The following is a 72,089-nucleotide window of genomic DNA, read 5'->3' on the forward strand; positions in this document are numbered from 1 at the left end:
GAAATGTGCAACCCTCCTTCAAATCTCGATTTTATGGCGAGGGTCGTTCGGAAGCCTTCCATGCTCAAGGTAATCTACAATAGGCTGCTGCCAGTCTTCCTCATCAGTTAAGTAGACTGATATCGCATTCATTTCTTCATATGCGGTTTCAACCGGAGGCATGACCTACCTTCAACAAAGCGATATACTAAGAGATACATCATCCAGAACCGTCAAGGCAGTAGCCAAGTTTGCCAAAGTGTCCGCCTTCTTATTTTTCATCCTCGGGACATGCTCCAGTGTCACGTTTTCAAATTTTCCCATCAACCGTCGAGCATAAATGAAGTAAGGCTTCAAGTCGCCATGCTTCACATCGTACTGGCGTAAGAGCCGATCGATTATCAACTACGAGTCACCAAAAATCTCTATGTAAGATACCCTAATCTCCAAAGCCATTTGGAGGCCGATTATCAAGGCTTGGTATTTGACAACGTTGTTCGAACATAATTCAGCAAGCGCGAAGCTATAAGGTAGCATGTGCTTTTCCAGCGAAATGAGGATGATGCCTGCCCTCGCACCAATTCTTCGGGACACCCCATCGAAGAATATGACCCAAGACTTCGTGATTTCTATGAAGAGAACTTGTCAGGAAAGTCTTCACTTAACTTCCAATCTGATGGAATCGAGTTATCTGCCAAGAAGTCGGCTAATGCTTGCCCTTTAATCGCCTTTTTCGGGATTTAAACGATGTCGTATTGCAGAAGCATGATTGGCCACTTGGCCAAACGCCTTGAGGTGATTAGCCTAGACAGAATGTACTTGATGAGGTCGGCTTTCGCAATTAAATGGACTGTGAAGGCTTGCATGTATTGTCCCAACCTATCTATAGCGAAGAAGAGTGTAAGACACATTTTCTCAATAAGAGAATAGCTACTTTTAGCCCTACTTAAGGTCCTGCTTAGGTAACAGAGAGCATGCTCTTTTCCCTTCTCTACTTCTTGTGCCAACAATGCCTACAACGACCTTTTTTGCGCTGTGATATACAATATCAATGGCTTGCTTTCTATTGGGGCTCCTAAGACAGGAGGACTGAGCAAGTATCTCTTTATGTTATCAAAGGCATTTTGAGAAGCCTCATCCCATTCGAATTTTTCTCTCTTTCTCACCAGTCTTTGAAAGGGATGACATCGCACTGCCAAGTTGGAAATTTTTGGGATTGGTGTCTTAATTCTCCCGGTAGTCTCGTAGTTTGTAAACATTTTGTACACATTGTTATTAATAAAATAAATGTTATTTTATTTGTATTTACTCAAATAATAAACTAAGATCCGTGGTTATTTCATGTAACTTAAGCATGTATATGAGATATACAAGTGGATCATGCCTTAAGTAATAACCTAAATGGTATGTAGTATAAGGATAAAAGAGGGATACCTTATCTTGGTGATACTACGGATACGACCTGCTTTGTAGATGTTACAAGTATTATAAAGTGCTACAAATGGTCTGAACCTGACCATTCATATGGAGACATGTGAGCGGGGGTATCCTATACAAAGATTTTGTATAAGACCAGACCACGAAATGATTAGTCTCTTTATATAACACCATTGATGATTGAGACTTATATTTCACTAAAATGACCATAGGTGACATGACCTTAATCCTAAGTGAGTTGGGAACTCTTGCCTATAAGGGCAGTTCTTTGATTAGTACTGGTGAGAGTGGCCAGATTGCTAACTCAACAAGCCTACCTTTTTGGGGTTTCGTCTAATTGGGAAGCTGGGAACTCAGCTACACAAGACGAAATTCACTTCTTCTTCGAAGCAGGGGTAAGTAGATAAATTGCTCGGGTCTTAAACATAGTGGTCACACCCTCTCTTTGGAAGAGGGGACTCAGTCATAGTAGGACTATGACTTATTGTTCATTAGAGAAACCAGTGGTACTTAAGGAGTTAGATGTAACTATAGGGGTAAAACGGTAAATTGGCTTAGCTGTACTTACGAGTAATTTGTGAAGGGTCACTGCACTGTTGATTGGTTATATGGACACATAAATATATCTGTAGTGCGAAGAGTGTAGCTGTTGGTCTTTAGTGAAGTGACCAACAGTTAATGGATGGTGGATCTCGTGGCTAAAGAGTTTAGTCAGTTATTCACGTAGCGTTGGAGCTTCAAGCTATAGGTTCATAAGGTCTCCTTGGTAGCTCAATGGGTTCAAGTTGAGAATTAGATTCTGGGTTAGTTTGAAGTGTTCAAATTAACAAGAGGAAATTCAATTATATGTGATATAATTGATATTATATATTAGATATATTAATTGGAAGAATTAATATAAATATGATTTATATTAAGTACCATAAAATAAAAAAGGAATTATGGTTTATATGTTTCATATGATGAAATATTAAAACTATAGGTTATAAATATAATATGATAAGTTGGTTATCATATTTATTTATAATTATTAACTATATGATAATTAATTCTTTTTCTCTAATAACCGGATTGAGTGGGAGGTTATTGGAAGTTTTATGGTAATTGTGATATAAAAAGCAAATTTTTTTTTCCAAAATTGGTTGTTGATGCATTTAAGAAAATGTCATGAAAAAGGCTATCAAGTAAAAATTGTTTTTACTAAACGATAGCGTTGAGAGTTCAAACGATCGAGCTAATAGTTGACTATACGATAGTTACTCGTTGATCATTGCTACCCGATCGAGTAGCAAAGTCTATACGATAGGCTTCCGTTTTCTAAACGATCGAATGCATCGTCTATACGATATACTGTCTTCATCTCCCACTTACTTGATCGTCTATTCGATCGTATACCTCATGCTTTTCTCAATCCAAGATCATACAGAGCCCACAACTCCTAGATTCTCACACCGAGAATACCAAAGTAACACTTGTGATGGTGTTCTTGTTCAGTTCGTGGATCGAGTTGGACTCGATTAGGATCGAGGCTCATTCAAACGTTCGTAGAGGTGGTGTTCTGTTCTTACGTTCGAGTCCTGCTTTGGACGCATTGGACACTGATCGAGGGATACTTGAAGAATAGTTCTTCAAAGGCATGCATACTTTGTCCCTTGTATCTTCTTGTAGCATGCTATAATTTTTGTTTATGCATAATCTGTTCATTTTCATTTAAGACTGTAATTGTTGTGTTCATTCTGAATGAGATTTGGAATGATCCGCTTCCGCTACTCATGGAGATATTTTTTTTGATTTCCTTCAATTGGTATCAGAGCCAAGTTGTTATGATATTCCAAATTCCATTTCTGTATTGAACTTCTTTTACAGTCATGATGGGTTTTAAGTTTTCTACTATGCATTTAAGAGTTAAATGTGTTTATAGATGTGTTGATGGATGTTTATGGGATTATTGCCTCTGTTTAAAGCTTTCTTTAAGTTTTCAAAGTGTTAATTTGTAAGGGCCCCTGCGTTTTTGGGCATAATTAACAAACAATCGAGTCTGTATTTGAAGTATTTGAAGTTTTTTGAGTTGTTCGTGATGAAGTTTCGAAGCATGGAGATGCAGTTCCCATTGAGGAAGAAGACCAAAGGTTGGTCGCATCATGTAGCCCAGGCTAAACGATCGTTCAGATTTGGCTAAACGATTGTGTAGAAAAGTTTTACCCGATCGTGTAGTATTTACTAAACGATCGTATAGCTGATGCTAAATAATTGAGTAAAGAGTTTACTCTATCGTGTAGTGTTGGCTGCTCAATTGCATGGATGCTTGAGATAAACGATCACATAGATTTTTTTGACATTCATCGTTTAAAAGGCGTGCGCACTAAATGATCGTGTAGTTCAACATGCTTCATCGCATAGTCACTGGCTACATGATCATCTGGTATATGATACTTGACGCTTGCTTTCCGATCGTTTAGACGATTATGCTTCACCGCATGGTTGTTGTCTACTTGACCGTTTAAGGCATGCGTTGCACGATGTGCGCTGCACGATCGCATGACCTTCATGCTTCATCGCATAGTCAAGGTGCCCGATCGTTGCTAAACGATTGTTTATGCTCTTACAGTGTTGCTAGACGATCAAAAGGAGTTGTTGCATGATCAAGGAGACGTGGTCTTTGCCCAGACGGTTCAAGACCTGGTTTGCCAGTTTGAACCGATAGACTCATTGCTCATCGTAATAGTTAGCTTTACTCTTAAGGATTTGAGGCTAATCATTCCGGTTCATTAACTTTTATTTAATGTACATGAGATGTATGCTTATTTATATGCCATAGTGTATGACATATAGATTTAAAACCCACCTTAGGTTATGCATTTTATTCATGCATCATATATTATAAGTATTACAATATAGTAAATGGCATGATGAAATTACAAGAAAGCATGCTCATGCATCATATAATATAAGAGTTATATTTATGCATGCATTAAACATATTCATGCATCATCTTTATATTATAAGTGTTATAGTATAAAGGTGTATGAAAGCATGTATTCTCGTTTCATTACTTTGTTATATAAGTGTTATATACCAGTAGTAATGAATGAACAATGCATGGAGCATGACACTTTTATAAGAGTTATGAATGCCTTGTATGTGTTGCTTTGCATTGTGGTTGGTTTTAGTTGTTTCCTTTTATAAGTGTTATAATGGAAATAGACTAAAATCAATAAGAAAGAGTTACATGCGAACTTAGATGAACTCATGTTTTAAAAAGGTTTTAAAATTTGATTGAGATACTTTTGGGAAAACCTAAAAAGTCACTTAGTTAAAATCATTAGCCATGTTTTTTCTAAATAAACTAAACCCTAGGTTATAAAATACTCAGTGGGAGGAAAAGATATATATGATATGTCAATTCCACTCACGTTTCTCCCTTAATGTTCACACCATGAGATTCATGCTTGGCCTCATAGTGCCCTGGGAGCACCCCCCTTCGGATGGTATTTGCATGAGTCAATATCAAGGTAAATGGAAAGAGTATTTATAGTAAGTGGGTGAAGGATGTGTGTCAACATGTCTTGCGGTCTTCTTTATTGGTTTGCATCGTGAGATCTTCTTACACGGCCTTGTGGCGTCCTGGGAGCGTCCCCCTTCGGATGGTTTTGTGCGATTGGTCAATATCAAGGTGAACTCCAGAAATGGATAGGGCCACTTTAGATTTTGCACCAATCGGGTTTTTTCCTTTGGATTGACTACTTGGGGTGGAACTTTAGGATATAAAATGAAGGGTCACATTTACGGAAAATTGTTAAGCAAGTTTCTAGACCAAATCAATGAGGGTTAGTCATTATAGGAACAAGAGTTATTCTGGTGTTAATGACTGGTTGAGAGTGTCTCAATTCAGATGAGGGATAAATTGACTGTCCTTCGGTGGCTTTTGTCTTAAACCACTGAAACGTCATTGCAAACTAGGTGTCACACGGGATTCATTTAGATTTTGTTAAACTAGATTGGATTTTGTTTTAAAGAGTATTTCCTAAAATCTACTGTAGATCAATGTATTTGGTTTTTTTTTCCAACAGCATGTATGATTTTCCGTTAGCTGTTTCTTTTAATTTGACCGATTATAGACATTGGAAAGAGTCTTTTAAAACATATTTCATGGTAAACCACCTTGAGTTTGTCATGGTTGAAGAGTGTCCTCAAGTTCCGAACCCTTGATGCACCGCAAAATGTTCGTAATGCATATGAGGTGTGGATGAAGGCTAATTTGATGGCCCGACTTCACATTTTGGCTAGCATACCTAATGCATTAGCCAAAAGGGTTGAGAACATGGTCATTGCACGTCAGATCATGGACTAGTTGCAAGAATTGTTTGAACATTAGTTCTCACTTTTTGTGCAAAAAGGGATGGATGACAAAGAAACCAGTAGGGTCAGTTCTTAAGATAACCTCCAATCTTTCTTGAATGTCAAGGGACTAATAGGGAAAGCAATTTTTGCTGACTTAGATGAAGTTCATCGACGAGAATTATTCTCTAAAATGGAACTTGGAGCTTATTTAGGTTCTGACATTGATCCCACTACTTTCCAGAAGAGGAAGAAGTCTAAAGACAGTAAATGTGATTTATTTGTCTTGAGGATGTGTTTGGTAGAGAATGATGATTCGGCATGGATACTTGATTCAGGTGCTAATCACGTAAATTCTTCCTACCAAGGATTTAGTTCTTGGAAAACGTTAGAAGATGGAGAGTTGAATCTTTGAGTCGGTACTGGTGAGGTTGTTTCAACTGTTGCTTTAGGTAGGCTGAAGTTATTTTTGGTCAAGAAACGTTATCTGTTATTGGATAATATTTATGTAATTCCTCATATCAAGAGGAACTTAATCTCAGTTTCTTATCTGATTGAACAAGGTTATACCGTCTCCTTTTCTGAGAATAAATTGTTTATTTTCAAGAATGGTATGGAGATTGATTTTGGTTCAATGGAAAATAACTTGTATGTACTATAGCCATTAGTCATAAAAGCCTTGCTTAATGTTCAAAACAACGACAACTGTAAAAAGACCAAAGGTTTCTCCTAAAGAAAACGCCCATCTTTGGCATATAAGATTAGGTCACATCAATCTCAATAGGATTGAGAAATTGATGAAATGTGGACTTCTAAAAGATTTAGAAGAAAACTCCTTGTCAATATGTGAACCATGCCTTGAAGGCAAAATGACCAAACGACCTTTTTCTGGAAAAAGTTATAGAGCCAAGGAAACCTTTGAACTTATATATTCAGACCTTTGTGGTCCGATGAGTGTTAGAGCTCGAGGTGGGTATTAATATTGCATCTCTTTCATAGATGATTATTCAAGATACGGTTATCTATACCTAATGCAACATAAGTCTGACGCTCTTGAAAAGTTCAAGGAGTATAAGGCTGAAGTTGAAAACTTGTTAGGTAAGAAGATAAAAACACTACGATCTGATTGTGGTGGAGAGTATATAGACCTTAAATTCTTGAACTATATGATAGAACATGGAATAACATCCCAACTCTTGGCCCAGGTACACCTCAGCAGAATGGTGTATCAGAAAGGAAAAACAGAACCCTGTTGGACATGGTTCGGTCTATGATGAGTTATGCTCATCTCTTAGACTTGTTTTAGGGATTTGCAGTGGAGACTACATGTTATATTTTGAACAACGTTCCCTCAAAAAGTGTTTCTGAAACAACTTTTGAGTTGGGGATGACTGGACCACGTGCTTATGGCTAACCCTAAAAAGTTAGAACCACGTTCGAAAGTCTGCCTCTTTGTAGGCTACCTCAAGGAAACGAGGGGTGGATACTTCTATGATCCAAATGAGAATAAGGTGTTTGTGTCGACAAATGCTATCTTCTTGGAAAAAGACCATATCAGGAATCATAAACCATGAAGTAAGCTTGTTTTAAATGAGATTTCTGGTGAGACTACTGAGAGTTCAACAAGAGTTGTTGAATAGACTGATAGATTAACAAAAGTTTTTGATATCGGTTCATCTAGTCAACCATGTCAAGAGTTGAGATTGCCTCGACGTAATGGGAGGGTTGGGAACCCACCAGAACACTATATAGGTTTGACTGAAGGCCAAAACATCATGCCTGATGATGGAGTTGAGGATCCATTGTCTTATAAGCAAGCAATGGAGGGTGTTGACAAAGATGAGTGGATTAGCTATGAATCAGGAAATGGGGCCTATGTACTTCAATTTCACTTGAGAACTTGTGGATCAGCCTGATAGGGTAAAACATATAGGATGTAAGTGGATCTATAAGAGAAAATAAGGTGTAGATGGAAAGGTACAGACCTTTAAGGCTAGATTCGTGGCAAAGGGTTTATACCCAGGTTGAGGGAGTGGACTACGAGGAAATTTTCTCACCTGTTGTCATGTTAAAGTCTATCAGGATTCATCTGTCCATAACCACATTCTATGATTATGAGATATAGCAAATGGATGTCAAGACTGCCTTTCTTAATGGTAATCTTGAGAAGACCATCTACACGGCTCAACCAGAGGGTTTCATTGTTCCAGATCAAGACCAAAAAGTTTGTAAGCTTAATAGGCCCATTTATGGGTTGAAACAAGCATCTAGATTGTGGAACATTAGATTTGATAGTGCGATCAAATAATTTGGCTTTGATCAGTGAGCCTTATGTTTACAAGAAAATCATCAACAACTCAGTAGCTTTCCTGTTACTGTATGTGGATGATATCCTACTCATTGAGAATGATGTAGGTTTTCTGAGTGACATGAAAATATGGCTAGCTGCCCAATTCTAAATGAAAGATTTGGTAGAGGCGCAGTATGTTCTAAGGATCCAGATCATTTGAGATCATAAGAACAAGATGTTAGCCTTGTCTCAGGCATCATACATTGACAAGATGTTAATCAGGTACTCGATGCAGAATTCCAAAAGGGGTTTATTACCCTTCAAGCATGGAATTATTTTGTCTAAGGAGAAATGTCCTAAGACACCTCAAGAGGTTGAGGAAATGAGACGGGTTCCCTATGCTTCAGCTATTGGAAGCCTCATGTATGTAATGTTATGTTCTCGACTTGACATTTCATATGCAGTAGGGATTGTTAGTCAATATCAGTCCAATCCAGGATTAGATCACTGGACGGCGATCAAAACAATTCTCAAGTATCTTCGGAGAACAAGAGACTATATGCTCGTGTATGGAGATAAGGATTTGATCCTTACAAGATATACAGACTTTGACTTTCAGACTAATAGCGATTCTCGAAATCGACATCAGGGTTATTGTTCATCCTGAATGGAGGGACTGTAGTTTGGCAAAACATCAAGCAAGGATGTATCGCGGACTCCACTATGGAAGCTGAATACGTAGCTACTTGTGAAGCTGCTAAAGAGGCTATTTGGCTTAGGAAGTTCCTTGTAGATTTGGAAGTTGTTCCATATGTCTTTATCGATCATTCTTTATTGTGACAACAGCAGGGCTGTGGCAAATTCTAAGGAACCTCAGAGTCACCGAAGAGGCAAGTATATTGAACCGAATATCATTTGATCATGGAGATTGTGCATCGCGATGATGTGATAGTCATGAAGATCACGTTGGAGCACAACGTTGCTGATCCGTTTACAAAGGCTCTCACAAATAAAATGTTCGAAGGTCATTTGGAGAGTCTGGGTCTACCAGACATGCGACACCTTGTCTAGGAAAAGTGGGAGATGATACTGGGGTATAGAGTATGCCTTAGTCTATTGTATATTGTACTGTTTTTATGTATTGTACATTAGTTTCTCGAGGCATTAGGACAAGTGGGAGATTGTTGGGTTTGGTGTCCTAATTCTACCGAAGTCTCGTAGTTTGTAAATAGTTTGTACACATTGTTATTAATAAAATAAGAGTTATTTTATTTGCATTTACTCAAATCCAATAAACTAAGATCTGTGGTTATTTGATATAACTTAAGCATGTATATAAGACATACAAGTGGATCATTCCTTAAGTAATAATCTAAATGGTCTGTAGTATAAGGATAAAGAAGGGATACCTTATTCTGTTGTAAAGTGCTACAAATGGTCTAATCCTGACCATTCATGTAGAGACATGCGAGGGGGGGTGTCCTATACAAAGAGTTTGTATAAGACCAGACCACAAGATGATTAATCTATTTAAATAATGTCGTTGATAATTGAGACTTACATTTCACTCAAATGACCATAGGTGACATGACCTTAATCTTGAGTGAGTTGGGAATTTCTACCTATGAGGGCGATCCTTTGATTAGTATGGGTGAGAGTGACCAGATTGCCAACTCAACAAGCCTACCTTTTTGGGGATTTGTCTAATTGGGGAACTGGGAACTCAGCTACACAAGACGATATTCATTCCTTCCCCAAAGCAGGGTAAGTAGATAAATTGCTCCCTTAAGAGCTGATTCCGGGTCTTGAACATAGTGGTCACACCCTCTCCTTAGAAGAGAGGACTCAGTCATAGTAGGACTATGACTTATTGTTTATTAGAGGAATTAGTGGTACTTAAGGAGTTAGATGTAACTACAGGGGCAAAATGATAAATTATCCTAACTGTACTTATGAGCGATTTGTGAAGGATCATCGTATTGTTGATTTGTTATACGAACACAAAAATATATCTGTAGTATGAAGAATGCAACTGTTGGTCTTTAGTGGAGTGACCAACAGTTAAAGGATGGTGGATCTCGTGACTAAAGAGTTTAGTTAGTTATTCACGTACCGTTGAAGCTTCAAGCTATAGGTCCATGAGGTCCCCTTGGTTATCATATTTATTTATAATATATTAATTATATGATAATTAATTCTTTTTCTCTAATAATAGGATTGAGTGGAAGGTTATTGGAAGTTTTATGATAATCGTGAGATAAAAAGGAAATTTTTTTTCCAAAATATGTTGTTGATTCATTCAGGAAAATCTCACGAAAAAGGCTATCAAGTAAAAAGTGATTTTACGAAGCGATTGCGTTGAGAGTTTAAACTGTCAAGCTAAGAGTTGACTATACGATAGTTATTCGTTGATCGTTGCTACACGATTGAGTAGAAAAGTCTATACGACAGGCTTTCATTTTCTAAACGATCGAGTACATCATCTATACGATATACTGTCTTCATCTCCCACTTACTCAATCATCTACTCGATCGTATACCTACTAATTTCCTAAATCGAAAATCATATAGAGCCCACAACTTTTGGGTTCTCACATCAAGAATACCAAGGTAACAATTGTGGTGGTGTTCCTGTTCAGTTCGTGGATCAAGTTGGACTCGATTGGGGTCGAGGCTCATTCAGACATTTGTGGAGGTGGTTGATAACTTGTAGAAATACAAGTTATTGTCTCTCAAAAGTTGGAACAATTAGGGCTTTTAATGATAAAATCTCATCATTCTTAGAGAAAACGCATGGAATTACTCAAACACAACTTAACTTGTATAAAAGAATGTTTATTGCTTAAAGTTGCGTCACTAACGCATATTATTACAGGATTTCAACAAAGATTCTAAGTGTCACATGCGACGTCAATGAATGGACATGCGCTGGAGGGATTTCAATGCAATAAAGGTTCATTGACTTAGGTTGTTTATGTCAAATCACCACTTGCAAGCATGGGCATCTGACTTGCGGCGTCTGAAAAGTGTCTGAATGTCAGACGGCTGACCAGGGTATGAAATTTAATGCTGCCCCATCATCAAGTTAGTTATACACGAATTTAAATTGAGCCAAAGAGCACAAGAGATTGTACTCTGCGGCTTGCTTCTTTTCTTTTCATCTCAATTCTACTCTCGTCATCTCATTCGATTAAGTATTGACATTGTAAAGACAATCTGGTTCTTTATGAATTCTTATATTTGATCAAATACACTTTGTTACTGTTTATTTCTTGCCATATGTTAGATGCATCTATGACTTAATGCAAGTTCAATTTCTAAATGCTTAAGCCAACATAATTACTTATTCGAGAGAATAAGCAAGCAAGCATTAAGTTAAAAATGCTTGGTATATCTAGAGATAAAGACACTAGTGTTTTATTGCATTTTGTGATTAACGCATGCATCCTAGAGATAGGAATTTGTTCGGCATTCGCATTGAGAAGTGCTGAACAAAAATTATGCAGAAACCTAACGCATCTACACATACTTAGAGTTATAAACAAGCAAAGTCATTTCCATCCGCACCACATTCTCGTACGTGTACATTTCACTTAGATCGACGCATACCAATTTCACTGAACACCATTTTCACACGAACCCCTGTTTTCCACTTGACCTTTTACATCTTCTTGTATGCACGCAACAAACTTAGTGTAGATAAACACTCATTCAACATTTACTTTGGATCCTTCTACATTAGATATAATGCAAGCTCTGCGTTAGCGTTGATTTAAATCCCTGAGTTCAACCCTGGACTTACCAGGAACCTGAATTAGATTTATACTTGGTTTCGATTCAGGAAAACTTTCATGCATAAAGAGAAGTCTCACGCATCCCAGCATGCATCACTAACGCATCATCAACACTCATTCACACTTGTACCCTATTTTTCCACTTTCCTAATACAATACACTCCTAAGTTTGCATCATGAGGAACACGAACAATGGTGTTCTGTTTGCTGCATTCGAGCACTGCTTTGGACGCATTGGAAACTGGTCGAGGGATACTTAAAGAATAGTTCTTCAAAGGTACACATACTCTGTCCCTTGTATTTTGTTGTAGCATGCTGTAATTTCTGTTTATGCATAATCTATTTGTTTTCGTTTAAAATTGTAATTGTTGTGATCATTCTAGGATTTGGAACGATCTACTTTCGTTGGTTATGGAGATCTCTATTTTGATTTCCTTCAGAAATAAACCTCTGGATATAGGCTAGATGTCGTTGCAGACTTTTTAACTCTTGTAGATTCTTTGGCCTTCGCATCTTCTAGATGGCATCGATCTTGGATTGATCTATCTCTATCCCTCGCTGTCTTACAAAAGCCCAAAAACTTCCCTGAGGTCACACCGAACGCGCATTTAAGAGGGTTCATCCTTAATTCGTACTTCCACAGGCGATCGAACATAGTTCTCAGGTATTTCAATTGGTCTTGTCGTCGTTTGGTCTTGACTACAAGGTCATCCACATAGCATTCTACATGTTTATGTAACATATCATCAAACACCTTCTGCATGGCACGTTAATAAGTGGCGCCGATGTTCTTCAATCCGAAGGGCATCACCTTGTAGCAATATACCCCTTATGGGGTTCGAAATGCCGTCATTTCCTCATCTACGAAATCCATTCGTATTTTATTATACCCAGGCGATCCGACTATAAAGGACAGAGCCTCATGTCCTGTTGTCGCAACAACAATGATTTCTGGATGGACAATGGAAAATTGTCTTTTAGGCAAGCGCTATTTAGGTCACGAAAGTCCACGCAGACACAAAGCTATCCGTTCTTTTTTCTAACCAGGACAATGTTGACTATCCATGTTGGGTATTTGACTTCGCGGATGAACCTTGCTTTAATCAGCTTGTTGACTTCAACCTCAATCTAGGGGATAAGTTTCGATCGAAAGCATCATCGAGCTTGCTTAACGGGTCGACACCCTTGTTTGATCGCAACATGGTGGACTGCTACCTTCGGATCTAGTCTTGACGTCTCTTTGTATGACCAAGAAAAAAAATCCCTATATTCGGTGAGTAGACTCATGTATTCGCCCCCTTCCTCTTCCGAGAGAGATGTATTGATGAAATTCGGACGCGACTCCTCTATTGTGCTCAAATTCATCTTTTTGAGCTCATCCATCATGGATTGACCACTGTCCTCCAGACCTTGTGGATCGTCTTCCACTTCCTCCACGGTCATACCTTCTTCAGATTCTTCAGTGATAGTGATGTAGTGGCATGAAGTTCTACCTTCCTCCTGCTCTAAATTTCCATCATGAGGGTTGGTGAAGACAACGTCGCCCCTCTTTACTTTGAGTGAACCCTTGCTTGTGTTTAAAGTAATGAAGGTCTTTCTCTTCATTCGTGAGGGGATGATACTATGAGTTTCTCCATCACTTCTTGCCTCACTTGATGGTTTCTTATCCGATGGCCTTTCAGCATCTTTAAGGTCGAGGCGTCGCCAAATTGACGCTTGGGGTATCGACCCACTCTTTCTTATAGTCGCATTAGGGGCGTCACCGTAGGCTTTTCCTTTCCCTTTTGTCTCACTAGATACATGTTTGTCGAGGCGATCTTCAACCCTCTCATGCTTCAGGTGATAAAATTGGTTGTGTGAGGCTTTCCTTCACTTTCCTTTGGAATTGCGCCTAGTCTCTCGAAGGTTGAAGGTCGCACCACCACCGACGACCGACAAATGATTTCCTCATTTCTTTCATTCGACAGAGTCAACCTTTGAAAGACTGAGCGTTAAGTAGCTCCGGGAATCATATGCGAACTTTCACTTACTGCTTCCGTCATGCTTAATCTCTCAAAGACCAAAGCACGTGCGGCAGACGACCTAATACGGTCGAAGGCTGAGGCTCTTTTATCTCTGCCCTTCTTTTCCCCTGCATCATCGACTTCTTCTATAGTGATATAATTGTTGTTGGTCACTTTTCCCTTCGCCTTTTTGGTTATGCGAATTGACTCTGACGATTTATATTCGAGTCTCACCCTCGACGTACATATAGCATGTCTCTCTTGAAAAAGATTCTTTTGGGTTGACAAGAGTCTGGGTTGCTCATAAATCTTCAAGCTCTTGAACTCAGTGTGAGTTGTGAAGTCATGACTCGCCTTTGCTAATAGGTTGTAAGCCTTGGGATTAAATCTGTTTTTAGTTCGCTTCTTGGGTAGATTTAACTTCGCCACTTCCGCCTCTAGCTTGTGGACTTCCTGCTTCGTTATTGGCGTGAGAGGTGTGATGAAAATCTCCTTTATAATTTCTATGTCGCCGATCTGCAAACCTTTTAAGCATTTCGTAAAAGGTGACTCACCCTTCTTCCATCTCGACAAAGGGACATAGCGCAGAATCAGAGGCTTTGAGGCTTTTTCGTCCCTTACCACGGGTGTCTCTCCAACACTAGGGGATGTCCCACTCTCTTTTTGGCTGGAGGCTTGTAATTTGCTACCCGTTTCTTTCTTTGTGTCTACTGATGACCTTGACTGGGATGCAGCTACTTTCTTTGTCAATGAGGTCTCTACAGGCATTGTTTCACCGGAATTCTCGCTTTTTAAGTAAAACTTCGCATATGCAAAGTAAGATTCAGCCTCAGAAAGCGGATTAGAGTCTACTTTAACTTTCTTAATCACATCCTGGTAAAACTTGAAACATTGATGTAGTGGTGATGTAATCACACCATTCCCGTGAATCCAAGGGCGCCACAGTAGCAGCCTATAGGTGGCCTTTGAGTATATAACGTGAAACAATGTAGCAGCTTTCAGGTCACCGATGAAGAGCTCTAAGTGTATCATGCCTATCGCCCTTTGGTTGTCTTGATTGAACCCTTGAATCACCAACTTGTTGTTCGATAACTCTTCCATGCAAATGCCTAACTGTTTCATTGTTGCTTTAGGCATTATATTGAAAGCGGATATATAATCCAACCGACTTTTTGTTCTCGAATGTACCCAGAGACGTACAAAGGCCTATTGTGCAACTTGGATCCTAGTAGCAGATCTTCATCTGAGAAGTCTATGGATGTACAACACAAGGCATATGCACGTGCTACGATGGTCGATGGACTGGACGCGTTAGAGTCCAACAATGCCTCTATGAGGGTCGTTTTTGCTTCTTGCAGAAGTGAGAGCAAGTTATCTATGCTAAATGACGATAAACCCTTCGATTCTTTTGTCAATTTCAATGGGCTTGGGAGGGTATCTTCTTCTTCATGGTGCTGACAGCATAACATGTAGCAGCTTCTGGCATTTCTCTCGAACCCCAATCGCAGAAGTTCTTCGGGTGGAAATCCATCAATTTCACATGTCAACTGGGACGAAGAACATTTTCATCTCCCTCGTGAACAGCCTTAGGTTTCTGGGTCTTCTTTCTACCCTTCCTTTTCTGTGTCTTGCTCCATCTCCTGTAACTTCGATAGGAGTGTGACTCTTTTTGGGTAGAGATCGACCCTTTCTTCTTACAGCATGTCACAAGGATCCAACCTTCATTATCATCATTATCAACGCGTTCTCCTCTGTTTTGAGGATCTAGGCTTGGACCTCCTGCTAAAACTGCACAACTACCAGTTCAAAGTTCCCAAACTGGACTAAACTCTCACTTTCTTCATAACATATGATTGGTACCGGTGCGCTTGGAATTACCGCCACTGCAACATGATTTGTTTGGACAACCTTGTCTAGATCCAACTCTATTTTTCTCTCACGAGACAACTTGAGGATCAACTCCTTCAATACAAAACATTTTTCAACCGGGTGACTAACGACCCTGTGATACTTGTAGTAATTGGGATCACCCACTTTGTTGGCTTCTTCCGGTCATTTACATTTTGGTAGTTGGATAAGGTGGTTCTCCAATAGTTACTCAAGCATATCCACAACGTTAGAGTCGGGGAACAGGTAGACTTTTTCCTGCCGCTCCTTCATAGTTAGACGACATCTTTCGCCTCCTTCATCTTTTTTTTTCCATATTTTTCCCTTTCGAGGAAAACTTCAACGGGGTCATATTAACAACCATTGATTCATTCGTGGCGCCTTTCACAATCTTCTCGACGCCCTTTACTTTCTTCTTGTCCTTTTTTGGCTCGAGGATCAGGAAATCCTTCCTTCCCCTGTTTGCGATGCTTAGCTCCATGTTGTGGGCGTGAATTTCCAATTCTTCAAAGGTACGGGGCTTTATTCCCTGCATGATATAGAGGAGTCCCTAGTGCATACCCTGAGTGCACATTTCCACAGTAGATAGTTCGGTGAGTTGGTCTTTGTAGTCCAGACTCAGGACCCTCCATTGATTGATGTAGTCAATGACCGACTCCCTTTTCCACTGCTTGGCGTTTGTCAGCTCTATCATGCTGATGGTGCATCTAGTGCTATAGAAGCAATTCAAGAATTCCCTTTCAAGCTGCTCCCAGCTGTCGATCACCTAAGGCTCTAAGTCTGTGTACCAGTTAAAAGCGTTTCCTTTGAGAGTTCTGACGAACTACTTGACTAGCGGATTTCCCTTTGTTCCCGCATTTTCACATGTTTCTATGAAGTGGGCGATGTGTTGCTTTGGGTTGCCCTTTTCGTCGAACTGCTGGAACTTTAGGGGTTAATACTCCACAGTCATTCTCAAATTGTCGATCCTCTGGGTGTATAGCTTGGAATACATGAAGAAAGTCTAAGTCAGACCTTTATATTGAGCCCTTATGGAGGTCATGATCATGTCTTGCAGCTGTTGGACCGGTAGAGAGGCCACCGAAGCTGACTGTTGCAGTTGGTTTTCTTGCAGCACGATCTTCACTTTGTCAGTTGCTTTAACCGTAGGTGCTTGGCTTGATTTAGCAACCTCTCGAGAATGCATTTGTTCTCTCAGGGCAGCGATCTCATGGTCTCGCTCCTCGGTGAATTTCATCAGAAAGTTGATCTTCCTTTCCATCTCTGCCATGGCCGCTTCAATCGTTACATCTGCCATCATGACAAAAATCACATCTGGCTATGAATCCCTTTTTGGCTTGCTGGAGGCGAAAGTAGAGTTGTGGGGACTCCGTCATTTGCCTAAAGATGTTGTGAACGATGAGGAAGCTTTACTCTTGCTCCTGTGTAACTTCCCTTGAGGGACTACGGGTGACAGGTCCCGTGTAAGAGCTGTATGTGGAGGAAGCTCTGGATGCCATCTTCTTTGGTGTCATTTGTCTTGTTTGGATGCTGAGAGAGAGATGAGAGGTAGAGAGGTCCCACCGGGTGTGCCAATTTGTTCACACGAGGTTCTGGAAAACTTTTTTCGTGGAGTTGAACTTGAGTTGATATTGATGTTGATATAGATTTGACGTAATGTGGTTCGATCTCTAGTACTTGATCCTTTGATTCTTTTTCCGTTGGATGAATGTGCTTGACTTGAAGAAGAAAGGGCACAAAATGTTCTTGAAGTAGAAGTCTTGGAAGAGTTTTTGTGCCTTCAAGGGTCTTCTGTCTCCTAGGAGTGCAACTTCAAGAGTTTTGAGAGACTTCTGCTTGTTGATGAAATTCTCTCTAGGCTCTCTGAATGTAGAATTGCTGATGCCCTACAAATGAAGAGAGCTTCTCTATTTATAGAGTTCTCAGGTGGGCTTCATGGGCTTGGGCTTGGTTGACCCATGGGCCTAGCTTTTGGGCTCAATTAGTTGAATTTGAGCTTGGTTGATCCATGAGTATGACTCCTGGGTCAAATTAGTTGAATTTGGGTTTGATTTGACATTTGGGTCAAATTCAACATTTTTTGGGTTTAGAGACTTTAACCCAAATAATAATAATAATATTAAACTGGATCAAGTTAATTTTATCTAGTTCAACGGTCATGATGAAACTACATGACATCATCGAAATTTGTCTTCAACTTCAATTTGGGGCACATGTCAAATGTTGAACACAAAAGAGCAACAAGGAAAAAAAAATGTTACTGTTGTTACGTTGACTTTTTATTTTTATTTTTATTTTTTATTCTTTATCTAGGCTCTAAGAACATCTTGATTGCCCCTGAACCTTCTATATTTAAAAAATATTATTTTTTATATATATATTGTGTTTTTGGTCATCGAACAATCTTTACCTTTATAGAGTTATTTCCTTGTTAAGAATATATATATATATATATATATATATATATATTTTGGGTTCATGGTGATTTTTAGCATTAAGACTTTTGAAGATCTCATGCATACATTTTGAAGTCAAGGAGTTATGCCGAAAAGAGCATATGTTCCTCACGTTGAGGTTGTGAGTGCTTTCTTGTACTAAAATTTGTGTAATCTTTCCAACTTGTTTTCTCTTTCTTTCTAACTTAACTTCTCTCTTAATATTTTCTCCATTTTTATTAAATAATTATCTCTAAATTTTTTTCCCATATATATATATGAATGCAACCGTTTGATGTGTAGCTACCTCTTCTCCTAAACATCAGCCGTACCCATTGAATTTAAAAGACACCTACATTAAAACAATCATGTCCTATCAGTGAATAACAAATAAAGAGCTTGAAATGTGACACACATATTCCTACGGTCGTGTCTATTCAATAAAAGGACAAAATGGTCATTTTTAAAAATGTAGAGGTTAAATAGGTAGAGGTAGATTCTCCCTTATAACCCATTTTATATAAACTAGTATTGAATACATGCTTCATAGTATGTTGAAGTTTTAATTTAAAGTTTAAATAAAGTATTTAATTTTATGTAAAATTTTGTATATGTAATAAATAAAATAATATTTAAATTTAGTATTTATCATCCTAAACTTTTAAAAGCAGTAAAATAAATGATTGAAATAACATTAAAATATAATTGATGCTATATGTCTATTTCAACTTTTCATTTATCTTCAACTTTTTTCTCATGTCTCTTCACTTTTTTCTCTATAAAATTTACTTTTATATATATATTATATTTCAAATAATTTTTTGTTATCCTCTTCACATTTTTCTTAAATATTTTCTCTCTCACATACATTGACCATATCTTAAAATTAGTAATAATTACATAGAACTCGAAAAACCATTTCAAAGAATACAAATATAATATCACCAAAAATTTCGATACTTCATAATAAAATGCACATTTTATGATTTTTAAATAACAAAATGTTCATTAAAGAAATGTGAAGACCTCTGGAAGAAAATTTAATGATAACAAATATAAATTTAAAAGATAACATGGAAATATTATGAGATGGAGTTGAAAGCTACATTTGACATTGTGTTAGCTGTATCAAAAAGCCATATTCCTTTGTAGGCTACAACACATATCAACACATATATACGAAGAGTTGGAGATTTAAACCTCTGACAACTTCTTTGTAAACGATATAAATAATTTATATTAGTTGAGTTTATTCATGTTTGCCATTACAAAATATATTTATCCTTTACTAGTATATTATCAAGAATAATTGTGATGGGTGACAAACCAGCGATTACTATTTGCAATATAATAATTTTTAAAAAGATTTACAATGATAGCAAATCTTTAAAACAATATTTCCTTATTCCTTTTTTTACCCTAAGTTCTACTATCCCTATTTTCTTTTCTTCTCTTTGCATTCTTCTTTTTCTCTTTTTCTTGATTTTTATATTGTTAATTTTCAAAGTTGATAGTCATTGAGGAAAGTCTATTATTGATAATCATTAATATAATAGTTTTTCATCACTGATACAACTTAATCTTTCAAAGTTGATAACCAGTTATATAGAAGTCTATCATCGATAGGCACATCGATGACCTTAAGTGTTAATATTTCAAGGTTGATTCTAATTGGTAAAAGTCCATTGGTGATAGACACTAATAGAAACTATCAATGATTATCACTGATAGCAGCTCTCAGTGATAACTTTCAATTTAAAAAAACTAGGAAGAAGCATGCAAAAATAGAGAATTTTGAGTTTTCATTTGGTGGGTTGAGTAAAAATCACTTGGCTTTTTAATCTTTTATAATATCTGAGTCTATTTTTATATTACACCTATAATTATTTTACCTTTATACTATATATGTTTTGGACCTCACTGTCATTTATGCAACAGCCCTACTATCAATAATATTTTTAATGTGACAACTAAGACGTGTGTCAGCATATATATGCAGCATATAATTACAATTTCAGCTCCTAATGCTTGAAATAATATTTTATTGAAAAAAAAAAGGCTGAAAAAGGTCCCATCAAGAGGAGCCAGTATATGATTATTGTACTCAGAATTATTATTTTTCGAGACTCAGAAATTGAGTAACATGTTTAAATATGCAATAGAAAACATGGTTGTACTGGATGAAATGTGAATACTTATTTTTAATTGGTTTTTTGTACGTAAATGCCAAATGAAAGAAATTAAAGAAAAAACCATGTAACACATCAAACATTTTTCCAGCATTCACATGTAAATAGTTTTCTTGTTTCTCTTTACGCGTACTACGTACACTATTTAAAGTAGAGAGATAAATATTAGAATTAGTTTTGGTAAATTGGTTTTTTTATTGTTATTGTCACTTGTATTTTGATTGTCTATTTATTGGGCCAACTCATTCATGAATATTCAAGACAGACTTTTAAATTTCTCTAAACAAATATGGTATCAGATGTTTTAAGTAATCTCTCTCAAGGGTTATTCAGAGTTTTTCTCCTCTTTTCCATGACTGATCTTCTCGATAACCCTTTTGCTTCAACGTTAATGGAAAAATTTTCATCTTCTTCCTCAGTTCTTGATGAATATTTGAATCCTTATTTTCTCAATCGCTCTGATAGCACAAATCTTATACTCGTCTCATATTTGTTGACAGAGTCTAACTATACTTCATGGAGTCTAGCTATGATTCTAGGGCTCATGGTCAAGAACAAACTTGGATTTGTTGATGGAAGTTTATGTCCAAACCTGATGGAGATTTGTGAAATTCATGGATTATTTATAACAGTGTAGTTACAACATGGATTCTCAATTCTCTCTCAGAGGAGATCTCTGTGAGTGTTAACATCTGTCATTCAGCACGGGACATTTGGCTTGATCTTCAACAACGATATCAACCTAAGAACAGACCTCGGATCTTTCAACTTCGTTGTGAGTTATCGACTCTTTCTCAAGATCAGCTCTCTGTTACGCTTACTTTGCAAAAATGAAAACGTTGTGGAATGAACTTGCCTCTTACCGTCCCTTCCCGTACTTGTGGTCATTGTACTTGTGGAGGAGTTAAAGATTTGGTTAACTATTTTCAAACAGAGCATGTAATGACTTTTCTCATGGGCTTGAATGATTCTTTTAGTCAAATTCGGACACAGCTTCTGTTAATGGAACCTGAGCCTTCTTTACAACAAGTTTTTTTCTCTTGTTGCTCAAGAAGTTGAACAACGTGCTTCTGTTGCACTTTCCTCCTCATCCACTTTTTCGTCTGCTGCAACTCTCTTAGTAAAGAACTCTTCGTCCTCTACTTCTTCCTTTGTTAATTCAAGTGCTCGTTCCTCATCAACTTTTTCTAATTCTAAGAAGAAAGATCGTCTGATTTGCACCTATTATAATATTTCAGGTTACATGGATTTCCTCCTGGATATAAAAATCAAAAGAATACCTCAACTAAGCCAAAATCTTCCTCTGCAACTGCTTCTAGTTCTATTCCTGGATTTATAGCAGAACAATGTCAAAGTCTACTGAGTCTTCTTCAGACACATCTATCAAAAGCCAAGACTACTTCTTATTCTGATGTTATCACTTCTCATTTAGCAGGTATATGTTCTGTTTCTTTTTTATCTGTTGGTTCTATATCTTGGATTCTCGATTCTGGTGCTATTACACATATTTGTTCTTGTCGAGATTTTTTTCTCCCATCTCATGCATGTGTCTGTGATGTACGTTACTTTTCTTGATCAGTCTCGTATAAATGTGGATTTTATTAGTGATATTCAGTTTGATTCTCATCTTATACTCTGAAATCTTTTGTTCGTTCCTAATTTTCACTATAATCTGATTTCTATAAGTGCCTTATCTGTTGATTAGTCAATTGGTGTTAAATTTCTTAAGAATTCCTGCATTATTCTGGACAAGTCAACCATGAAAATGATTGGAAAGACTTATCTTTGGCAGTGACTTTATAAGTTGCAGATAAGTTCAAACAAATCAACTGATAATGTTTCTGTTTCTATGTATTCTTCTGTTTCTCATATGGAGAATACTAACATTTGGCATAATCGAATGGGTCATCCCTCTCACAAACACTTATCTACCTTGCAAACTGTTTTATCTTTTAAATTTCAGAATTATACTTCTACTACTTGTATGATTTGTCCTCTTGCAAAGCAGAAAAGACTATCTTTTATATCTCATAATAATGTAGCTTCACATGTGTTTGATCTTATTCACTGTGATATTTGGGGACCATATCAGAATCCTACGCATTCTAGTTATCAATACTTTCTAACACTTGTTGATGATCACTCCCAATATACATGGGTTTTTTTTTTTTTTTTTTTTTTTTTTTTTTTTTTTTTATGAATCAAAAGTCAAATGTTTTAGTGATTGTTCCACGTTTATTCAAACTCGTTGAGAATTAATTTAATGCATTTATTAAACAATTTCAGTCTGATAATGCCCTAGAACTTGCTTTTACTGATTTCTTTGCTAGTAAAGGAATTCTACATCAGTATTCTTGTGTTGCTCGTCCAGAATAGAACTCTATTGTTGAGAGAAAACATCAACATCTTTTGAACGTTGCTCATTCTTTACTCTTTCAATCACATGTTCCTATTAAGTTTTGGGGTGAATGTGTTCTTATTGCTTGCTTTCTCATCAATCGGATTCTTTCTCCTTTATTACAGTTGATTACACCTTATTTTTGTTTATATGGACAACATGCTTATTTTTATATTCGAACTTTTAGTTGTTTATGTTTTGCTTCCACATTAACAAACCAATGGTTGGTTCATCCTCTATAATTCCTGCTTTGTTTTTGGGTTATCCTCCAAGGATTAAAGGATTCCAGCTTTATGATATTGAAAAGCAGCACATTTTTATTTGAAGGGATGCCACTTTTCATGAAAATATGTTCATTTTTCACAACACTAATCAATATGAAGTTGTAGATAATTTCCTAGATTTGGTATTGCCAAGGATATTGTATGCTTCATTACCTAATATTGTTCATAATACTAATGTGAATAATCCTTCTCTTCATGATGTTGTAGCCACACCACCTATTGTTCATAGTGATAGTTCTATTATGAATAATAATGATGATCAAGTTACTTCTCCAAATGATGACATACTTGCAGAATCTTAAAATGATGATATTGTTGTTGTTGAAACAAGGCAATCTTCATATGATATTCATGATGCTTCCGATGGTTGATGTCTTGGTGGTTCTTCCAATGATGTTTATGATAGTGATAGCATCATTCCTTGTCGTTCTACCAAAATAAAAAAATTCTTTCTTATTTAAAGGAGTATCAATGTAGTCTTTTACATGCTACCTCCATGGAACCAACTAGATCTCGATATCTTTTGACTTCTGTTATATCAAAAACTTTCTCGTGCTTATCGACATTTTGTTTTGAGTGTCTCTTTGGAATATGAACCACAGTTTTATCACCAAGCTGTCTCTTTTCCTCATTGGAGGTTTGCCATGATTGATGAATTAAAAGCATTGGAAGCCAACAACATTTGGTTTGTAATTCCTCTTCCTCCAGGGCAGCACTCTATTGGTTGCAAGTAGGTGTATAAAGTCAAGCATAAATCGGATGGATCTGTTGAACGTTATAAAGCTCGCCTCGTTGGAAAGGGATATACTCAACAAGAAGGCTTAGATTACATTGAGACCTTTTCTCCTGTGACTAAATTGGTAACAGTCAAGGTACTTCTTACTCTTGTTGCTTCTCTTAATTGGCCATTAGTTCAACTTGATGTGAATAATGTTTTTTTGCATGGTGATTTAGTAGAGGAAGTTTATATGGATTTGGCTCTTGGTTACAAGCATGATCATGTTCCAATTAAGGAGGAGTGTTTAGTTTGTAAAGTACATAAGTCGATATATGGTTTGAAGCAAGCTTCTCGCCAATGGTTTGACAAATTTTCTAATGCATTGTTGTTACTTGATTTTTCTCAATCCAAGTCTGATTATTCTCTATTCATCAGAGGTTCCAGATCTCATTTTCATTTTTTGCTTGTATATGTGGATGACATTATAATTACTGGTGCTTCTCTATGTGATATTACTGAACTGAAAACTCACCTTGATAAGAACTTTAAGCTTAAAGATTTAGGAGATTTGGGTTATTTTTTAGGGCTGGAGTTGGAAAGGTCTTCAAAAGGTATTTCTTTACCTCAACAACATTACACTTTACAATTGCTTGAAGATACTGGTTTTCTATCTGACAAACCATGCTCTTTACCGTTGGATCCTAATCTTAATCTTCGGTTAGATCAAGGAGAATTGTTAGAAGATCCATCCACTTATCGACGGTTGATTGATTTATTATTATACTTACTTGTATCTTGACCTAACATTATTTTTGTTGTTCACAAGATAAATCAATTTGTGTCACAACCTCGATATCCACATTTATCTGTAGTTCATTCTCTGTTGCGTTACTTGAAAGGAAATCCTAGCAAGGGCATTTCCTTAAGGCTGATTCTTCTTTTCAGTTGAGGGCTTTTGTTGATGCTGATTGGGCATCTTGTTTGGATACCAGAAAGTCCACAACTGGTTTTTGTGTTTTTTTTAGGTGATTCATTGGTTGCTTGGAAGGCAAAGAAATAGACTACAGTGTCATGTTCTTCTGCTGAAGCTGAATATCGAAACTTGGCTGTCACCACAAGTGAAATTATATGGATTCTTCAACTTCTTAAAGATCCCAAGTTCCTCCTACGGTTCCTGCTCTTATATTTTGTGATAATCAATCGCTGTTCATATTGGATCTAATCCAAATTTTCAAGAGCGGACGAAGCATATTGAGATCGATTGTCATTTTGTTCGAGAACGTCTTACTTGTGGTGACATCAAGCTTTTTCCTGTTCGTTCTAACGCTCAGTTGAAAAATATTTTTCCAAATCATTATCGTACTCTTCTTTTACTTCTTTATTAGACAAGATGGGAATTATTGATGTTCATTTTCCATCTTGATGGGAGAGTATTAGAATTAGTTTTTAACTGGTTAGGTGGTTATTTTATTGTTATTGTCTCCTGTATTTTGATTCCCTATTTATTGGGCCAACTCATTAATTAATATTCAAGGCAGACTTTTAAGTTTCTCTTAGCTTTAATAATAAATGCCGTTTTCTTTTTATAGCCCCAACAACGATACACACTTAAGCCTTCACTCTAACACACAATACTAATTGAGAAAATTTCTGATGGGTATGAAGGGTTGCTTCCTTTATGCTTGAGGTGGGTGAAACCCGTATTTGCAAAGCTCCCGGCCATGGCGGTCAAGCTAGCGAAGGACGACCCGAGAAGGGTAGTTCATGCTTTGAAAGTTGGATTAGCTATAACCTTGGTGTCTTTCTTCTACTATTTCAAACCTTTATATGATGGATTTGGAATGTCTACAATGTGGGCTATCGTCACCGTCATTGTCGTCTTTGAGTTTTCGGTTGGTAAGTGTAATATTCATAGAAATTTTCAATTTAATATTTCATTCATATTCAATCAGTGAAGATGATGATTAAGAGATCATGACCCTCCAATTTTAATATTGTTAACAAACTATCCTTAGACCTAAAATCTCGAATTATGATAAATTTTATAATCTATTCATATTCTTAATGCTCGTGACATATTTTGAACAGGAGGAACGCTAGGAAGAGGTTTAAATAGAGTTATGGCAACGTTTTTAGCTGGGGCTCTAGGGTTTGGAGCTCATTATTTGGCAAGCTTGGGTGGAGAGACTGGCCGACCAATAATGCATGGCTTGTTTGTGTTCGTCCTAGCTAAATTTCTAATTGTCCATCCTCAAATGTTTCTTGCCAATGAAAATTGAGTAAAAAGACGATATAAAAAATTTATGGTAATTTAATTATTTATACGGTTATCTCTAATTTGGATAATTAGTATAAAAAACAAATTTTGTAAACCTAAGTTTACTTAACTTCCATTTGAATAATGTGGCTTCCTTGAAAATATGTTGGAAAAGAACTTTTTATGTTGTTGAGAAGGTCACTTTGTGACACATGTAAAAAAGTAAAATTACTACTTTTGAGGAATAGTATGCTCAAATATCCAAGTGTTCGTCAACCTAAAATATGTATAACCAAGGAATGATACAATCAAATAGTTATTTCATGAGATTAGTCGAAGTTTACATAATTGATTAGGATATTTGACGGAGTTTAACAATTTTGAGTGTTAAAAAAAAAAACAATTTTGAGAGTATTTTTCTATTTTAGAGATGAGTATGATCTTTTACCGTGCAAGTTTATCATCTAAGTTGTATCGCCAACTACATCATCATTATCATTATTATTTATCTGTTTGATTTTTGTGTGAGTATTATATAATAAATTAAACCAATATATTTTTCTTTTAGTACATGGGACATGAGAATTTAAAATTTAGAAGAAAATTAATTATGCTTACTTTGCAAATTTAATATATATCTAAATCAAGGAAAATGATTTAATAATGTATTTGAAAAATAATAAATAAATCATGTCTTAACCTAACAACTTCGTTTGTCTGTTTGTTTTTATTTAAGTTTAATAATGATTTAACTATGTCAATCAACTCGCCAATCTGATCATTATAGTAAAAGTTTGGTTAAAGGTAAATGATCAAAATATCAAAGGATTAAATACTTACGGATCACTAAATCCTAGGTAGGTAGCCACCATAAATTGAGCTCATTCCCTCTAACTTGAACATATTAGTTCAATTGATTAAGACATTATGTCTTTGATGAAAAGATCAAATGTTTGAATCCTCTGCGCTACGTGTCAATTAATATATTTTTTTCTTTTGTATTTAAATGAATATATGATAGGTGGAATATCAACATTCATACGATTCTTTCCAAAGATGAAGGCAAGATATGCTTATGGGCTGCTGATATTCATATTGACATTCTGTATGATATCAGTATCAGGATACAGAGAGGATGAAATTGAAAAGCTTGCAATTAGTAGGATTCTCAAAATTGTATTTTGATCCTCGACTTTTAAAATTGTATTTATTTCACTTTTACGTACTTTAAAAAGCTTCCAATAAATCTCAAAACCAATGTTAATTTTGCATGTAATAAATGATTGTCAACTCCATTATGCTTACTTTATTATATAAAGATTAGCTAGTGGTAAATTCTAAATGGTTCTTTTCCTTTTTCCTTTTTAATTCTAGTTTTTAAATCATCCTAGAGGTCTTGACAGCTTGGTTAAAATAATCACAGAGGAAGAATTAAGAGAGATTTTCAAAAATAGAAAAATAAGGAAAACTATTTATACAAAATAGTAAAATTCTAATATTCTTTGATAGAGGCTGATAGAAACTAATTGAAGTCTATTATTGATAGACGCTGATAGAAGTCTATTAGTATCTATCAATGTTTCTTTTACTATTTCTGTAAATAGTTTGATATTTTTTTTATATGTGAACATTTCCTTAGAATTAATGATAATAAGCTTAATTTCCTAAGAAAAAATACAAAACCAAATATCTATCCATTAAACACGAAGTAGTACTAAAATATTTGTTTTTCCAAAAATTTGGTTAAGAATAAAAATGTAACATAGAAACCAGGGCAAAGAGACATTGTGAGAGAAAAAAGTACACCATTTTCAAAAATAAAAAAATAAAATAATTATTGAGAGAGAAACCTTATATATGCTATGATGATCTTTTCATTTGCAGATGCCATCACAACAAATCCATGGTCAATTCCAAGAGGAATGTATGAAGATATGCAGTGAATCAAGTAGTGGATTAAGAGAACTATCATTAGCACTAAGAAAAATGGTTCCTCCACTAATAGCCAAAGCCCACATAGAGAAAGCAAAGATTGCAGCTGAGAATCTCAAAGTCCCATTTGGAAGAATGGAGATTTGAAGAAGTGAATAATGCTATGGAGATTGTTCATGTTGTTTCATTGACATCACTTCTATTTGACACAATTTGTTGCATAGGGAAGATTGTGGATTCAATTAAAAAGTGGGCTTCAATGGCAGGTTTCAAGGCTGTGGAAGTACAATCAAGTTTAGCACCACAACACCAAAAGGATTTGCAAGATGAAGATTCATTGCAGCCGTGGCATGGAACCTATTCTTTTACCTCATCATGTCATTACCATTGATGAAGAAACTCCTTATTAATGCTTTGAAGCATTTTCAAATAAGAGGGTTGAAAATTTATAGCGATTATTAGATAAACATGACTCCATCTCAAAATCAATATGTAGTGAGAGGAGATAATCCATGTATCTAACTAAAATTGTGATATTTTTTTCATCTTCTCAATGTTTGAGATCCTCAACACGTGTCTCCTTAAATGATGTTTCTTTGTGATCACTACTATTGGGTTTGAAAAAGGCAGTAGGATGACTCGTTACTTGATATGCAGATGTTAAACAGAAAGCATTGACAACAACTGTAACAACAAAAATATCAACAGCAACTAAACAAGTAAAGGTACACAGCAGTTTGTAACCCAGTTCGATGATAAACACTTACGTTTGGGGGACAGAGTGCCCAGGAAAGATAATCCCCTAATATTAAAGAGTTAAACAGTTTGTAATGTAGTATTTATCTGTAATACATGAACTACTATAGTGGCTCACGTAGAGCTCAACTCACACGTCACCTAGGCTTCTACTCGATGTGAGACTCCTTCTCAACTAAACTTAGACTCCACCTAAGTATATTAATATTAGCATCTGATACTTCGACACCTGAAAGTGTGTGAGACTCCTATCAACCTGATTATCTTTCTCTTGGATTAGCGAACTCCCTTTACTGACAAATCTCAGGTCTCCATTAGATAGAGAACTCCTTCTCTGAAGCTGAGTCTTACGCTCCCCCTAAGACTGAGAATCCCTTCTATGGTAGCAATGACTTAGGCTCCCCTAAGACTGTCAAACTCTTTGAAGTGTTGCACTCAATGGATGAAGAACATGCAGAACAGAATAATGAGCAAATTAGCAAGAACACGATTTATAATAGTTTGACCGAAGTACAGAAAACGTCTTGCTTAATTAAACAAATGTGACAACCTTAAAAGCACAACAATAAATAACATATACGATAGCTAACGAAAAAAGTTATAATAGGCTTTTTATAGCCTTTTTGGAAAATCCTGACAGTCCATGTTATTAAAAGTCTGGGACTTTTTATAGCGTTTTTCTAAAACTATAATGAAGCTATTATAAAGTATGAAGATATAGCTTATATACGATGCTATAAAAACATTTGATAGCATTTTTTTATTAAAACTATAATATATTTGTATAGCTAAAATAATGTGTTATCTTTAACATATAATAGTCTTTTTCCAACGCTATAATATAGTATTTATAGCTGTAATTGTATGCTATAGTAATGTTATTTAATCCTTTCCAATTATTATAATTATTATAATAACCTTTTAATAACATTTCGTTTCTGCTATATAAATCTTTCTTTCTATAGCTTTAACTCACGACTATAAAAGAGGTAATATTTTTTTCAAAAATAACTTTTTAATTAATTAGATTTTGATAAATTTTAGCTGAAGTACTCAATTTTAGTTAAAATATACGCACATAATATACTTCATAACATAATAAATACTAATAACTTCCATTCATAACCTATTAATATTAAAAAATAAAATAATTTCCTAGAATAAAGTTGTGTCTAAATAATACAAGCTAGATACAGTATTTAATGACCACACCAACAACATAAGTTAGCCCTCAAAATACAAAGTGTTCAAAATTCACCAAGTATTCAAAAATACGTAGTTAATTTGTCATTGTTGGTTCTCTTTTCCTGTAGTAAGGCATCATTTCATTTACCTACATAAATTTATAAAATCTATATCACTATATGATTTTGTATACACCAACAATAGTGAATATTAAATAAATACAGAAAATCTTTTAATAAATGTAGATAAATAAGCTTAGAAAATAACATACCAATAATCACCTTATTAGATGGCCATGCACCTGTACTGCCAAAAGCTTCTTCAATACATGTCATCTCAAATGTAAGCCTCCAAAAATATGCGTTGGGTTTCTTTGATACATCAACCCATACTCTAACTACATGTGGACCAATAGGAATGTGATGAACAAGAGCAGCTGGATCATTAGAAGACCATCGTCCTTCTGCAACAGTCTCTCCTGAGTCGTACCAATCTAATAACTTGCACTTAATTTAACTATTTTTATTGATACTCCATCAAAAGGAAAAATATGAGATATTAGAATAAGATAATGATGAAATCAAGAATAATTCTCATCACATTACAAATAAATTTACCGATGGAGATGATATTAGAAAATTTGAAGGAATATTTGTTGCCTTAGATACACTTGCAGTAGCGTTTGAAAATTCCTCAATTAGTTCAACCTATGATAATTTCATATGAAACAAAAAAGTTAACTAATTATAAGAAAAAAATGAATGTAAGTGATTTAAAGAAAAAAGATTACCTGTTTCTTTATAAAACATGATATAATTGCTTTCATTTCTATCATTTCATCTTTCATTGCTTTCATTTCTAACATTTATTCCTTCATCTTCAAATATTCTTTTTCAAGAACCTTGTACTCGTTATCTTGTTGAGACAATAGAGATAGTTTTGTACGAGTCACACCAAACCCAAATCCTCTTACATGACCATGGTCAGGGCCAAGAACTTTACTCAGAGCATCATCAACCATGTTAGTTGTTGATGTTGTCGTCTCAGCCTCAGTTTGTTCAATGCGCTCCTAGCAACAAGTATATGCGAAATTATATAATAAAAATCCCACATTTTCATCTATCCTTTACCAACAAAGTCAATGCTCTTAAACTTTTCAACCCTCTCCACCACCCACCTCCCCTCTCCCCTCTCCCCTCTCCCCTCTCCCCCAAACATAGTACACTTCAATCAAGTCATTCTTCAATAGAAGAAGTTCACAAACTCCATAAGCTAATTATACCAACAAAGTATATTCTTAACAACCTTTTAAGAAAAATAACATAGTAATGTTTAAAAATATCACTTTCAAACAAATTTCACATACACTATAAGCATAATATCCCAACAAAGTCAGTGCTCATAAACTTATGGCAAAGGGTTATACCTAGGTTGCAAATATATCTACAAGAGGAAAAGAGGTGTAGATGGAAAGGTACAAACCTTTAAAGCTAGGCTTGTGACAAAGAGTTATACCCAGTTTGAGGGAGTGAACTATGAAAAAACTTGCTCACCCATTGTCATGTTAAAGTCTATTAAAATTCTCTTGTCCATAGCCACATATTATGACTATGAAATATGGCAAATGGATGTCAAGACTTCCTTTTTAAATGGTTAATCTTAAAGAGACCATCTATATGAATCAAACAAAAAGATTCATTGAACAAGATCAAGAGCAAAAAGTTTGCAAGCTTAATCGATCTATTTATGGATTTAAACAAATATCTCGATCTTGGAATATAAGATTTGATGTTGTGATCAAATATTATGGCTTTGATCAGAATGTTGATGAGCCTTTTGTTTACAAGAAAATCATCAACAACTCGGTAACTTTCCTTGTGCTGTATGTCGAAGATATCATACTAATTGAGAATGATGTAGGTTTTCTGATTGATGTAAAGAAATGACTAGCCGCCCAATTCCAAATGAAAGATTTGGGAGAGACACAGGTTATTCTAGGGATTCAGATCATCAGGGATCGTAAGAAGAAAAATTTGGCCTTTGTCTCAGGCATCGTATATTGATAAAGTGCTTATCAAATATTTGATGCACAATTCCAAGAAGGGTTTATTATCTTTTTGGCATGGAATTATATTGTCCAAGGAACAGTGTCCTAAAACTCCTCAAAAGGTTGAGGAAATGAGACGAAAACCCAATGCATCAGCTGTTGGTAGCCTTATGTATGCAATGTTATATAACAGACCTGAAATTTTCTATGTAGTAGGGATTGTCAGTCGATATCAATCCAATCTATGATTAGATCACTGGACGATGGTCAAAACAATCCTCAAGTACCTTCGGAGAATGAGGGACTATATATTTGTGTATGGAGATAAGGATTTGATCCTTACAAGATACACGAATTCTGACTTTCAGACTGATTAGGATTCTCGGAAATCCATATTAGGGTTAGTATTTACTCTGAATGGAAGAGCTAGTTTGGAGAAGCATTAAGCAAGGATGCATCGCAGACTCCACTATGGAAGTCGAATACGTAGCTGCTTGTGAAGCTGCTAAAGAGTCTGTTTGGCTTAATAAGTTCCTTATTGATTTGGAAATTGTATCAAATATGTCTTTGCCCAACACACTTTATTGTGATAATAGTGGTGCTGTGGCAAATTCGAAGGAACCTAGGAAGCATAGTAAAGACAAACATATTGAATGAAAATATCACTTGATTCAAGAGATTGTGCATCGAGGTGACATGACTATCATGAAGATTGCTTCGGAGAACAACGTTGCTGATTTGCTTACAAAGGCTATCATAACTAAAGTGTTCGAGGGTGATCTAGAAAGTCTAGGTCTATGATTATCTAGAGCAAGTGGGAGATGTTACTGGGGTATAGTGTACGCCCTAATTTATTGTATTTTGTACTTTATTTGTATTGTACATTAAGCTCCCTAAGCTTTAGGACAAGTGGGAGATTGTTGGGATTGGTGTCCTAAATCTTTTGTATTCTCATAATTTATAAACATTGTATAAACAAATTACTACTAGTAAAATAATTGTTATTTTACGAGCTTACACTCAATCCAATAAACTAAGATCATACATTATTTTATGTAATTTAAACAAGTATGTAGAAACATACATATGAATCTTGTTTAAATAATAACTTAAATGGTCTGTAGTAGATGGATAAAGCTGGATACCTTATCCTAGTGACACTACGAATACGACCCGTTTTGTAGATGTTATAAGTGTTGTAAAGTACTACAAATAATCTTATCCTGATCATTCATATGGAAATATGTGAGCGGGGGTATCCTATACAAATAGTTTGTATAAGACCGGACCACGAAATGATTAGTTTTATTGTATAACACCATTAGTAATAGAGACTTACATTTCATCAGGATGACCATAGGTGACATGACCTGAATCCTGAGTGTTGTGAACTCCTGCACGTGAAGGCCGTCCTTTGATTTTTATAGGTGAGAATGGCCAGATTGCCAACTCAATATGTCTACTATTTTGGGGATTCTCTGATTAGGGAGTTGGGAACACAACTACACAAGACGGAACTCACTCATTCCCTAATATAAGGGTACTAAATAGATAAATTACTCCCTTAAGGGCTTGAATAATGTGGCTACACCCTCTTGGCCCGAGAGGGACTTGATCATGGTTGGAATATGACTTATTGTTCATTAGAGGAATCAGTGGTACTTAAGAAGTTAGATGTAACTACAAGGGCAAAATGATATTTTTGGTCCAACTATACTTATGAGCAATTTGTGAAGGGTCATCTCATTGTTGATTGGTTATATCCAAGACACAAAAATATATTTGTAGTGCAAAGAGTGCAGCTGTTGGTATTTAGTGGAGTGACTGATAGTTAATAGATGTTGGGTAATTCAATTAAAGAGTTTAATTAATTATCCAAGTATCATTGGAGCTTCAATATACAGATCCATTGGTCCTCTCTATAGCTCAATAGAGATTAAATTGAGAAATAATTTTGGATTAATTTGAATTGTTCAAATTAATTGAAGGAAATTAATTATATATGATATAATGATTTAAATTAATTATATGTGATATAATTAATATAATGTATTAGATACATTATAACATAAAGTATTTTGAGAGGATTTTGAATATGATTTAAATACAAATTATATGAATGAGATTCATAAAATTAAATTTAATGTAAATATGATTTATGTTAAATATCATAAATAGTTGAGGGGAATTAAATATTTGAATATGATTCGAATATTAATTATATGAATGAGATTCATATATTTAATTTTTAGTATAAATGTGATTTATATTAAATGTCATGCATAGTTGAGAAAAATAAAACTATAGGTTATATTGTATTTGATACAATATAAAACTATAGGTTATATGTTATATTTGATATATATATATATATATATATAATAAGGTAGTTATTATATATATATGAATTTTAATTAAATTAATTTTATTTATTTTTAACTTAATGGAATTATAACTCCCTCCCCTTAATTCTCTCTGCCAAAAACGTGCACGAGGCAGTTCAAGGGGTTGAGCCATTCATTCTTCATCCTTTTTGAAAAAAATTATAGTGAAGGAAACTCTCATTCTTATTCTTCCTTTCATCCTCTTTCCCTCTTCCAAAAGTTTGTGCAGAGCCCATCACTCCTGCACATTCTCATTCCCAAGAGAATACAAAAGGTTCTCAAGTGATGCTGCCTAATTGGGATTCTGTATTTTGGAGTTCGAGATTCAGAACGAAGGGTTCGTGATTTGGATCGAGTAAGTGTCAATTTATTCCCTATTTCTTTTTTTTTATAGCATGTTGTAAAGGTTTTGTTTGATCATGCACAATTTGTTTTTGATTCTGTAATTTAAAGTTTTGTAATAAAAAAATTAAAATTGGAAACGATCCCCGCTTCGACACAAGGATCTTCATCGATTTCCTTTCAATTTACACACAACAATAAAAGACTACATCACCTTGAAATTAAGTGAACTTATTGTTTTTGTATGATTGCGTGTTTCTATCTTGCTCGAGGACGATCTAATACTGTAAATGGATAGATAATTAAAAAACAAAGAAAAAGAGTGACCATTCGCCTAAAAGTAGAGGGATATAGCGTTGCTCACATAGTTTTCACATCTCTTTTTGCCCTAATTCACCAATTTTCATTAAATTTGATCTCTTCTCTTGTCCTAAGGTAAACTTTGATCTATTATAGGGTTTTTTTTTTATCAGTTTAAATTCAAAATAGCCCATTTCGTTCCAAATTTTTGATTTCCTATAATTAAACATAATAAAACATTAGCGAGCACAAATTAACAATAAAACTAACAAAGTTTTAAGCCTAAGAACGCATTTTTTTTAAGTGTGTTTCAATCATTCTTGTAATTTTGAAATTGTTTGAGGTTATAAGTATTGGTAATATTGAAGACATGAACTTTGTCAAAGATATTTGTGGAAATAATATAGGTAAATAATTTAAACATCTATTACAACTTTTTTTTTTTTTTTTTTTTAAGAAAATCACAAACGAATTTGACAAGTTAAATCCGTCAAATAGTCGGATCCCATCAACAAATAGAATAGACATTTAATAATAAGATAGGAAAAAATGAAAAGGAAAGATTCTCTCCACATTGTTATATATAGAATGAAACATGTTTTAGAATTTGTAGTGGGAGAAAATATAATTAAAAAGAAACTTAAACTAACCCAACTAAATTTCAATCTCAATAGTATAGATTGATAGACTCGAATATCTTTAACCTTATGGTCAATAATGTATGTCTTATTTCGTTGAGCTATACTCATGTTGATACTTTATGAACATTACTTGATCTACACCACTAACACTATTCTTTATTTTGTTATTAACTTTCTATTGTTCCTTTATTTCAAATACTAAGTCATTATCTTGAAAAATTGAAAGAATAGATTTACATATTTCATTTTTATTTTAAAAATTTGATTAAAAATTCAAAGGTTAGTCAAATAACGTGAAAATTAGTTAGAGGAAACGGATACAAATTTAAAAAATAACATAGACGCATTATAAAAAGGAGTATATATCTTAATCTTGATTTCCATATAAGCAACTTATAGCTATATACGTGTATACCATGTATATTGTCAGAATGTCCGCACCTATTTCTTGAAAAAAGATTTAAGAAAAAACAGAAATCTGAAAAAGCTGCCCATGAAGGAACCAGCATATATTATCAATGTCCACGTACTATAAATTTCCGAAATAGTCACATGTTTTAAATATGCAATTGAAAACAGCGATCTGTTCGGTACAGTATGAAAATTATTTATTCTTTTTATGGGATTGTACGTTAATCAAGAACAGTCAAAGATGAGTACACTCATAAATGGCAAATGAAAAAAAAAATTAAAAAAAATATAACTCATTAAACATTTTCAAAGTATTCACATGCAAATGTTTTTTTTTTTTTTAAAAAAAAAATTCATTTTACGCGGAAACTTACATTATATTAAGTAGAGATTAACGCTGTTTTTTTTATAACCCCAAAAACAATACACACAAGCCTTCACTCTAACAATGGCAACTGAGAACAATTCTGATGGGTATGAAGGGTTGCTACCTTTATGCTTGAGGTGGGAGAAACACATATTTGCGAAGCTCCCGGCCATGGCGGTCGAGCTAGCGAAGGACGACCCCAGAAGGGTAGTTCATGATTTGAAAGTTGGATTAGCTATAACCTTGGTGTCTTTCTTCTATTATTTCAAACCTTTGTATGATGGATTTGGAATGTCTACAATGTGGGCTATCGTCACCGTCATTGTCGTCTTTGAATTTTCAGTTGGTAAGTGCAATATTGATAGAAATTTTCAATTTAATCTTTTATTCATATTCAACCAGTGAAGATGATGATTAACAGACCATGTCCCTCTAATTTTAATATTGTTAATAAACTATCATTAGACCTAAAATCTCGAATGGATAGATTATGATAAATTTTATATTCTATTCATATTCCTAATGCTCGTGACATGTTTTGAGCAGGAGCGACGCTAGGGCGAGGTTTAAATAGACTGGCCGACCAATAATGCTTGGCTTGGAGCTCATTATTTGGCAAGCTTGGGTGGAGAGACTGGCCGACCAATAATGCTTGGCTTGTTTGTGTTCGTCTTAGGTAAATTTTTAGTTATTGTCCATCCTCAAATGTTTCTTGCCAGTGAAAAATGAGTAAAAAAACATGACATAAAAAATTTATGGTAATCTAATTATGTATATGATTATCTCTAATTTGGGTAATTACTATACAAAAACAAACTTTGCAAAGCTAAGTTTACTGGATTGATTTCGAATAATGTGGTTTCATTGAAAATATGTTGAAAAAGAATTATTTGTGTTGTCGAGAAGGCCACTTTGCGACACACGTGAAAAAGTAAAATAATTACTTTTGAGGAATAGTACACTCAAATATCTAAGTGCTCACCAACCTAAAATGTGTATAAACAAGGAATGATACAATCATATTGTTATTTCATGAGATTAGTCGAAGTCTACATAATTGACTACGATATTTGATGGAGTTTAACAATTTTTAGTGTTAAAAAAAACTTGAGAGTATTTTTCTAATTTTGGAGATGAGTTTTATCTTGATTCATTTTTTGTGTGAGTATTATATTATAAATCAAATCAATACATTTTTCTTTTAGTACAATAAAATGGGGGCAACAAAATTTAAAATTTAGAGAAAATAGTACATACCAATTACCATTTAATTAGGCTTACTTTACAAATTTAATATATATCTAAGCCAAGGGAAATGATTTAATAATGTATTTGAAAAATAATAAATAAATCATGCACATGTCTTAACTAACAACTTTGTTTGTGTGTTTGTTTTATTTAAGTTTAATAGTGATTTAACTATATCAATCAACTCGTCATCATTATAGTTCAAATTTAGTTAAAGAGATTAATTTATTCTTGAACAAAATATCAAAAGATTAAATACTCACCCCTACATGTTATTAAATCCTATGTAGGTAGCCACCATGAATTGAACTCATTCTCTCTAACTTGAACATATTAATTCAATTGATTAAGACATTATATCTTTGATGAAAAGATCAAATGTTTGAAATCTCATTACTACGTGTCATTTAATATAATTTTTCTTTTGTGTTTAAATGAAATATGGCAGGTGGAATATCAACATTCATACGATTCTTCCCAAAGATAAAGGCAAGATACGATTATGGGTTGCTGATATTCATATTGACATTCTGTATGGTATCACTATCAGGATATAGAGACGATGAAATTGCAAAGCTTGCAATTAGTAGGATTCTAACTATTCTCATTGGTTGTTGTTTCACTGTCATTGTTTGTATTTTTGTGCGACCTGTTTGGGCTGGCACTGATCTTCATTATTTGGTCGCTACCAACATTCAATCTCTTGCCATTTTCTTTGAAGGTATGTACGATCGTTGATTAACTTTTTGTTTGTTTTTTTAAATTTATTTTTTCGGTTATTATCTACTTTTTCAAGAATGTTTTTAAAATTAAATAGTTATCAAACATTTAAAAATATTGTCTAATTTGTGTTCGATAATTTAGTCATAATTTGTTGGTTTTTTATGATAATTAATCTCCTTTAGTTTTTTTTTTTTTTTTTTTTGACTTGATTGATGATTGTATGTGTAAATTATCGTTGGCAGGCTTTGGAGTTGAATATTTTGGATTATCAAAAGAAGGAGAGGTTTCCAAGACCGACATGCAAAAATATAGAACTATTCTAAATTCAAAATCAAATGAAGAATCGTTAGTGAGTATTCGAGCTCGATCAAGTTAGATATCTTTTAGGGCTTGTTTGATAATCGTCTAATTCATTTATTTCGTTCTTTCTTTCTTCTTCTTTTTTTTTTCTTTTAGTTCATGTTTCATGACAATGGTTTCTTGTTATTATGTCTAACTTTTATTGGATTTTAATTGAAAGGATGTTTCTATTATGGTCATTTAGGTATGGATCTTATCATCTACTTCTATGCGAAAAATAATAGCAATTATTAAGAATAAATATTACTGATCATGATATTGGATCAACTACGTTGGATGTCATCCATACTATAGATTGAAAAAAGTTTGATACGAGTTTTCTTAGGTCCATTTGGGAGCTTATACAAGGATAAAAAAAATCACATACCTACTACTTTCTAAAATTAACTTTTCACAAAATTTGCCTACCATATTCTCTAATAAAAATTTTACAATTTTAATTCAATTTCTTTTTATAGGGATGATACTTTAATCGGTCAATTGATATTGGTTTTAATCTCTAAAAAAGCATTAGGATGACTCGCCACTCAATATGTGGTTGTTAAGCTGAAAGTACTAACAATAGTTGTAACAATAAAAATTCTAACAACAATAAAATAAGTAAAGACACATAGTAGTTGGTAATCCATTTCGGTGACAAACATCTACATCTGGGAGGCTGAACGCCCAGGAAAGATAGTCCACTAATATTAAAGAGTTAAGCAGTTTACAACATAGTACTTATCTGTAAAATCCCAACTACTACAGTTGCTCACATAAAACTTAACTCGCACATCACCTAGGCTCCCCTTAGATGTGAGACTCCCTCTCAACTAAACTTAAGTATGTTAATATTAGCAATGAACACTTCGGCATTTGACAGTGTGTGAAACTCCCTCTGACAACAATATCTTTCCCAATGTCAGTAAACTCCCTTCATTGTTGATTCTTAGGAGCTCTCTAAGATGAAGTACTCCCTCCTCCAAAGCTGAGTCTTAGGCTTCCTCTAAGGCTGAGAATCCTTTCTCTGGCAGCCAGGGCTTAGACTCCCTCTAAACTATAATAATCTTCAAAGTCTTGTATTCAACGAAAAAAGAACTTGCACAATGGAATAAAGTAAACAATGAGCAAGATAACAATGTAGGACAATTCGGTTGAAGGTTGCAAACATCTTACTCTCAAAAATCCAATTGGCGTAATAAAAAATTGCTGATTGAAAGCATACAAGAACACTCCTTTTATAGACGATTCTAGAAAAGGAAACTTCTCCCAAATAGGAGAAAATAAGCCACACAACAATAAAGGAAAATATCAGACTATATAAATCTGCCAAATATTTCCAAATTAGGAAAGTATTTTGCAGGAAAGTATTTTGATGTCAAAACCTGATGTTCGTACTTTATTTAAGACATCTGCAGAGCTAATGCCATAGAGAAAATTATAAGGCCAACAAACTAAATCTTCAACAGTCTCAAACCAACCCCGACTATCAATAAAACAACTTCTATTAGTTTTGAAGAGCATGAGTGTCACATCCCCTCATAGATTATCCACCTAATCTAGAAAGAGATGTGAAGATGCTAAACATCACCTCCCCTGATGACATTTAGCATCCAACTAACCAACTCAATTTGTACCTGAATATGAACCGTTACACAACAATCATTCAATACATTTATTTACCATTCGATATATTCCATATCATGACATTCACAAGTACATTTCATAGCTTTCTATCTCCTGCTATATACAACCGTCAACGTAGTTTAAGTACTACAAGAACACCCTTTAAACTGTACCATCACAACTACTTTATCTTACACTCCCAAAACTCAAATACATGTGGTTCGTGATATGTAAACTATCTATATAGGACTTTAAAACATGTAAACCTACAATGTAGCAAGAGATTCTTGTCGTGTGATAGCCAACAACTTAGCTTGAATCAGGAACTTGCTCGCTAACGGGGGGGGGGGGGGGGGGGGGGGGGGCGGAGAGGACATAAAACATGGAGAACACGAGCCAAAGCCCAATGAATGTAGTTTAATATGAACATATTCTTTTTCTTTAAAAAATCATTAATGAAAATCAATAACAAATTTAAAACGTCAATAGGTCTTCATGTCAACAGTTATTCAGCAATGTCATAAACATGAAACTCATTCGTGAAACCGTTATCAACACATAATACAGTAAACAACATTTTGATAATCATTAAACGTTGAAACATATAAACTTTTATAGTGGCACAATCTATACATCTCAACATAGTAACTGGTCAGGCAACACATGCCACTTACTAATTGTCACATCCAATCTATCTTTGTATGTTTTACCCTCTATTAAGTCATGTGTGCACGTAGAGTTTCTTACGATTTTAAGGTCAAATCACATTTCAACCCTGAAATCCAACATATCAAACTGACTCCGAAAGCCATCTTTCAACCCCAAAGCAATGTTACGACCTCTGGGTTAAGTCATCTTTCAGCCTCAGAGTAAGGTTGTAACTTCTAGGTTAAGCCATATTTCAGCCCTAAATCTAATAGATATCAGATTCCGAGTTAAGCCATATTTTAGCCCATAGTCCTGTCATTCCCTCTCCTTCTATGAGTTAAGCCTTTTTCAGCCTCAGATCACAAGATATGTCTGACTTCGAGTTAAGCCATCTTTCAACCTCGAAGCCAAGTCTTTCTCCGAGATAAGCCATCTTTCAACCTCGAATTTCGTCAATCATATAGAATTGTGCTCAATTCAAGTAAGTCAGCGAAATGCATAGGAAACATTCATACACAACTTGTCACCCTAAACTTAAATTCCTTTTTGGCCACACTAGCTCATGGAGATCCCCTGCTAGTCAGAGTGTACAGGTTTAGGGTTTTGAAACCCCTTTCCATAAAGTTATACAAATCACGAAAGAATTTCACACATTTCTCATTATATTATCAAACTCAATGACAATAGGGTCGTTTGTAAACCATCACCCTCAATCACTACATCTTGTGGTGTAAAACAACATTTTCAGCAACCATCACAACATCCTACCCTTGCAACACACATTTCTTTCTATATTCTTTATTATGTTTATTATTAAAACTATGCTTGAACAGCCCAGAGTTCTATCGCATTTCAACATCCTGGTCATAAGAAATTCATGATAATCATAAATCATTGATTAAACATATTTAAAACATGGTTTTCATAAAAGAGGTGAGCTTTTAACTCAAATCATAGCATACTATAGTACCACATATAGATTCTATATAGAAAACTTGGGAATAAACCACTCACAGATCAAACATATAGTTTATATAAAAAATAGTTAAAAATAAACCACTCACATTTTGCTCCATAAGCCCATTTTTCTCAAAATATCCAAAATGGCCCAAGAATCACTTTATAATCCAAAATTATTTATTTTGGGGTCAAAATATAAGGACAATCATAATTGAACTTAAAAAATGCTAACCAACATCCAAAATGCTAAAAAAACAAGCAATTGGGCACCAAAAATGGGCATGGGTGCTGGTTGTGGGTGTGGGCAGTCGAGGCTGGCCGTGGGTATGCAAGGGTGGGCGTGGGGTGCATGCTGGAGGGCACTGGGCACGACATGAGGACGAGAGCGCACGAGCGTGAAGCATGCGAGGCATGTGTGGGTGGGCAAGGCAGGGCGTGGCTTGAGGTGCCTGGCTACTGTCTTTTCTCAGTAAATTTCCTGCTATAACCCGAATTTTCAAAACTTCAAATATCATTTCTAATTAAATAAACTTCAAATAGATCTTATAAAACTCAAGAGGGATCTTTTAACTAGCTTACCAAAAAAATTTGGGCACTAAAATATTCTTCTAAGTGCCTTGAAAACCCCTTGAAAACAGCAAGCTCCGATTCACTTGATTTTTAGACAACCTCTGTTTTTTTCATGTTTTCTCTATCTTTCCAATCTCAAATCAATCTGGTAGTCCTCAATTATCTTCTACACTCAATCAGCTTTCATTTGATTCATAAACTATGAAAATGACATGAGTAAATTGGAAGAACTAACATTTCAAAAATACCCTTCATGTGTAGGCAAATTCTACCTTTTCTTCATCCAATATATTTGAAACAACCAACTGCTTGCTTGCTCTTTCACGTGGATTTTTCTCACTGTTCCTTATTTTTCCATCCTTAACTATGTTTATCAAGTTAAATGAATTTTAAAATTTAGGATATTAATTTAAAAATAATTTCCAACTTTAGCACTCATCCTCCTCCTCACCGAGGACTTGTTGCACCTACTAAGTTTTCTTTTTTTCCTTTCTTCTAAAACTTAGCCAATCATAACACATCTTCATTAACTAATTTTGCAATCATGTTAAATTACTCCAACAATCAATAATTTTACTAAGTAACTAAATAAATAAGAAGATACTTGCATTTATAAAGTAATCCCCAACTACTAACTTCAACACTCAACAACAAAACCTACTTAGGTCATATCATCCAAGTGATTCTTTAGGTAAGTTCTAGTCTCACTTATTTGAGTTAATTCTAAATATAAACAAGAGAAAAAGAAACAAGGGCTTACAAGTCAATACCCTCTTTTTGTGAATGTTGTCCTTCAAATTCTGGTGGAGGTCACTGAGAGAAAAGAATCGATAAGAAACTAAATCCAATGAAGGAAAAAAATGTATTTAATGGAGATAAAATGGAAAGAAAGGAAAAAAGATAAGAAAAGAATAAAATAAGAAGATAAAAAAGAAAAAAAGAACATGAGAGAAAAAGAAGAATCTCCAATCCCAGTAATTAGTGATAGGTGACCTTAGTCAGACAAGAGACCAATGCCTGATAGTAGGGAGCAAAATGTGCTAGTTTTAGGATGTGGTTTTAACTAGTTTTCATATGAATTTTAGTGCTTTCACAAGTTTATTTCTTTAAATTATTGCTTTAAGAATTTAGAGCAAAACTAGGCTTCATTAGTACAAAATTAGGTTATCATGTCAGTCAAAAATCAATATTTTAGGAGTATGATGTCTGTGAAGCGGTTGACATCGAAGATGGTGTTACTAAAGACATTCCATGTCAGCCAACTTTGTTGTCGATTTTTGACTGACATTATACATGAATGATATTGAGTACCTTTAATAACATCTTTTTCATTGTCAATCACTTAATTTATATTAAAGGAGTTTGCCCATCATTAAATATTTTTTTGAGACACGAAATGACTGCAATTTTTGTTTTATTTAAAAAAAAAAAAACATTGGTTGTGCACATAGCTGACTAAAAATATATCTATGTATATAATAAAATTGATATGATATTTTTATACACAACTCAACTTTCAAAAAATACAACAATTAACAAACTTAAAAAAAAAAAAAAAAACACAAGTAGTATGATTATACATCCATCCATAAACTACATTCAACTTACAAAGATGAACAAAATTCCTAACTCTAACAAGTACACGACTCTAAGACCTTAAACTTTCTTGCCAATCTGAAATAGTTTTGTCTTCTAAAGTGTTGAATACCTCATGAAGCTTCATCACCAACTTCACCACAAATAGTTTTTTATTATAAAATTGTTAGCTTCACCTTATGTAATTTGGATTTAAGAGCACCTTCATATTTTTGTCCATAATGTTTTCACTGTAGCTTCACGAGACTTTTGTGTCAAATCATATGCTGGAAGAGAATAATGAAAATAATAATAGAAAAACTATAATGGTAAATTAGAACACTATTGTGAGCGAACAACAATAATGGTTTCTGAGCCAGCAACACCCCACAAATCAACTGAGGATAACAAATGGGAAGCCTTAAAGCCTGAGAACCAATGTGGTGTTTAATTTGATTCATAACAAAAGAACCAAAATCGAGAGAAGTAAAAGTACAAATATGAAACAACAGAGTAGCCAGGGAGATAGATAAACCAAACTTATGGGAAGACGGACACCAGTTGAATATGCTAATCTTGTGAAGAACTCCATATTTCGAGCTCAAGATTGCAGTGGATAATTATCTTGGGCTTGGACGAACGAGCCCCACCAATTAACTCAAAAGCTAGCTCTCTCTAAGTTGGTCGTTTCTCAGGAATCTCTCCTGGCACTATCCTATTTAGAAACTTATTAATCAAATCAGCATTGAAGATAAACGCATGGCAATGCACATGCACTTTCTGGAAATCTGGACTGTTGGGATTATCAACTTAGAGGAGAGACATGAAAATAAATTAATGCACCAATTGAGCATAAAAAGGTGCCTAAATTCAACACCGTTTTGTTCAGCTGGGCTTGCAAAATCATATTAACAAGATCAAAACATTCATGAGTCCGGTCAGAGAGTTCCTTCTCATCAACAATCTTTCTATGCAACATATATTTCCACATGCTGGCACTTTCTTCAGTATGAAAGGATACGCCATCTAAAGGAACAGAACAAACATGTAGAGAAGTAGTTGCTTTCTTTCCTCGAGTTTTGACAAATGCTCTAGTACCCGATCAACAGAGGTTTTCAACCCATTGTCTTAAGAGGAATCAAATATATCCTCAGTCCCATCTTGAACAAATTCAGAATGAGATGTCTTTGATGACACACTATCAACACTTTTGACATCTGTAGGTTTTTTCTTAGAAAGTTCAGATAGAGGAACATTATCATTAGAATCTTCGCTATCAACACTTTTTACATCTTTATTCTCATGAGAACCTTCAGAATGACCTTCAACTTCCACAACATTTAGGTCATTCCCAACAAATTCCATAGGACAAACCTAACCTCTTCTTCAACATTACAAGGATTTTCAACTTCTTGAATAACAGTATTTGCAAAAAATTCAGAATGAGTATAAATAAGTAAAGATGCAACGGAGGTTAAAGTTTCAGACACAATTTAGCTAACAAAATCACTCAGTGCATGCACATCTGAGTCAGATAATAAGATATTTTCTGACTCTATCGAAATTGAACAAACTTTATTAGCAAGGATAGGCTAAGAAAGAATGGTCTTCAAAATAGAATTAGAAGCAATATTAGTATCTTTCAAAAAAATTTCATCAGAAACCTTGGCTTCAGGATGATCTTGATCAGAAATACTAGGGATATCTTTAGGGTTTCTAGATACAATCACAAAGTCATGCATGCTATTCGGTGACTTACTATTTTCAGAGCATATTTCAACTTCTTTTCCTATTAAATCGTTTTTCTCTTTTCCTTTTGTTTCCACCTATTGGTTTGTACTAGATTGTCTTTGTTTTGTTGAAAGGGGAGGAACACCAACTTCTTTCATTGCAATAGAATTCCAAGAACACGAACACTATACTTGTTTGTAGCAACCAGACATACATCTTCTTCGGCTGCTTGCTTTTTATTTGCTTTTTCCTTATACCTTACTATTTTGCTTCCAAATGTATGAGCATCAATTTTTGTACTTACCATCAGAAAATATAATACAAGGTTGAGAGGAAACTAGAACTGAAGAAGACCTTTACACCAGGACAGTTGGAAAAAGAAACCACCCACGACTTTTAGAGAACAATAAACACACTCACTTTGTGAAAAATTTGATTTTGATAGACGATTTAAAGCAAAGTACCATTCAATCTCCCTTATTCGAGTACCAATCATAATTAATGTGGTTTTATTTTTAAACAATTATTTAGCCTTTCGTGCTTGTTGGGTCCATAAAGAACAAAGATTGGCCGAAAGCATTAATTATAATCTTTTAAAATGCAACGACCCAACGTAGCTTTCAGGTGTTCAAAATGATTAGCATGAAGGGCCTTGGTGAAGATATCAGCTATTTGATTTTTTGTGTTAACATGCTTTAACACAATATGTTTGCTTTCAACAAGGTCACAAATAAAATGATATCTGATGTCTATATATTTAATACAACTGTGCTAAATTGAATTTTTGGATATATTAATCGCATTCATGTTGTCAGATAAAAGAGTCATGAAATCTTATGAGACATCATACTCCATTAACATTTGTTTCATCCAAAGTAATTATGTACAACTACTCCCAACAACAACATATTATACTTCAATTGTAGACAAGAAAACACAATTTTGTTTCTTGTTGAACCACAAAATCATATTGTTCCCTAAGAAAAAACAACCTCCAGATGTAATTTTCTATCCTCTCAACTACCTACCCAATCAATATCACAGTAGCCAACTAAAGAGCTACTGGTATCAAGGGTATACAATAAGCCATAATCGCTAGTCTCATTTATGTAATTGATGATCCTCTTTGCACCGAGTAAATAGTTTTTAGGACAGGATTGATATCTTGCACATACACCAATAGCAAAGGCAATATTAGGTCTGTTGGCAGTCAAATAAAGAAAACATCCAATGATGCTCCTATAGAGTCTCTCATCTACATTAGTTCCACTGAAGTCTTTTGTCATTTTTACATGAGTCGACACATGAAATCTTTTAGCACAAGCACCCTAAGGCCAAATTTCTTCACTAAATTATTGGCATATTTAGTTTGAAAGATAAAGACTCCCTCATTCAATTGCTTTATTTGAAACCCAGAAAATAGGATAATTCTCCTACCATACTCATTTCAAATTCATCCTGTATCTATTTCACAAAGAGCTCAACTATCTTCTAAGACGTTCCTCTGAAAATAATGTCATCAACATAAATTTGTACAATCACAAACTTCTCACTAGATCACCTTACAGAGAGTTTTATCAACTCCCCCTCGTCTGTACCCATTATTGAAAATAAATTGGGTTAGACGCTCGTACCATGCCCTGGAACCTGTTTGAGGCCATATAGGGCCTTGTTGAGTTTATACACATGCTCAGGATGAGAAAGATCCACAAATACTTTGGGTTGAGCAACATACACTTCGTTTAGAATTCCATTCAAAAAGGCACTTTTCACATCCATCTGTTGTAATTTAAATTTCAAAAGACAAACAATGCCGAGCAAGAGTCTGATAGCTTCTAATCTTGCAACAGAAGCAAAGGTTTCACCAAAATTCACACCTTCAACTTGAGTATATCCTTGGGTGACTAATCTTGACTTATTTATGATCACATTTCCACTATCACCAATCATATTTTTGAAGATCCACTTTGTGCTGATAACATTCACAGAATCAGACTTGGGAATAAGAGTCCAAACATCATTTCTCATGAATTGCCCAAGTTCCTTTTGTATTGCATTTACTCAACATTCATCTTGAAGAGCTTATTTAAATTTTTTTTGTTCAATTGGAAAAGTGAAACAAATATTATTGATCATGTCAAGGTAATTAATCTTATCCTTTCTTCTGTTTGTCACTCCATCTTCTAAGTCCCCAATAATGTTACTTGGGGGATGATTTTTACAAACCTTGCTGGAAGGTTTCTTGTTCTTTGCATCTGTCTGCTTATTGGTATTCTGGTTAATCTCCACAAGATTTTCAAAATTCATGTCTATCAACATGTCAAATGAGATGTTAGACACATTAATATTAACAACTGAAGCGATATTGAGATCTTCTTCTTCAATAAGAGAAAAATTAGGAGAAGTAACATCATCATCAATTACAATGTTAATAGACTCAATTATAGTATGAGTTCATTTGTTATAGACACGATAAGCTTGAATGTTTGAAGAATACAAGAAATATCCCTTCATCAGACTTGGAATCCCATTTTCTTCTAGCTTCTCTATCAGTAAGAATGTAACAGACACTTCTAAAGACATGAAAATATTTCACATTAGGTTTTCTACATCTCCATATTTCATATATAGTGCTTGAAGTTCCTGGTCGTAAGACCACTTTGTTATGTATATGACATGTTGTGTTTAGAGCTTCTGCCCAAAAGTGAAATGTTAGATGCTTTACATAAAATCATCACACGAGCCATCTCCTGAAGAGTTATTTTTTTCCCTTCCACAATTCCATTTTGTTGTGATGTAATATGAGCAGACAATTCATGATGAATCTCAACAGACTGACAAAGATCAGGGAATTGAGAGTTTTTAAACTCCCTATCATGATCAATGCCTATCATATATAGGTCTTTCTCATGTTGTAGTTGAAGACAGAGAGCATGAAAAACAGGAAAAATATCTGATTTTTCAGGAATAAAATGCACCTAGGTGTATCTGGAGTACTCATCAACAACTAGAACATATTGCTTGCCTCCTAAACTCTGGAAATTCATGGGTCCCATCAAATCCATATGAAAAAGTTCCAAAACTTGGGAAGAGCTAGAGTGACCTTATTGTTTGTAAGAAACATAAGTTTGTTTATTAGATAGACAATCTCCACAAATAATTCCAAGAGAGCTTGATAAAAAAGGGAGACCAATTTTAGCATTAGCTGCAAAAGCTTCTAGATAATCTTCATGCTTAGGATTGTGTCAGTAATAGCGGAAGCATAATGATCATCTAAACACTCTAATTCTCTAATTTTGGAAAAATATAAAGCATGCTCTTGTAGAAAACAAGTGAGTTTCAAGACATACTTCTTGTAGAACTTCTTCAAAGCTCCTTCTTCAGCTGCTATCTTCTTCGAATCTGATTGCAGACCACTAGTTGTGGGACTCAAAACAAGCTTGAATCAAGGGATGAAGAAGAAAAGCTCACCGCAACAATCTTGGTGAAGAATTCTTTCTTCAACCTGAATTTTCTCTAAAATTCTCTATAGATTGCATGCCCAATATTCACTCCAATCTCTTCATTATATTGCAGATCAACATGCAAAGAAGAGAGTTGAATGAGTTGCAACTCATGCTAGGAGAAGATAAGGCAAAGAAGATGCTATTTGTGTGAGCAACTTAGATGATGAATAATGGAAAACAAATTTTTTTCATTTTGTGTTTTATTTTCTAATTTTCCAATTTTATTATAAAATCAAAAATGAATTCCAAAATCCATTTTGATTTTAAAAATTGAAAAAATGAAATTAATTTCATAAATTAATTTTTAAATAAAACTAATTAATTTAATATCAAATATTAAATTAATTTTTACACATATCCATCTTTATATATTTAAATCATATTTAAATATATAAATTCTCCTATTCCATTTAATTCTCAAGTTAAACACATAATTATATCTCATATAATTACTAATTCCCTTAATTCTAATTTGAACATTTCAAATTAACTTATCACACTATTTTAGAGCTAATCCATTACGAGCTAGTAGGTGACCACGCAGACCTACAGATCATGGGCTCCAAAAATCCGAGATTAATTGGCTAAACTCATTAAACCAAATTAATCCTCATTCGTTAACTAATGGGTCACTCCACTAAAGCCCATAGTTGCACTCCCCTCACTGTAGATATATTATGTTTATATGATTTAACCATAATCAGTAAGTCGACCCTTCACAGGTTATTCGTAATAACAGCTGGGTCAAATATCTATTTTACTCTCGAGATTACATCTTAATCCTCAAGTCCCTACTGATCCTCTAATGAACAACTGGTTTGTGATCCAATCACTAAACCAAACTCTCTCAGCCCAGTGAGAGAGTGGTACCCCTTATTCAAGACCTGGATTCAGTACTTGAGAGAACAACCTTTCTCTTATCCTTAAATGGGGTAGAAATGAACTCCATATTGCACCCTATGTCCCCAGCTATCTATTCGGTTTTACCCCTGAAATGGGAGTCTTATTGAGCCTGTTAAGCCAACCCTCACCTATGCAAATCTAAGGGCAATATCCAATTAACAGGAGTTCATAGTGAAACTGCGAGTCTTAGAACATAAACCCAACACTCGAGACTTGTATGCCAAAGGCTCATTTGATCTTGTCTAGAAAGACTATAAATATGCGAATGATGATCAAAACTCCATCGATAATAGTTATTAGAAGAATGTAAACCTTTCAAAATGAGGACTTTGACATTGTCTATGACAACACATTTGTCTTTCGTAAAGCTCAAATTTATACATTGATTTCATAGTTGACTAATGCTAATAAGATTGCAGTGAGTCTTCAACCAATATCACATCTTTCAAAGGAGGGAGACTCGAATAATTCATACCAGTCACCCTTAGCAGAGGATCTAAGCGAAGTCAAAACAACATTACATTTATTTTGACTATTTTTTCTCTCTCCAAACCTGTTTGACTCTCGTCTATCTATTATAATAATCACGTGTAACATAGAGAGTACTTCTAGAATAGGTGGGTCTATAGAGAATCTTTAGTAATGGAAACAAAAAGGATGTTTGTGACTCACCTTTCCACAGTAATGACAAATCCTTCTTGGTTTGTCAAGTGGTTATCTTTTAGCACAACATTGCTGGTAGATGTACTTGTAAACCCATAAGATTCTGAATCTTGAGCTTTAACAAATCCAATCTCTTGCTTCTCTTTATGTTTTTACTGATTATAGTGCTTACTTCTTCTTTTAGGAAATCCAAGCCCAGAGTTTGAAGGAACTCTAATTACAGAGGACCTATGAGCCGAAGCGGATCGCTCAAACTTCATTGTGAAAAAACTCATACATTTACAATCATGCTAAATAGATTATGCATTAAACCATAAATGACAGCATGCTTCTAGAAATAAATACAAAGGTTGGAGAGACAATACCTTTGAAGAACACTTTCTTCAAGTATATCACTCGATCAGTTATGAATGCAACGAGCAAGAACTCGAACTCCCTCGAATAGCAACAAGTATAAACTTGATCCTCGAACAACCGGATACAACCACAAGATTACCTTGGTATTCTTGGTGTGAGAATCCAGGAGTAGTGGGCTCTGGTTTATTTTGGATTGAGAAAAGGATTAGAGTGAAGGAGGAGATGATCGAGTAAACGAATGAACTTATCATGTAGAAGATGGAAGTCTATCGCATAGACTAGATACTCGATCGTTTAGACTCTCAAGCTATCATTTAGTAAACTCGATACTATCGTATAGTCACTCGATAGTTAATAATCTGAGTTGTTAGAGATTTTGAAATCAAATTTCATTTTATCTCAATTTTCCATAAAAGCATATAACTACCCACTAAAGATAGTCATGGAGAATTTTTTTTTTATTATCATATAATTAATAAATTATAAATAAATACAATAAGTAACTTATCATATTATATTTATAACCTATTGTCTTAATATTGTATCATATACAATATATAAACCATAGTTTTTTTTCTTTATTTTATGGCATTTGATATAAATCATATTTATATTAAATTTAATAACTATGAATCTTATACATAGAATTTATATTTGAATCATATTCAAATACTAGTTCCTCCAATCAAACAATAATGTATCAAATATATTATATCAATTATATCATATATAATTGAATTAATTTAACTATATCATATATAATAAAATTCTCTTTTATTAATTTCAACATTTCAAATTAACCAAAAAACTGATTCTCAACTTGAATTCATTGAACTACCAAGAGGACCTTATAGACTTGTAGCTTGAAGCTCTAACGGTACGTGAAATAATTGACTAAACTCTTTAATCACATTATCTACCATCCGTTAACTGTCGGGCACTCCACTAAAGACCGACAATTGTATTCTTCTCATTGCAGATATATTTCTATGTCCATTGGATATAACCAATCAACAGTACGATGACCCTTCATAAATCGTTCGTAAATACAACTGGGCCAATTTACCATTTTCCCCTCATAGTTACATCTAATTCCTTAAGTACCATTGATCCCTCTAATGAACAATAGATCATAAACCCACTATGACTAAATCCTTCTCGGGCCAAGAGAGGATGTGGCGCCACATTGTTCAAGTTTCGGAATCAGCCCTTATGGGAGCAATTTATCTACTTACCCTTGCTTCGAGGAAGGAGTCAATTCCATCTTGTGTAACTGAGTTCCCAACTTCTCAATCAGATGAATCCCCAAAATGGTAGGCTTGTTGAGTTGACGATCTGGCCACTCTCACCCATGCAAATTATGTTGGGGTTGATGCCCTAAATCTCGTAAGGTCCTGTAGTTTGTAAACATCTATACGAACAAACATTTTGTGATATATATATGAGATATTTTATTAACTTCAGTCTATGAAATGTGAGATATTTTAGTTGCATTAACAACAAATCAATAGACTAAGATCCCTAGTTATCATTGTAACTTAAGCATGTATGTGGAGACATATAGGTGATCGTGTTTTAAATGATAACCTAAATGATCTATAGTATATGGGTAAAAGCGAGAAACCTTATCCTGGTGACACTATAAGTGTGGCCTGCTTTGTAGATGTTACAAATGTTGTAAAGTATTACAAATCTTCTGATCCTAATCATTCATGTATTAGACATGCAAGCGTGGATGTTCTATAAAAAGAAGTTTATATAAGGCCAGACCACGAAATATTTAGTCTCGTTATATATCGCCGTTCATGATAGAAACTTTCATTTAACTAGGATGATCATAAGTAACATGACCTTAATCCTGAGTGTGTTGTGAACTCCTGCCTATGAGGGTGGCCTTTGATTTGCATGCGTACGAGTGGCCAGCTTGTAGACTCAAACCTACCACTTTGGGGATTCGTCTGATTGAGGAGCTGGAAACTCAGCTACACAAGACGAAATTCACTCCTTCCCCCAAGCAAGGGTAAGTAGATAAATTGCTCCTTTAAGGGTTGATTCTAGGGCTTGAACAATGTGGCGCCACATCTTCTTTTAGCCGGAGAAGGGTTTACTCATAGTGGGACTATGATGTATTGTTCATTAGAAGAATCAGTGGTACTTAAGGAATTAGATGTAACTACAGGGGCAAAACGGAAAATTGGCCCAGTTATATATACGAGTGATTTGTGAAGGGTCATCATACTGTTGATTGGTTATATTCGATGGACATAAAAATATATCTGTAGTGCGAAGAGTGCAGTTGTCGGTCTTTACTAGAGTGTTCGACAGTTAACGGATAGTGGATATCATGATTAAAGAGTTTAGCCAGTTATTCACGTACCATTGGAGCTTTAAGCTACAGTCTATAAGGCTCTTTTGGTAGCTCAATTGATTCATGTTGAAAATTGGTTTTTGGGTTAGTTTAAAGTGTTCAAATTAACAAGAGGGAATTTGATTATATATGATATAATTAAATTGATTCAATTATATGTGATATGATTCATGTAATGTATTTGATACATTATTATTTGATTGGAGGAATTAATATAAATATGATTTATATTAAATGCCTTAAAGGAGAAAAAGAACAGTGGTTTATATGTTGCATATTATGTGCTAGTAAAACTATAGGTTATAAATATAATCTGATAAATTAGTTATTATTTTTATTTATAATAAATTAATTATGAGATAATTGATTTTCAGTTTTCTCCAAATAACCACCTTAGTGGGAGGTTTTAATCGGTGTATGGAAACTATTGGATAAAGATGAAAATGATTTTCATTTTTAAGTCCACATGCAAAAGGATCAAGTAATTAGATTACTTATTGAAAGAGTAAACGATAATTGTCATCGAGTTTACTATAAGATAGTTACTCGTTACTAAACGATCGAGTACTCAAGTCTATACGATAGGCTTATGCCTTCTATCGCCTACTCAATTGTCTAGTTCCTCCTTCCTTCTACCCAAATTTATACAGAGCCCGCATCTTCTGGATTCTCACACCGAGAATAGCAAGGTAACCGAGTGGTGGTGCCGAGTTCCGTTCGAGGGTCGAGGATCGAGGACCTTCCAACTCTTGCTGTTTGCAGAATTGCTTGTTGCGTTTGTGTTGATTTAACGTGTACGAGTTTGATCAAGGAAATACTAGAAGCAAGGTTTCTTCAAAGGTATTCTACTCGATCCCTTGTATTTTATCTTGAAGCATGCTGTAATTTATTCTTTGATGCATAACTGTTATGTTTGATTGTAAATATCTTTGTTCTTTCACGATAGGGTTTAGAATGATATGCTTCCGCTCATTGGTTCTCTAGATTTAGAGTTCCTTCAAATCAAAGGGCCCTCATACGGGAGTTCACAACTCACTCAGGATTAAGGTCATGTTACCTATAGTCATCTTAGTGAAATGGAGGTCTCAATTATGAATGACATTACATAAGGAGACTAAATATTTTGTGGTCCGTTTTTATACAAACTCCTTTGTATAGAATATCCCCGCTCGCCTGTCTAATACATGAATGATTAGGATCAGACCATTTGTAGCACTTTACATCATTTGTAACACCTAAAAAGCGGGCCATATTCGTAGTGTCACCAGGATAAGGTAACCTTCCTTATCCATTATTACAAACCATTTAGGTTATCACTTAAAACATGATCCACTTGTATGTCTCTACATACATGTTTATGTTACAACGATAACCATGGACTTAGTTTATTTGTTTGTGGTTAATACAACTAAAATATCAAATATTTCATAGACTGAAGTAAATAAAATATCAAATATTATAAATCATAAAGTGTTTTTTCATACAAGTGTTTACAAACTATAGGACTCCACGAGATTTGGGGTATCAGCTCCATAAGAGTTATCACCAACAAATTTTCCTTCTATCAAAATTGTCTGCAGGAACTCAATACCAATGTTTAACATTATAATATTTTTGTATACTGAATTCTTTTTAGCTTTAACTTGAGAAATTTCATGCTTTAAATCTGCAAATGTCGACATAAGTTTGTGATTGTTAGCTATCAACATCTCAATTCATTCTTTCTACACATCGAGTGCTTTCTGATAATTTTTCCATTTAAGAAAAAGAACATGATAAGAAAGATTTATAGACTTAAATCCTGCAGTACCATGATTAGTTTTTGCCTACACATCATATTCCGAAATATTACATGACGAGGCATATGAGGAGATGTTACTGACAAGTGCTTTGACTTCATCCCCAGAGCCACTACTATCTTTAGATTCAGTATCAGACAATGGTTGTAACTTTCATGTCAAATCTCTTGGGTAGAGACCTCAAAACCTTCCTGACAAGTTTTCCTTCTGAAATCTTCTCTTCCAGAGCAAATGACTCATTTGTAATATCTAACAACCAAACATTGAATTCAGCAATGGATTCCTCATCATACACTCTAAGATGCTCAAAATTTTAATGTCACTTGAAATATCTAACAACCAAACATTGAATTCAGCAATGGATTCCTCATCGTACACTCTAAGATGCTCAAAATTTTAATGTCACCAACGGCAACCTGGACATATTTACTTTAGGCGTTCCCTCATGAGCAACAAACAAGATATCCCATGCCTCCTTAGCTGAGACACAAGTATTAATAACTCTAAATATGTTGCGATCTACACCATTGAATATTAAGTTTAAGGCACGTGAATTTCACAATGAGGTTTCTTCTTCTTCTTTAGACCACTAAGCCTTTGGCTTCAAAATTTCCTTTCCATCCTCAAACTTGATGATAGGATGTGTCCATGCAGATACAACAAGCTTCCAAGTTTTGTTATCAATTGATTTCAAGAAGGCAGTCATTCGAGATTTCTAGTACGAATAGTTTGTTCCATCAAGAACATGTGGATGAGTGGTAGAGTCTCCTTCCTTATTGATTCCATCCATGATTGAAGCAGCTGGGATAAAGATGACCGACGTTGATACCAACTGAAAAAGCGTTAGGATGACTCATCACTCAATATGTGGTTGTTAAGTTGAAAGTATTGACAATAGTTGTAACAAAAAACATTCCAATAGCCATAAAACAAGTAAAGACAAACAACAGATTGTAACCTAATTCGGTGACAAACACCTATATCTGGGGGGTTGAATGCCCAGGAAAGATAGTCCACTAATATTAAAGAATTAAGCAGTTTACAATGTAGTACTTATCTGTAAAACGTCAACTACTATTGTGGCTTACATAAATCTTAACTCACACGTCACCTAGGCTTCCCCTAGATGTGAGACTCCCTCTCAACTATACTTAGGCACCCCCTAAGTATGCTAATATTAGCAACAAACACTTCGACACCCAAACGTGTGTGAGACTCTCTCTCATGACAATATCTCCTCTATTGTCAGCGAACTTCCTTCATTGATGATTTTTAGGAACTCTAAGAACTCCCTTCTTCGAAGCTGAGTCTTAAGCTCCCCTTAAGTATGAGAATCCCTTCTCTAGCAACTAGGGCTTAGGCTCCCCCTTAGTCGTAATAATCTTTAAAGTCTTGTTTTCAACGGAAGAAGAACTTGCACAATGGAATAAAGTGAGCAACAAGGAAGATCACAATGTAGGACAATTCAGTCGAAGGCTGCAAATGTCTTGCTCTCAAAAACCTAAATTGGCATAATAAAAAATTGCTCAATGAAAGTATACCAAGACACTCCTTTCATGAACGAATCCAAAAAAGGAAACATCTCCTAAATAGGAGAAAATAAGCAGTGCCAAAATAAAGGAAAATATCAGACTAAACCAATCTGCTAGATATTTCTAGATTAGGAAAGTATTTTACAGGAAAATATTTTGATGTCAAAACCTGATGTTAGTACTTTATTAGAGATATTTGTAGAGCCACTGCCTTAGAAAAAGTTATATCGCCAACAAATCAAATATCCAACCTCAAACTAACCTAGACTATCACTAGAACAGTTTCTGTTGGTTTTGAAGAGCATGAGCATGCTAACTGACCAACCATACCGATATCGACAATCAATTTAATTTTAGTTTTGTATATTTGGTTAATTGATTAGAAAAGAATTGATAAGAAACTAAATCCAACGAATGAAACAAAAATGGATTTAATGGAGATAAAATGAAAAGAAAGAAAAAGGGATAAGAAAAGAATAAAAGAAGATAAAAAAGAAAAAAAAAAAAAAAGAGCATAAGAGAAGGAGGTGTTGGTCACGATACTCGGTAACAGTCTCGAATCTCCAATCCCAATAATCGGTGATAGGTGACCCTACTCAGACAAGAGACTAATGCCTAATAGCAGTATGGTTTTAGCTAGTTTTTAGAGTTTTGGTGCTTTTACGAGTTTATTTCTTTAAATTACTGATTTCAAACATTTAAAGCAAAACTAGGCTACACTAGTACAAAATTGGGTTATCACGTCAATCAAAAATCGATATTATAGGAGTATGATGTTTGTGAAGCGATTGACATTGAAGATAGTGTTATTAAAGACATTCCATGTCGATCAAATATAAGGTCGATTTTTGACCAACATTATACATGACTGACATTGAACACCTTTAATAACATCTTCATAGTCAATCACTTAACTTATATTAAAGAAGTTTGTCCATCATTAAATATTCATTTTTGTGACACGAAAGGACTGTCATTGTTGTTTTATTAAAAAAAAACATTGGTTGCACACGTAGCTAACTAAAAATATTTCTATGCATATAATAAAATTAATATGATATTTATATATACAACCCAACTTTAAAAAATACAACAATTGACAAACTTACTAAAAAGAATTGGTATGATTATACATCCATCCACAAACTACATTCAACTTATAAAGATGAACAAAATTCCTAACTCTGATAAATACAAGACTCTAAGACCTCAAAATTTCTTACTAACCCCAAATAGTTTTGTCTTCTTTAGTGTTAAATACTTCATGAAGCTTCATTACCAGTTTCACCACAAATAACTTTTTTCTTATAAAATTGTTAGCTCTACCACATATAATTTGGATTCAAGCGTCTTCCCATTTTTTTTCCTTAATATTTTCAATGTAGTTTCATGAGACCTTTGTGTCAAATTATATGTTAGAAGAGAATAATAAAAACTATATAAAAAAAAGAAAAACTATAATTGTAAATTAGAACACCGTTGCTATTTTTAAAAAGAATTAGTAAAATAATAGGTACGTAGATATGAAACTGTTCAGAAAAATAGAGTAATTTTTTGATCTTTTAGTGAAATGTATCTATTCAAGACATGTATTCACATTAAAATTTGTGTCACTTAAAACAGTTAACAATATGAAAAGTGGTGGTGTGTTGATGACTTCCCTACCCCACTTGCTTTTGAATCCCACTCCTAACGTTCTTTTTCTTTGGTTTTATATTTCAATTTCAATACTAAATATTAATAATTCTCTCTTTGTTATAAAAAAAAAAAAATACTATAATTAATACATCATTTCATTATATATATACCGAGATCACATAAGGACAAGGGAGCACGTATCCCCTCAAATAATCGTATTTTCTATGTTTTCATATATATTTTAAGTAATATGTTAAAATATATATGTGAAAACTCATTAGTCTTACCAAAATATGTATGTAGACTAGTACAGTTTGTGACTTCAAGTCCTACATTTTTAACAATTTAGTACGGTTGTCAGCCCATGTGTTGTGGTGTGGCCCAATGGACTTAAGATTTTCTAAAACAAAACTCATAAATTATTATTATTTTTTTTTTTGGCTCTAGTGGTCAAATTAAAATGGTAAAGAAAAAAATCAGCAACAATTATTATTTTTTGGTTCATAGATCTTTTTCTCAACCTAAATTTTTACTCCCGAATCTTAACAACATTCTATTGAAGGTATATCGTTCACATTTTTTTTTAGGAAATTTTCAGATTCGCAATACTTATGTAAATATTTATTTTAATTAATTTCAGAGTTAGCTATAAGATAATTTTTTTCGCTCATTATCAAGTGATATACTTATCATACCATTCTCAAGTAAGTTTCACTTTATTCTCGATCTTTTAGTTTTCATACTTTTAAATCTATGTAATAGATCATAATACTTTTATTGTTAATACTTTTATAGAGTTAACTCTATATCAACGAACTCTACGAAGATGCCAAAAGGACAACAACACCAAAAGAATCAAAACCTTGAACACTACCACGAAAACTTTGGTAATCTCTACAGGGATGAGAATCTCTCGAAAGGTGGACTTTGTGTTAATTTTGACAGAGAGAAGAGGGAGAATTTTTTTTAGAGGAGAAAAATTGCAAAGCAATTCAATTAGTTTGAAAACTCACTGTATTCCTCATTAGACTTAAAAGGAAGAAAGGAATAAAAAAAAAATAATTCCTAGCCTCCACTCCATTCACACGTAAAGAGAGAAAAAAGGAGAATGAGGATAACTCTCTTTTTCAAAAAGATTTAAAAATCAAAATTAAAATTTTAAAATTTTAAATTAATTTAATATATTAACACACATGCACACATATATACATAAATAATAACTATCTTACTATATATATATATACAATATATTAAACTATATGTTATATCTAATATAACACATACTCTATAGTTTATATTGTATCACATAAAATACATCATATAGTTTAATATTCTCCCATTTAACCTATAGTATTTAATATGAATCAAGTACACATTAAATTTAAACTATAGTTTTTATATGATTCATATTTATATAATTAATATTTGAATCAAATTCAAATATTTATATTCTCTCAAATAAAACTTTATATTATAATGCATCATATACATTATATTACTTATATCATATATAATTAATTCCCTCGACTAATTTGAACAATTCAAACTAATCCAAAATTAATTAGATTCTCAATAATCCCAGTTGAGCTACCGAGGGGACCTTATGGACCTATAGATATTGAAGCTCCAATGGTACTTATTAATTAATTAAACTTTTTAATTAAATTACACAACTTCCATTAACTGTCAGTCCCCCCACTAAAGACGGACAGTTGCACTCGTACTACAGATATATTTCTATGTCCATTGGATATAATCAATTACCGGTGTATTGATCTTTCATAAATTACTCGTAAGTACAGCTGGACCAAAATTACCTTTTACCCTGTAGTTACATCTAACTCCTTAAGTACCACTAATCCTTCTAATGGACAATAAGTCATAGTCCAACTATAATGAAACCCTTCTCGAGTCATGAGATGATGTATCACCACATTGTTCAAGCCCTGGAATCAACTCTTAAGGGAGAAATTTCTCTACTTTCTTAAACTATAGAGAAGGAGTAAATTCCTTCTTGTAAAATTGCGTTCCTTGCTCCTTAATTAGACGAAACCCCAAAATAGAAGGTATATTGAATTGGCGATATAGGCCACACCTATACAAATCAAAGGATCACCTTCATAGGTAGAAGTTCACAACTCACTCAAGCTTTATGTCAAGTCATTTATGGCCATCCTTGTGAAATCTAAGTCCCTTTTATCAATGGTGTTATATAGTGAGACTATTCATATTGTGGTCTGTTTTATACAAACTCTTTGTATAGAACACCCCCGCTCACATGTCTCTACATGAATGATTAGGATCAGATCATTTGTAGCACTTTACAACAATTGTAACAACTGTAAAGCGGTCCGTATTTATAGTGTCTCCAAGATAAGATACTCAATCTTATCCATCTTCTACAGACCATCTAGGTTATCACTTAAAAATAATCCACATGTGTATCTCTACATACACGTTTAAGTTACAGAAGATAACCTTGGATCTTTGTTTGGCTTTGTGGGTCAATGCTATTAAATGTCAAATAAAATTCCTCTATTTTATTAGTTAAATAAGTTATTTGTACATTACAATTACAAACCACAAGACCCACGAGATTTAGGCATCAACTCCAACAATCTCCCACAAATTCTAAAGCTAATGGGATGTACATCATAAAAGTTAAGCTATTACAAAAGTACAAAAAAAAAGATACTAGGGCATACAATACGCGTCCAATAAAGAAATCTTCCACTTGCCTTAGAAACTAGATGTGACCTGTCCCATAGACCTATACTCTCTAGGTGACTCTCAAACACCTTAGCCATGAGGGTCTTCATAAATGGATCAGCAACATTGTGCGTCGAAGTTATCTGTATGATGATCATGTCCCTTCAATGCACAATATCCCATATCAGATGATACTTGCACTCTATGTGCTTCCCGTGCTCGTGACTCCTAGGCTCCCTAGAATTAGCCACAACACCATTATTATCACATTAAAGGGTGATGGGCCTTGACATGTCTGGAACCACTTCCAGATCAACCAAGAGTTTTCGAAGCCAGACAACCTCCTTGGTCGCTTCACAAGTTGCTACATATTCTACCTCTATGATGGGTTAGCAATGCACCCTTGCTTGGTGCTTCTTCTGACCACAACCCCTCTGTTAAAAGTGAACACTGATTCTAAAGTGGATTTCCTGGAATCTCTACTAGTCTGAAAATCAGAGTCTGTGTATCCTGTAAGGATCAAATCCTTGGACCCATACATAAGCATGTAGTCTTTATTCTTTGAAGATACTTGAGGATGTTTTTAACGGCAGTTCAGTGATTTAATCCTGAAATAGACTGATATCTAATGACTATCCCCACTGCGTAACAAATGTCAGGTCTGGTACATAACTTTGCATACATCAGGCTACCGAAAACTGATTATAGGGGATCTATTTCATCTCCTCGACTTCTTTAGGCGTTTTAGGACACGGCTCCTTAGACAAAACAACTCCATGCCTGAAAGGTAGCAAGCCTTTCTTGGAGTTTTGCATCGAATACTTAACAAACATCTTGTCAATTTATGATTCTTGAGACAAGGCCAACGATTTTTTTTTTTTTAATTCCTAAAAATCTGAATACCTAGAATAGACTGCATCTCTCCCAAATATTTCATTTTGAATTGAGCTACCAGTCACTGTTTAATGTCAGTCAGTAGACCTACATCATTCCCAATGAGTAGGATATCATTTACGCATAACACTAGAAAAGCTACTAAACTGTTAATGATTTTCTTGTAAACACAAGGCTCGTTATCATTTTGATTAAAGCCATAAGATTTGATCGCAGTATCAAATCTTATATTCCAATATCGATAAGCTTGTTTCAATCCATAAATGGATCGATTAAGCTTGTAAACCCTTTGCTTTGGTTACGAGTCCTTCAGGTTGCTACATATAAATGGTCTCTTCAAGATTGCCATTCAGAAAGACAGTTTTAACGCCCATTTGTCAAATCTCATAGTCATAATATGTGGCAATGTATAGGAGTGTTTAGATAGACTTCAACATGGCAACAAGCGAGAAAGTCTCCCCATAGTCGACTCCCTCAATATGGGTTTAACCATTTTCCACAAGTCTAGCCTTGAAGGTTTTCACCTTCGTCATCATTTTGATTAAAGCCATAAGATTTGATCGCAGTATCAAATCTTATATTCCAATATCGATAAGCTTGTTTCAATCCATAAATGGATCGATTAAGCTTGTAAACCCTTTGCTTTGGTTACGAGTCCTTCAGGTTGCTACATATAAATGGTCTCTTCAAGATTGCCATTCAGAAAGACAGTTTTAACGCCCATTTGCCAAATCTCATAGTCATAATATGTGGCAATGTATAGGAGTGTTTAGATAGACTTCAACATGGCAACAAGCGAGAAAGTCTCCCCATAGTCGACTCCCTCAATATGGGTTTAACCATTTTCCACAAGTCTAGCCTTGAAGGTTTTCACCTTCCTATCAACACCCATTTTCTCTTGTAGATCAATTTACAACCTATAGGTTTTACTCCATCAGGTTGATCTACAAAATCTCAAACCGAATTTAAGTACATAGATTGCATTTCGAGATCCATAGCTTTGATCCGTCATTCTTTGTCATCATCCTTCATAGCCTTCTTATAGGACAATGGGTTCTCAATGTCACCATCAAATATGATGGCTAGGGTTTATGTTAAACCCATATAACGAATAGGTGAGTTCGCAACCCTCCCACTACGTCGAGGCTCCCTAAACAATTGACGTGGATGTGACTTACTAAATGAACCTATTGGAAATTTTATGGTAACCGTGAGATAAAAGGAAAATTATTTTCCAAAATTAGACATTGAATACATTCTGAAAATTCTCATGGAAAAGGCTATCAAGTAAAAATTGTTTTTACTAAGCAATAGCATTGAGAGTCTACACGATCACTTAGAGTTGACTATACGATAGTTACTCAACTGATCGTTGCTACACGATCGAGTAGTAAACTCTATGTGATAGGTTTGTGTTTACTAAATGATCGAGTACATCGTCTATGCGATAGAAAGTGTTCTTATCTCCCACTTACTTGATCGTCTACTCGATCACATACCTCCAGTCTTCCTCGAGCGAATATCATACAGAGCCCACAACTCTTGGATTCTCACACTGAGAATACCAAGGTAACACTTGTGGTGGTGTTCTACATCCATTCGTGAATCGAGTTGGACTTGATTGGGTTCGAGGAGCATTTAGACGATCGTTGTGTTCATGTTCATGCTGTTGGCTGTTTCCGTCGTTGCATTCGAGTACTTCATTGGACATATTGGATATTGATCGAGGGATTCTTGAAGAATGGTTCTTCAAAGGTACGCATACTCTATCCCTTGAATCTTTGATAGCATGTTGTAATTTTTGTTGATGCATAATCTATGAGCTTCCAATTAAGACTGTAATTGTTTATGTTCATTCGATTGGAATTTGGAATGATCCCTTCCGCTACTCATGGAAATCCCCATTTTAGATTTTCTTCAGAACCAACATCAACAAATTTTGTTGATGTACTTGTCTCTTCAACAATTCTTGTTGAAGATACAGTAGTTTCATCAGAAAGTTCATTTAATACTATTTTACTGAGAGTTTTATGCACCCTAATGTGGCTTTCTTATAAAAATGTAGCGTTTTTCAACACATCACTTTATTATATTTAGGATTGTAGAAGTAACCACCATTCGTTTCTTTGGGGTAGCCTATAAATAGGCCCAATTTTGAATGAGGTTCCAATTTTTTAGGATTAGCCTTAAGCACGTGTGTTGGGCAACTCTAGATCCTGAAATGGTGTAAACTACCTTTATGGTCATTCCATAACTCCAAAAGTGTTCCAGTAACACTTTTGGTTGGAACAAGATTCAAAATATTGGTTGTAGTTTATACTGTAAAATCCCAAATTATGTTAGGTAAGGAAGCGTAACTCATCATAAACTGAACGATGTTCAACAAGGTTTGATTTCTTCTTTCTGATACACCATTCTGCTGAGATGTACCAAGATCTAAGAGTTGGGACATAATTCCATGTTCTATCAAATATTCTTGGAATTTTAAATCCATATATTGTTCACTTCAATCATATCGAAGTATTTTTATTACTTAAGGTATTTTCAACTTCAGCCTTATAGTCCTTGAACTTTTCAAGGGCTTCAAACTTGTGTTGCATTAAGTAAATATACCCATACCTTGAATAATCATCGGTAGTTGTGATGAAATATTTAAACCCTCCGATTTAACATTCATAGGACCATAAAGGTTTGAATGTACAAGTTCTGAGGGTTCTTTGGCTTTGTGACCTTTTCCAGTAAAAGGTCTCTTAGTCTTTTTTTCTTCAAGGTACGACACACATACAAGTACAGAATTTTATTCTAAATAACTTAGAAGTCCATTCTTAATCAATATTTCAATACTATTGAGATTTATGTGACCTAATCTTAGGTGTCAAAGATGAGTGTTTTCTTTAGGCGAAATTTTCTGTCTTTTGTTTTGAGTCACTGTAGTTTTAAATTGTTCAGTATTAAGGAGGGCCTTTATTGCTAATGGCCTTAACACAAAAAGGTTATCTTCCAACTTAGCAAAACAAATCTCAACACCATTTTTGTAAATAAATGTTTTATTTACATAAAAGTTAATAGAGTAATTTTGTTCTAATAAGCACTTTACAAAAATCAAGTTTTTTTCAAATAAAAAAAACCATATACATTTTTTTAATAAAATATAAGATTTTTGTAAAGAAAGTCGGAATCCTCCTACTGTTTTTCCCAAGACAACATGCTCAATTCCAACACACATCGTCATCTCACCTCTTGCCAACTGCCTTAGGAATCAATTCCCTAAAATGAAGAACAAACGTGGTTACTAGCGTCTAAATCAGTTATCTAGGTTAAATGATCATTCTGCACTAAACATGTTTCTAACACTAGTAAATCATATGTACCTTGCTTGACCTTCTTCTTTTCTGTCAAGTATTTGGGACAAATCCTCTTCCAATGTCCTTCTTGGTTACAATGGAAACATATTTCCTTTGCAATCTTGGCCTTCTTGCCCTTTTAGGCAACAACTGATGGGTTAGCCTTCCTATGGCCCCCCTTATTCTTCTTCCACATTTTGGTGCCAAAAGAAGACGGTACAGACTTTTTTCCAGAGGTCAAACCTCTGAAAAACTTCTTAGAGGACGAGGCAACATTTGCCCACACTTTTGTTCCTTGACTTTCATCAAGGATTGATAAGTCTATAACTCGTTGAGTAGATTGGTTAGGTTGTGGTCAATCCTGTTTCCTACTGAACTGAAGAAAAATTTCAGGTAAAGTTTCCAGGATGAAGTTAACCTGACTGGCTTCATCAATGATAGACCCATTCGTCTCCGCCACGTTAAAGTAAACCATCATGTTCAGAACGTGTTCTCGAACATAGGCCTCTTCTTTCATTTGGGCAATGAAGATGTATTTGTGAGTGTCATACCTGAGCTGAGTTGGCCAAGACCTCAGATAAGCTTGCCAAGATATACGCTTGGGCTTTTTCATTCGCCTTAACCCATCGCTCATATGCCCCATGAACATTTTGGGTGGCATTAGCAAGTGGGACTTGAGGACACTTCTTAATGAGGGTGAATTGAATCTCAGGTCATCGATCGTAAGAACTGTATTGATAGTATTTTTCCATGTAACATAGTTATCACAATTGAGTTTGTCGGCGACAAGCAAATTTAATATAGCAGTTGTCATTTTGATAATTGCTGATACATAAAATTTATTTATATAAGTTATACAAGCATTACCCATCTTAGACAACCTATCAATTTAGCAAAATAATTTAATGCATCCTATGTCACATTTATTTTGCAATGATGGAGCAGGGTAAAAACCACTGTAGGGTGATCAATACCCCTTCACTAAATTGAGACTATCTCAACCAATAATACACAAGAACAACTCTTGTTTCAATAATTATTAGTCACCATTGTTTGGTCTAAAAAATTGTTAACTAGACTAACATTTTTCTTGTAAGTATAACCCCTCATTTAAGATTCTAGAGTTCCGCCCCAATGAGCCAACCGTAGGGAAAATCGATTGTGGCAAAAACTAAAGCAATCCTATCCATTTTTAGAGTTTGAGTAAAAGGTCATGCAAATGTCATCCGTAGAGGGACACAAGCAAATGTGTCTCTAGGTCGAGCATGAAAGTTTACTATGAACTAATGAGGGAGACCATAGGATGTGTTAGCACACGTCCTACTCCCACTTGCTATAAACACTCTCTCAATTCACCTTGTTATTGACCTATACAAATACCACCCGTAGGGAGACACAAGCAAAGGTGGCTCGAGGTTGAGCATAGGTCTCACGGTATGATCTTTTAGGGAAAAACTCGATAGGAAAATTGAAGTATCATATACCCCATTTTCCTCCCATTGAGTGTTTTACATAAGGTTTTTTAACTTGGAAAAATGTGGTTAATTATTTTACAAAGTGATTGTTAACTTTTGCCTAATGTAACGTTTACTTTGAATGGTTAAACAATATTTATTATTGTTCGTTAAATGCTTTAACAAACTTTAATCAATCATTACATGCTTGTAACAAATCTATCTAATTCATCTATAGGTTAGTTCTCAGATAGGGGTATTATGTTTCCATTAGCTTAAATACCCCAACCCAGGTAGAATCGACCTTAGACAAAGGTCCCTTATAAATGAATTTTTACAAATTTAATCGTTTACTTCAAACTAATTTAATCCTGTTAAACTGATTAGAAGATTAAATATATTTCTAATAAAATTAGAAATATTTTGATCATAAGTCTAATGTAAAACACATTTTAAACTATATAAAAAATGATTTTAACCTATGTTAGCATGCATTCTTTATGACTAATTTTGATTTCTAATTTCATTTAACTTATAACTATTACAAAAGTAAATGAAACAAAATTAAACCTAAGATTGCATCTAATGACATACTTTGTAAAAAATAAAATTTATAAATTACCTAAAGTAATGTCATGCTTCATGCAATCTCCATTTTTCATTACACAGTAACATACATCCATACATATTAACTATATATTATAACATTTATAATATAAATGATGCATGGTAATGTTAATTAATGCTTGCATTCATATTTTATAATTCTTATATTATATGATGCATAAGCATGCTCTAAATAATTCATGCAACTATATATTATAATATTTATAAAAAATATGATGTATGAATAATGCATATCCTATGGTGAGATTTTCTCTATATGACATACATTATGACATATATTAAATAAAATAACTATACATCCAATGCATAATTAAAACAGCAATATTTTGGATCGGGATTGACCTTCTAACCATTAATTGAATTAATATAACTATTATATTAATTTAATTAATATAAAACTAAATAAAAGCCAATTATTACAAATAATAATAAAATAATAGATAAAAATTTGCTGTTAGACCACTAGAGGAGCGAACTGCTGGTTCAAGTCGCCTAGACCGCAAACCGTGAACTACTAAAATGGTATGCTTCGCATCATCTTATTTGGAGTGTCGCGACACTATGCCCTATCACTGCGACGCTACAAAAAAATTTTCCATTGTATCGCATCGGAGCGCTGTTGTACAAACACCCTACTACACAGAGCGATTTTGCATCGTTTACCTTCGTTTTTGGCCCCAAACCTCCAGATCGACGCTAGAAAACACCATGAACGATCTAGACTTAATAAATAGAAACTCGATACCAATTATGCCCAAAAATGACGAGCCCTTACATACCGAATTGTAAATTAAACAGTAAAAATCTAAAGGCCAATCTCGAAAACATCCAAAACATGCAAATTGTCACATTCATCATACATAAATGTAAAGCAGTAAAATCCCACCATAATTATAATTTTAATTTCAATAACTAAAAAATTTGAACTTAAAAAGACCGCTCTGATATCAATTGAAGGATGAGTGAACATGCGCAGCGAAAACAGATCGGATCCCAATTATTTTACTTTACAGAAACGTAAAATTCAGAATATGGAAAGTATACACATTTTAATTTCCAACATGCTTAAAACAGAAAAGAGAGGAAATATGGTTTGAATTATTTACCCTTGAAGTCACAATTCTTCATGAAATCCGCTCTTGATCATGATCTCAACGAACCCTCTAAAGATGCCAAAAGGACAGTAACACCAAAAGAACCAAAATCTTGGGCATCACCACCATAAATCTTGGTGTTCTCTATAGGGTTGAGAATCCATGAGAGTGGTGGACTTCGTGAAAATTTTGGCAGAGAGAATAGGGAGAATTTTTCGAGAGGAGAAAAATTTCAAAGCAATTCAATTAATCTAAAAGTTCACTGTATTCCTCGTGAGACTTGAAGGAAGAAAGGAATAAAAAAAATCCATGACCTATACTCCACTCACACAAAAAGAGAGAAAAAAGGGGAATAGAGATGATTCTCTCTTTTTCAAAAAAGATTTAAAAATAAAAAACTAACTTCTCAATGTTTAAATTTAATATATTAGCACACCACACGCACGCACGCACATAATAACGACCTTACTATATATATATATACACACCATATATTAAACTATATGTTATATTTAATATAACACATAACCTATAGTATTTAATCTGAATCAAATTCACATTAAGTTTAATCTATAATTTTTATATGAATCATATTCATATAATTAATATTTGAATCAAATTCAAATATTTACATTCTCTCAAATAAAAATTTATATTATAATGCATCATATACATTATATTAATTATATCATAATAATTAATTTGCTCAACTAATTTGAACAATTCAAATTAATCCAAAATTAATGCGATTCTCAATAATCCCAGTTGAGCTACTGAGGGGACCTTATGGACCTATAGATTGAAGCTCCAATTGTACTTGATTAATTAATTAAACTATTTAATTTATTTATCCAACTTTCATTAATTGTCGATCACTCAACTAGAGACCAACAACTGCACTCGTTGCACTAGAGATATATTCTTGTGTCCATTGGATATAACCAATCAACGGTGCGTTGACCCTTCACAAATTACTTGTAAGTACAGTTGGGCCAAAATTATCGTTTTGCCCTTGTATTTACATCTAACTCTTAAGGTACCACTGATCTTTCTAATGAACAATAAGTCATAGTCTAACTATGACCAAACCCCTCTTGGGCCAGGAGAGGATGTATCGATACATTGTTCAAGCCTCAGAATTAGCCCTTAAGAGTGTAATTTCTTTACTTTCTTTAACTGTAGAGAAAGAGTGAATTTCTTCTTGTGAAGCTGCATTCTCAGCTACCCAATCAGACAAATCCCCAAAATAGAAGACATATTGAGTGGACGATACAAGCCACTTTCACCAGTGTAAATTAAAAGATCGCCATCAAAGGCAAGAGTTCACAAACTTAGTCACGATTAAAATCAAGTCACCTACGGTCATTTGAATGAAATGTAAGTCTCTTCTTATACAAACTCTTTTACGATGTTATATAATGAGACCATTCATATTGTGGTCTAGTGTTACACAAACTCTTTACATAGAATACACCTGCTCACATGTCTCCACATGAATGATTTGAAGGAATTAGAATTTCCCGCAGCGAAAGTAATTGGGCGTATTAACCTCTAAATTTCGTATTATAGAACACAGAAAATTCAGAGTGATGGAAACCATTGAAAAACATAAACCTAAGCATGCTTTCTATAGTGCAAATAGAGAGGAAGGGATGAAGAAATCACTTACCCGTTGAAGACCAATTATTTGTGTTCCTTTCCAATTTGCGTCGTCTTCTCCCAATCCCACGAAAACCGCAACAAAACACCACCACGGGGTCTTCCTCATTATTCTTAGGAACGGGAACCATTCAGAGTTGTGGGCTTGTACATATGTGTGGCAGGAGGGACGATAAAAGAATTAAGAGAAAAAAATCTTCTTTGTAAATAACACACAGAGAAGGAGAAGAACCAGAGAGTGAGTGAGAGGAGAGAACTTTCTCTCTACTCATTTGTTACGTGAGAGACGGAGAGATGAAGGGGTGAGGGAGTTGTAACTTTATTCATATAATTAATATTTGAATCATATTCAAACATTTATTTCTCTCATAAAACTATAAAAATTTAATATGAATCATATTCACATTAAATTATAACATATAGTTTTTATATGAATTATATTCATATAATTAATATTTGAATCATATTCAAATATTTATTTCTCTCATAAAATTATATTTAAATTTAATATAAATCAAATTCACATTGAATTTTAACATATTGTTTTTATATGAATCATATTCATATAATTAATATTTGAATTATATTCAAATATTTATTTCACTCATAAAAATGTATCAACATACATTATATTATCAAATGTATCAATATACACTATTTAACTGTATCTTATACAATTAATTCGCTTTAATTATATTGAACAATTCAAATCACACCAAAATTAATTGGATTCCCATTAGTCCCCATTGAGCTAACGAGGGGATCTCATTGACCTATAGATTGAAGCTCTAATCATACAAGATTAATTGATCAAACTCTTTTAATCAAATTAATCAACATTCATTAATTGTCGGTTACTCCACTAAAGACCGATAGCTGAATTCTTTACACTATAGATATATTTTTGTGTCCATTGGATATAACCAATCAACAGTGCGTTGACCATTCAAAATCGCTCGTAAGTATGGCTGGGTTAAATTACCGTTTTTCCCCTATAGTTATTTTTAACTTCTTATGTACCACTAATCCCTCTAATAAACAATTATCATAGTCCAAATATAACCAAACCCCTCTTGGGCCAGGAAAGGGTGAGACGCTTCATTGTTCAAGCCCTGGAATCAACCCTTAAAAGAATAATTTATCTTCTTACCCTAACTATAAGAAAGGAGTGAAATCCTTCTTGTGTAGTCGTGTTCCCAACTCCTCAATCAGACGAATCTCCAAAATGGTAGGCTTATTGAGTCGGTAAATCTGGCCACTCCCACCCATACAAATCAAAGGATTGCCCTCATAGGTAGAAGTTCACAACTCACTTAAGATTAAAGTCAAGCCACCTATGGTCATTCTAGTGAAATGTAAGTCTCTTCTAGCAACGACATTATAAAAAGAGACTTAACATTTCGTAGTCCGGTCTTTATACAAACTCTTTTGTATAAGATACCCCCGCTCACATGTCTCCACAAAAATGATCAGGATCAGATCATTTGTAGTACTTTACAACAATTGCAATTACAAAGTGGGTCGTATCAGTATTGTTACCAGGATAAGACACATAACCTTATCCATATACTACAGACCATTTAGGTTATCACTTAAACATGATCCATCTGTATGTCTCCACATACATATTTAAGTTACATCAGATAACCTTGGGTCTTAGGTTAATGGATTTTGTACAAATAATATAAAATTAATCAACCATTGATTCAATTAACATAAAACTACGAGGCTTTAGGGCATACACCGCA

The 72,089-nt window shown here is 34.3% G+C and overlaps 1 protein-coding gene and 2 pseudogenes across 1 annotated transcript; 2 read left to right on the top strand and 1 right to left on the bottom strand.

Annotated features, from left to right (window-relative positions):
- Nucleotides 1–25,473: 25,473 nt before the first annotated feature.
- LOC150037930 (aluminum-activated malate transporter 2-like) lies at nucleotides 25,474–28,088 on the top strand. Its single transcript, XM_090311080.1, has 4 exons — nucleotides 25,474–25,648; nucleotides 25,841–25,991; nucleotides 27,041–27,185; nucleotides 27,894–28,088. Exons 1-4 carry the CDS (start codon nucleotides 25,474–25,476, stop codon nucleotides 28,086–28,088), a joined length of 666 nt encoding a protein of 221 aa, XP_090167206.1.
- A 403-nt stretch (nucleotides 28,089–28,491) lies between these two features.
- On the bottom strand, nucleotides 28,492–31,439 carry LOC150037931 (uncharacterized; annotated as a pseudogene).
- Nucleotides 31,440–36,455: 5,016 nt separating this feature from the next.
- Nucleotides 36,456–38,721, top strand: LOC150037932 (aluminum-activated malate transporter 2-like; annotated as a pseudogene).
- Nucleotides 38,722–72,089: the final 33,368 nt, after the last annotated feature.

Source organism: Benincasa hispida, chromosome 2, assembly GCF_027475165.1.
Source record: "Benincasa hispida cultivar pf3 chromosome 2, pf3_genome.v1.1, whole genome shotgun sequence".
Lineage (NCBI taxonomy): Eukaryota > Viridiplantae > Streptophyta > Magnoliopsida > Cucurbitales > Cucurbitaceae > Benincasa > Benincasa hispida.

Excerpts from the sequence above, each read along its gene's own strand:
- LOC150037930 (XM_090311080.1), top strand. The coding sequence starts at position 25,474 with ATGGCGGTCAAGCTAGCGAAGGACGACCCGAGAAGGGTAGTTCATGCT. Across the intron at positions 25,649-25,840 it reads CGTCTTTGAGTTTTCGGTTG|GAGGAACGCTAGGAAGAGGT; the intron begins GTAAGTGTAATA and ends TATTTTGAACAG. Across the intron at positions 25,992-27,040 it reads TTCGTCCTAGCTAAATTTCT|AACATTCATACGATTCTTTC; the intron begins AATTGTCCATCC and ends AGGTGGAATATC.